General features: G+C 46.4%; 3 protein-coding genes across 3 annotated transcripts; 1 reads left to right on the plus strand and 2 right to left on the minus strand.

Annotated features, from left to right (window-relative positions):
• Positions 1-947: 947 nt before the first annotated feature.
• Positions 948-11,759, minus strand: LOC129735194 (uncharacterized). The gene is made up of 5 exons (XM_055700549.1): positions 11,672-11,759; positions 5,369-5,522; positions 4,690-4,915; positions 4,398-4,591; positions 948-1,561 (listed from the first exon to the last, which is right to left on the minus strand). The coding sequence occupies exons 1-5, from the start codon at positions 11,757-11,759 to the stop codon at positions 1,360-1,362; spliced, it is 864 nt and encodes a 287-aa protein (XP_055556524.1). The 3' UTR covers positions 948-1,359.
• Positions 11,760-12,693: 934 nt separating this feature from the next.
• Positions 12,694-18,076, minus strand: LOC129735212 (epoxide hydrolase 1-like). Its single transcript, XM_055700562.1, has 6 exons — positions 17,949-18,076; positions 16,619-16,642; positions 15,506-15,719; positions 14,554-14,734; positions 13,543-13,773; positions 12,694-13,194 (listed from the first exon to the last, which is right to left on the minus strand). Exons 1-6 carry the CDS (start codon positions 17,975-17,977, stop codon positions 13,061-13,063), a joined length of 813 nt encoding a protein of 270 aa, XP_055556537.1. The 5' UTR covers positions 17,978-18,076; the 3' UTR covers positions 12,694-13,060.
• Positions 18,077-36,591: 18,515 nt separating this feature from the next.
• LOC129735211 (radial spoke head protein 9 homolog) lies at positions 36,592-60,386 on the plus strand. Its single transcript, XM_055700561.1, has 2 exons — positions 36,592-37,237; positions 60,130-60,386. Exons 1-2 carry the CDS (start codon positions 37,021-37,023, stop codon positions 60,288-60,290), a joined length of 378 nt encoding a protein of 125 aa, XP_055556536.1. The 5' UTR covers positions 36,592-37,020; the 3' UTR covers positions 60,291-60,386.
• The last annotated feature ends 10,241 nt before the right edge of the window (positions 60,387-70,627 follow it).

Raw genomic sequence — 70,627 nt, forward strand, 5'->3', positions numbered from 1 at the left:
TGCCTGAAATGTTCTCAGCAGAGGTCTCAGAAGAGATGCACAAAAGATGTAATGATTTCACTGTGTAGGATTTCTAAACAGGGACAGATAGCTGTCTTTGTGAAGGTGCGGCTGCCAAAGGAGGAGCAGGCAGAAGGAAAGAATAATAACTGAGCTTTAGTTTGTTCAAGGAAAGGGTCACTGTTCTGAATTTCAGAAGTTTTAGGGAAATTAAACAAACACACCACAAAACAACAACAAACAGACCACCACTCCCCAGAAAATAACCTATCATGTGATTTTTCCAATTCAAGGTAAGGGCAAGGAAAAGAACAGTAATTTGCTTCAACTCCTCTTCTGAAGAATAAAAACACTGAAGTGAGACTGATTTATTTTGTAATCAAGTGATTAAGTGAGACTGACAATTGTGGCAGAAATAATTTCGAAAAAAGAAAGGAGCCAAGACTTTTGTACTTTCTAGTCTTCAGTGCATAAAAAAATACAACATAAAGAAGCTAAGCAAGAAAAAAAAATTAGATACAAAAACAGTACGAGCAGAATGAAATATTCTACACCAGGAGTCCTCAAACTACGACCCGTGGGCCAGATATGGCCCCCCAGGGTCCTCAATCCGCCCCCCCGTATTTACAGAACCCCCACACCACCACCACCCTGCCGGGGGTGGGAGGGGGAAACCAAGCAGCCGCAGATGACTTCCGGCCACCTAATCCGCGCGCCGGCCCCCTGTTTAGAAAGTTTGAGGACCCCTGTTCTACACAATACGTTTGACTGATCTTTAAGGTTTAAAACCTTAACCTGGAAAAACATGAGACCAAGGCCTAGGATACTACTTCTTAACAAGGTCTCAGTGCTTTAATATCATTGTCCAAGTTTTGCTTAATTGAAAAAACAAAAATGAAAGTTAGCCTCACACCGACTAGTTTTGGACAAATGTCTTTCTCCTCGCCCTTTCACCTCAACAGAAAGGCTATCCAGAAAATCACCAGGGGACACGCAAAATCTGGAGGAAGGACACGAATAGCAAACAGAAACTCCTTTTGCTTTAAAGGTCCATCTTCCTTTTAGACTTGACACTTTCTAATTCTCACTTGAGATATACACATGGCAGAGTATTATAGAAAAATATTTGAAAGTCTCACTTTAAAATCTCTTTTTGAAAAGCAAATGCAGAAATTTTTTTCCATACCTGTTGGATAGCAGGTTTGTGAGTACGGCACTGAAGATGCAGAGCTGCTACAATTTGCAATGGATGCGGCAACGCTTTGAGTCCCTTGCTGAAGTGGCAGAAGAGAAGCCACAGGCTGGAGTGTGTACGTGGCTCCCGTTGGAAGCGTCTGGAGTACCGGAAAGGCAGCCCCTTTATCTGGAAAAGCTGGGGAAGCCCCTTGCCCTGGCAGCAACCCAAGTGGTCCCTGCTGGATCCAAGTGGAAGGGACTGGAGTCGGACCTAATCTTTGTGCTGGTGAAGTGCTGGGGGCTCGGCACGAGGTTGCCGTGTAGGAGTAAGGAGGGAAAACACCTTGACCGTAAAGTTGATGAAACTGTCCTACAGTCAGCAGTCCTGCAGTGGGTACAAAATAAAGCGAAACAAGTGTTAAGGAAAGGAGTTTTCACAGGCAAAGAAAGGCAAAATGAGGAGCCAAGGCTCTACAACATGATTTGGGAAGACTGCCTTTGCTCCAGCATACTTAACCCAGAAAGGAGACTGTACTCTTAGACCCGAGCATGCAGTAACTGCTGTGCGGCACACGAGTGAAGCGCCAACACAGGTGTCTGCGTAGCATTCAACCTCCTTAAACTGGCAGTAACGAGTTACCCATATTTAGAAATGGGCCATACATCGGAAAGTGTAGTAACTTACTAAACCAAACAAAAGCAATTTTGAAAGTACTGTGTGTTAAATCAGACAATACATTTTAAAAAAGGGACATCATAAAGCAAGATTTGACCAAACTCCACTACTGACAGCTCACAAACAGCTAAGGGAAGGGCAATGTCAAAATCCTCCAAAGGACTTTGCAAGTACTTTATGACAAGTCATTTATTTGGTCAAGAAAAAAAATTCAAAGCCAGTTTTTCCTCAGTCAGCTCAACTAGTTCAGTGCAGACTAAAATATGCCAGACTTTGCCATTTTGTTATTTCCTAGATAGTCCTTTTATTCTTCTCTATTATTTTACAGTTTCCTCTCTCAGACAGGTACTGTTTCATGAAATGGTATTTGCTTTTATACCATGACAGCCCAATTTCTGTTTCGGGGCCTTTCTTGAAACACTGACAGTAACACCCCGAACGCCTGCGCTCATTGATTTCTCTAAGAACTACTGCATTTGTGACTCCCCTGCAGGATTGCATTTAGCCATGAGAATTACAAGTTTCAGGATGGTTCACATCAATAGGGTTGATCTAGAAGCCAGGCTTTCTCAGACCTGTAGTTTCCAATTCTCACTCAAAAGGTTTTTTAAAAAAAATAGCCTCACATTTACCTCTGGCACTCCTCTGACGGACGCTAATTCAAGAAATCAGTAACATACAGTCATTATTCTGCAAGTTCACATTTAACCATTAAGAATCACTAAATAAATACCAGCTGACCCTGAAGATTTGCTAAGACTTAACGTATAGGACCGTTTATTTCCTGTTCAGTACTTTCACCATTTATAAACAGAGAAGGAACAGGGGTATGAAAATCCTTTTGTTTATATTTTACCTTTGGATAGGGACATGAAGATTATCTAGTTCTAACACATACACAAGACACCACAGGATGCCAAGTTACCCACCTCCCGTTGCTGTCCAGGAATTGTTCCTGAATGTTTAACACAGCGTTACACGCTGCAAGACATTGGGAACAGACTGACGCTTTGCAAACACAAGTATCTCTTATCTATCAAATTACCTCACATTTACAGCAAAGACGTGTCCCTAAATAGTCAGTACAGAGCGCAACAGTGCATTGTCAGCCTGTCAGAACTTGACTGCATAGAAACCCCAGTGTTTTCCTTGTTCGTCTTTCTAGAAAATGAGACTCCTAGAGCAAAAACTCTGAAACTGCAGCCATCAAAACAGAGGACAAAAAATGAACAGGTCATCTCTTTCTAATAATTTCCTTTACCAATGGTCTGCATTACATCAAACCACATGTCACTGAAGTCTGCAATGACTCACCTTAGCCTTAACAACGTTAACATCAAGTCATTACTTTAAATGCTTCCTAGCCTCCCTACCGAAATAAGTTCCATCCCTTCTCCGATGCTTCATTTTGTTTTCTTGGTATTGCACGTGCAGTTCCACACACATCACGGAAAACACCACTTGAATTAGATGACAGTTCCTACCCTGACACAGTAACCACGAGCATGGTGATACCCTACTCTGCTCTAAATGCCAGCCGGTGCTGCAGAGAGCAGTACCGTCAACTGCTTCTCCCCTTCCCCTGGTCGCACAGTCCTGCCGCTCCTCCTACACCGCGCCTTACAGCTCTGCACCCACGGGGTGCATCACCCGGGTCCAGGAGCCAGCCACAAAAAGGCTGTTGAAGTCTTCTCCGATCGTTGCGCTGAACCAACATGTTGCTGTATCAGCTGCAAGGAAGATGACAGTTAACACGCCACCAAAGGAATGGGAAGCAGGAGTGCTCTTCTGGCAGCAGCCCACAGTTAGAGCAGCCCAAGAGCACTGCAAAGCAAGATATTCACAGCTGCCTTACACAGCGCCAGCTACAAAGCTTTCGGGCCGATACAAAACGTGTGGAATAATCCTGAGGGCTCAGACTTGTCTTGGGAAAACTCAGATCCTCTCAAAGAGCGTTAGAAAGAAAGAAAACACGTTCTAGGGCTTTTCAGCAGTATTATTTTCTAATTAGCTCTCACCTACTCATGCAATCCGTTTTAAAAACTGCATAGCTTGTGAATTCTTTTTCAGGAGACAACCGACAAAAATCTTACTACCAGGTCTTGCCTCCTTTGCACAAAACTAACACGATGCTCTAATTATCACTTCACATGACTCACTGTTTCGCACACAATTAATGACAGCTTATTAAGCACCCCTACTGATGGGCATCCTTACCGACGGGCAAGAAGCGGTAACGTTCATCTGGTAGAGCTGTGCCAGCTCCACAGAGATCGGGCAAGGGTGTTCTTAGTGTAGTACGCAATGGAGACTGTACTATAGTCTACAGGCAGCCTGAAATACATGTGAACCATGCTACTCATGCTTACTGGCAGCAGATCTACCTGCATAAACAACGACAGCTTCCCTACACCAGCTGAACTGAGATGCCACCGGCAAGGACAGGTAACCCTTCTCCCTCAGGGGAGTGCTGATTTCCAAATCCCATGCCACCCAGCGCTTCTCAAAAACCCACCAAGGCCCCACACGGCCCACTCCGACTCACCAGGCCTGTTGGCATTGCTGAGCGTCGAGGGCGGAAGCAGCGGTTGCCCGGCCAGTGGCGTGCCAAGCAAGCGCTGGAAGCGGTTGGGTGGGCGGCTGGTCACATCCAGGCCCGCTGCCATCTTCGCCTTGTTGCCTTTCGTCAGGCGCTTCAGGTGGACGAGGAGGTCGTGGCGGTCGCGGCAAAAGTGGGGGCTGCGGAAGCGATGCAGGGGCCCGGTGCCGTTGCCACCGTTGCCTTGTCCACCCTCTGGGCCCGGCCCCAGCACACCGCTCCCCGGCAACACCCCCACCTTGCGGAAGCCATAGAGACTGAGCTGTCGCATGAAGCTGCTGAAGTTCGTGGTCTTGAAGAAACCGGCGGCTGCCGCTGCCCCACGGCCACCCGGCTGCGCGGCGACGGCCGGCCCGGCGCCCAGCAGCTCGCACTCACAGCGCGGCCGGTTGATGACCAGCCCCCGGCCGGAGGCGCCCCAGCGAACGGAGCGGCAGCGCGGGCTGTTGACCAGCCGCCGCAGCCTGGCGGGGAAGGTGTCGGCACTGACGGGGACGGGCTGCTGCGACGCGTCCGTGTCGGTAGGTGGCGCCAACGCCGCGCTCAACCGCCGCCCCGCTCCTCCGCTTCCCCCGCCACGCGCCGAACGGCACGTGCCCCGCCTGCGAGGCGCCGCCCGCCGCGCGCGGCCCCCGGCCCTCAGCCCCGCCGCGGCGCTGGTCCGCGCAGCGCCCCGGTCCCTCGGCACGGCACGGCCGCAGCCCGGCCCCCCCTCAGCTCGCCGGTGCCCTCAGCCCCGCCGCCCCCCTCAGCCCCGCCATCCCCCTCAGCTCCCGCCGTCCATTCAGCTCCCCAAGTCCCCTCAGCCGGGCCATGTCCCTCAGCCATCCCCCTCCGCCCCGCCGGTCCCCTCGGCCACCCCCTCCGCCCCGCCGGTCCCCTCACCCCGCCGGCCCCTCAGCTCCGCTGCCACCAGCATCTCCCCTAGCTTCCGTGAGCGACCGGGCGGCTGAGGCCCGGGGCCGAAAGTTGCCGCTCGGGGCGGCCCCGCCGCCAGCCCGGAGCCGTCCCGGCGGCAGCCTGGAGGTCCTCGAACCACGGCGCGGGCGGGCGCCGGGCCGTGGAAAGCGGCTGCAGGCGGGGCAGAGCGGGGAGCACGCGTTCCGCAGCCCCGCGCCCCGCCACGGCTGCCCGCCGCACCGGGACCGCGCGCGGGAAAGGGGGCGGGGCCGCAGGGCCACGTGACACCTCGCATCCCAGGGAGGGGCGGGGCGGGGGCGGGTTCTGCTGAGCAGCCGGACCTGCCCGGGCCGCTGCGCTGTCGCGGGGTGCGGGCGGCGGGGACGGAGGGGACGGACGGGGGCGCGGGTGGCGGGGACGGAGGGGACGGGGGGGACAGAGGGGGACGCGGGCAGCGGGGGGCTGGGGAGCTGCTCCATGTGCCGGGGGTGCACCGGGCTGGTGCTTACCCCGCCGGGAGGAATGCTGCCGGCAGAGCAGGTGTTGCAAAGTGTCGGCTTAAAAACCACTGGCAGTTCACAAAAGGAAAAGCAAATTTATGAGGAGCGCAGAGGAACGCGGAACAAATCGGGAATTGTGTCACATTTGCCCTAAACCCCCCCAGACCTGTGCAGCTCTGATCCCCACGCCAGAACAGATCAGGTGGGGTTAAAATGGGGCAGAGAAAATCAGCAGCGAGGGTAAGAGCTAGCTTCAGCGGAAGGAAATACTGAAGAAGGAATCTTCAGAGGGGCGGTTATTGTATAAAAACATAGGTAGTAAAGTTGTAGTTAGTGTAAAGGAGGCAAGCACGACTACTGGAGGTTTTCAAATAGGAGAAATCAAATCAGGTACTTAATCACAGGGAAACCGGGGAACTAATTGCCACAGGATGTTTTGGGTACCACAATGTTACTTGGCTAAGGGAGGGTGTGGGGGTGTGCGTGTGTGTGAAGAAAAGAGAGAGGAAAAAAGAAAAAGAACAAGATTAGCTATATTCACAAAGGCCAGAACTCTTAAGCGGCACCTTTGTCACTGCGAGTGCTTGCACTGTGCGCTGGCACAGCTCTGAGGCGGTGCCTGAGCTGCACTGGTGCAGATCTGCCCTCTCCTCAGCCTTGTGCTGCCAGCTGTGACTGCAGGCAGACTGCAGGAACCAGCAGAACCATCCTTACCGCTGCAGAACAGGAATCTGCTACGAACCAACAGGCAAAGAAGAGCAGGGAGCCGGGGAAGGAAGAGTGCGGTGATCTCTCTCTCTGCTTGCATCTTGCCCACAGGTCACCAGCAGTGGCGGAAGAAAATGACATTCCTCTCTCTTGGCTGCCCTCAAAGCAAGACAGTAGCGAGAAGACTGAGCACCTGTGTGTTTCGTGACCTCAAATACATTATCTTGGAGTTGTCGTAAAATTTCTTAGCAAGAAGGTACAAACCCAAACCTCTTCTTTACCTAAAGTCGTCCTTATTGCTTTGGTTTACAGCACAGCCCCTAACCACCAAGGCAAGTAAAAGCGCAGTAAGTTCCAGAAAGGGGGCAAAATTGAATAAACTGATGGGAAACCGTTCCTATTTTTAAACTGAAAGTAATATCCCTCTGCTCTTCCGCATAGCTGAAGTGAGGAAAATGGTGTTTGGGTGGGGTGGCTAACAGAGTTTCACACTTCAAATTAAACCAGAAGCAGAAATTTTGTCAATGTTGTCATCAAAGCTAAATCCAGCACCACAGAAGGATGTTGCTTTACCCAAGGAATTAACGGCCTGCGATTCTAGTAACCTCATGCTGTCGTCTTCCCAAGAGGCTTTGCATTTTTTTTCCCCTCGGTAATAATTTATTAAGAATTATGTTGCTCAGTGTAAACAGCTAAAACTTAAGTAAAGCATACTGAATGCAAATCTGAAAAATCCAGAAAAATGTCCACTTCACAAAAAATTCTTCTCGGCATTCCTGAGGTTGTCTTTTGCATTACTTCAGTGAAATGAATCTGGGTTTCTCTCCCCCTGTGCAGCGAGAGTGCCAGAAGACCATGACTACCTGATGGTGGGACAGGTGAGGTTTTTAGTGTATCATCCGTAACTCAGGGCAGAGCCAGCAATACGTAGTCCATAACTGAAATGCAGAGCATGATTCCCTAGAACTAACACACAGAAACATCGGTCCCTTTGGTACCACTGGCCATTCTTGACTTCAGCCACAAGAGCGGATTCATTTGCCACTTCATGGTCAGTGGGTTAAATTTGGTCCTGAGGACTTTAATCGTTACTTTGCTGTCAAAGATTGTTATTAGCCAAAGGTGATGGGAGCTGCAAGAAGAAATAGCTTATTACTAATTTGTGTTATGGACTCAGTGCTTTCCTTCTTTTTCACCCATGAAATTGCTGTTAGCCCACACGCCCCTGCGGCGAATGAAGAGACGGGACACAGCTTGATGCAAGCAAATGTCAATTTATTGTACAGAAGCACGCGTTTTTATACACTTTCAGAAGCTGCGCGTTTGAAACAGATTGGTTCTTGAAGCTAAGCCTTGCATACTAGGCAATCCCCGATTGGTGGTTAACTGCCGTCAATTAACAACAAGGTGTTACCTTTCCTTGGCGCCATCCTTGGCGCCATCTGTCCCCCACTCCCCTGTGCTCTGTAAACATGCCTCATCATGTTAATCGTTGTCTAGACAAGCTCGAGCACATTCCCCTCAGCTAACGGATTGCCACGCATGGTCCTAGTTTCCAGCCCGCTCCGCTCCTGCATCTCCCCCTTCCTGTTGCACAAAAAGAACCTTTGAAACCGAACGAGTAAAAACAAGGTATAAGTAATAGAACAAATAAAAAAGCAACTAAGACACATTATCAATGGCAAAATAACCCACTGTCTCTGTTCCGTACAATTTTACAATTTCCCCTTTTTGTTTTTGAACAGCTAGTACCAGGTTTGCCATGTTCTGCAGGGCCCTTGCAAACATGACAGCAACCAAGGTAATAGCAAACAAACAATACTCCCAATTGAGTGAATGGATGCCAAAAAGGCTGACATTTTCTCAGATTTTGATAACATGTTGCTGCAATGGGGTGCCTAAAATCCACGCAGCGCATACCATCAAAATCCTCACAGCCATGTCCTTGAACCAACAACAAAAAGCAGCGGCAATTTTGACTCACATGCTTAACCGCCTACCAAACAAGGTGATTTAACTCTTTAATGCTTTCCCTGCTGTTACTCCGGATAAGAGAAGAACCGCTGCAATACGTTCCCAATCATAGCCTCCTACTACATTAGCATCAACAGAAAGACAATGATCGACATTCAAAGTGTAAACAATATCATCTTCTTTTGGATTAACATTATACATAGGTGGAAGGGCACACCAAACAAGAACTGGTTCAGTCAAAAAGTTCGAAACATAGCATGCCTTCTCTGAACATACCTCTGGGGTCACTCCCTTCATTCCCTCTTTTTTTATGCAAAGAGAAACACTTTCACCAAAACAGAGAAGCCCCTATTTACATCTCTGAGCCAGGACACAAACCGCAGCTGTATGCGCCACCAGGCTCAGGGCAGGAATCATTCATGCAGTTACATAGCTATATATCTCTACAAGCGTGCAGACACCTATTAAACACTAGATAACCATGTTTATCTTTCCTATTCTCCTTCACAATACCTAGTTGTTTCTCTCATTAGTTTCCAGCCCGCTCCTGCATAGGACTCCTGTCCCAATATGCTAGCTTGTTCTCACTTAAGACAACAACAATAAAAGTTAGTTTCTTGCTTGCTTTTACTTCTAAGTCTTAGACTCTTAAATGTTTATGAAATGTGAAGAGGCGGTGAGGCGAGTGTGATCAAGTTCAGCGCTATCTTTACTTGTCAAATTCCTGTTCAAAGTCAGAACGTATTACTTGGGAGCAGAACTCGAGCCCTTTCTTCTGGCCTGGTGTCTAGTGCAGAATGGGAGAAGGAGGGAGGGTGAGAAACACTTGAGAGCTTTGCACAGTGTGTCAAAGCTAGGTGTCTGCTGGACTTAACCTTCAGTCAGCTACTTAGACGTGTCTGTAATGTAGTGAGCTTAACAGCTCCAAACAGCTCTATCCCGTTTGAAGAGAAACTCGAGCCTACTGGTAGCAAGGTTGCTTGCAGCTTCTTGCTAGCAAAAATTGCACGATGGTGTGATAAGAATCATTTGAAATGAGGGTAAAGGTTGAAGTAACCTGCTACGCTTGGTGCATATTTTAACTTTACCATTTGGAATGGAATGATAAAGAACTAAGAGAAAATTAAGTTGGTATTTTTGAGCTTGGAGCACACTAGGAATGCTGTCTCTGCCTTATTATCCATTAAACATCTGTTTACATAGCGTAGCAGCTGCTAAAGCTACCCATAGGGGGAAAAACTGTTAGAATGAAGAAAGCTGCCTTGTGTGCAGCTGCCCACTTGAATATGTAATTCCTGGTCTCTTGAATGAAATATAACTTGAACGTAGGAGTGTTTGTGCTCAGGAGAACAAAACCCTTTACACTTCCACCAAAGCTGCTTGTAATGCATATTTCAGACGCTAGCACTCAAGTGTTTAAAGAAGCTTTTAAACAGAAGCCTTAGTTCTAAAGGATCAAGGGGCCGGTTTCTTTCTACTCTCTTCCCCAGATGAGTGCAGTGTTACTGCAGTAAACTGTTTATGTATTCTGTGACACTTGAACTATGAGTGCAGCAATGATATGGTGCCGGGAGTGAAAGAAGGCAAGCTGCTTAATTTGGGGTTTTTTCTTTTATTCTTTAGAAAAGCTTTAGAGCGTCATTAACTATTTTAGTACTGTAATGATTATCAACATGAAATGTTGTTTTCTCTATGTGATTACATTGGATTTATTTGATCCCTCAAAGTAAAGGTTCTGCTGGTGGCAGAACAACTTGCTTCTGTTCTATATATGTATCTAAAGTGCATGTTCACAGCTGTTCCACCTTTCTGACAAAGTGCATGATGTCTTGTGCCAGAAGCTTTGGTTCCTCAAAGGCAGCAAAATGCCCTCCACGTGGCATGTAAGAGTAAGTGATGTTGCTCTTGAAGACCTCCTTTGCCCAGACCCGTGGTGTATGTACTAGCTCCTGAGGAAAAAGCTGCAGTCCCTATGGGAACATACACTGCAAACCTAGAGGACATTAATTAAGTGCCTTTTTGAAAAAAGTCCTGGGGAAATTCTATAAAAACCTCCTGACTCTAGTAATTGCCACAGTCAGCTGGCAGAGCTTCACCGCAGCGACACATTTTGTGGTTTGTACTCTGCTGAAAAGCTTTGCTTGTATTTGAATCTCCTTGAGTATGAGAATGTTATACCCAAAAACCTCAACAAAACTTTTTTGGGAAATAAATATGTTCCATTACTAGATCCACAGCTTCTTGATCCTGCCAGAGCTCTGATATTTGAAGCATGATTTCCCTGTGATATTATCACCTGTAAATCAATTCTCCTTTTAAAAACATTTCTGCTAGTTTTCTGGTCAGACACTAGACATACTGGTCTTTGTTTTTCTGGGGGCTGTCTTCATTGTTTGGCTTTTGAAAAGAAAACCCAAAAAACCCCAACCTGGTATCTGGTTTGTCTCCTTTTATTTCTCTGATACTGCAATCAGTTCAAGCAACAGACTAGGCATTAGCTGACGTTTCACTTTGAGTTTCCTCTTTTCCAGTTAAATGCCAGGATGGGGTGCTATTCCTTCTATGGTCTCCATACCTGATGCCAGTCTGAGAGAGCTCTGCTGTCTTTCCTGATGAGGGTTTATTTCAATAAAGGAATACCCCATCATCTTTGATAATATTATACAAATAAATCATTTAACTTTTCTGAGATGGCCATACCTTTCTTCAGACTCCTTATCTACTGGTCCCACTACATCCTGCTTCTGGCTTCAGGTATTATGGCTGTGTCTACCTTTCTGCAAGTTTCACATTGCACTTGCTTATCGTATTTTTCTTGTTTTCACCCACATTTATTTCTAGAAGCTTCAATTTCAGGGTCCTGTGCTTTACTTTAAGAGGCTTTTTGCAAAGGGGTTCTTTGCCATAGAGAAGTGGTATGCCATTTAAAAGACCTTGAAAAGTGATATTTGTAGTCTCCATCTTTTTTTAAGTGGTTCCTTTTCACTTCCTTTTACACAGCTCTTGTCCCCATGTCTTGCATTCAGTCACCAGAATTCATTGCTTCTCAAACATGGTTGGCTTTTGTTCAACTATGTTTTTATATGCCTTAAGCAGTCAGTATACAGAGTTCATAGTGATATAGAGAAGGTTCATTACCTGCAGTGTCTGGTTTGGTGGCTTGGATGTGTAAGTATCCAGACTCTCGCAATAGTTCATGTATATTCTTCTGGATGAAAGGATACATACGTCGAACATCTTCCCTAGTAAAGCCTATGAGCCATGGTATATAAGCCCCAAGCATCACGGTTATCATCCTTCTCAAACCTTCTCTGCCAGCGAAGATAAGATTCACAGATCTGAAATCAAGTTAATGAATAGAAGGTTAAATCAAGCAGTTTTCTGTTTCCAAATTTTCTAGAAAATAAGTCTGACGGGAGCTGTAATAGAAGCATTTCACTAAGCCAAATACATAAGCCCTTCACATTTATCGTGATTTCAAAAAAAATTTGGGAGAGTTAAAAATGGTACAGCTGGTGCCATCTCCATCCAGGAAAGTCCTATACTTCATGGTACTGATCAGCTGCTGAAAGGCTGAGCTCCTTCCTTTTCTCCCTGCCAATTTTAAATTTATCTCCTTCCTGATTTAGAATGATGATCCTTGAGGTCTCAAATCAAAATGCAGCAGAGCTTACTTCCATGCCTAGTGAAAGAGAAGCCAAACAGCACTCCATTTTTCTCTGTACAACTCTTCCCTAGATAAGGGAGGCCAACAGCATCCTGGCTTGTGTCAGAAATTGCGTGGCCAGCAGGACAAGGGCAGTGATGCTGTACCCAGCACTGGTGTGGCTGCACCTCGAATACTGTGTTCGGTTTTGGGCCTCTCACTACAAGAAAGATGTGTCCAAAGAAGAGCAACGGAGCTGGTGAAGGGTCTAGAGAACAAGTCCTATGAGAAACAGCTGAGGCAACTGGGCTTGTTAGTCTGGAGGAAAGGGGGCTTGGGGGAGACCTTCTTGCTCTCTAAAACTACAGGAAAGGAGGTTGTAACAGGGTGGGTGTTGGTCACTTTTTCCCAGGTAACAAGTGATAGGACGAGAGGAAACGGCCTCAAGTTGTGCCAGGGGAGGTTCAGATGGGATATTAGGAAAAATTTCTTCACTGAAAGGGTTGTCAAGCATTGGAACAGGCTGCCCAGGGAAGTGGTTGAGGTATTTAAAAGGTGTGTAGATGTGGCACTTAGGGACCTGGTTTAGCAGTGGACTTGGCAGTGTTAGGTTTATGGTTGGACTCAATGATCTTAAAGGTCTTTTCCAACCTAAATGCTTCTATGATTCTATGAAATTTAGAAAGCGTGAGAATGCAAATACCACTATCAATGCAAAGCGCATGAATATGACTGAATGCACAGGGGTGGGGATACCCCTGGAGAAAACAAAGCAGAAGGCGATGAGAGGCAGGGCAAACAGAAGGCAGGACCCGGACCGTGGAGCCAGAAGGTAGGGTAAGAACTGGAGAAACCTTCTCTGCACTGATTCCCTTTGCTACTCACTGTGGCAGCATCTGGGCCATGTTTGTGGTAATAAGAGATCCCCAGTCTTCTCCCTGTAGGTAGTATCCTTTGGAGCCCAATCTATTCATCAGCTTATGAAATTTCCGAGCAGTTGCTTTGCTGTCAAAGCCTGTAGGTAAACAGAAAGAGAGGAAAGCTGTTTGTCTTGGTGTATCATCCCCTGGCCAAAGATCATGGTCTGACAGAGGCACATGAGTATGCTGCTCTGCCTTGCTCCTTGGCAATACAGTGAACACAAGATGGAAATTCAGTGGAAAGTGGATAGAGTGGAAAGCAGACCTGGTTTCCAGCTACCATTACCTTCCAGATCTCCACAGGCAGCCCCAGAGCCTCAGCCACATGGGTGTTAGTGCAGAGCCAAGCATCTGCATTCACAAACTGCATTCCCTGGTGAGGGCCAGGGATGACTGAGGCTCCAAGAACCTGGCAATTCCAACAGCGCCTTTTCATCGCTCACCTTTCTGGTGTGGTGCCTCAGAGAAGCCATATCCTGGGATGGATGGGCAGATGACCTCAAACACCATGTCACCCTCATTCAGGCCATGCTCAGCTGGCTCTGTGAGTAGAGCGATAGTCTTGTAGAACTCGTAGAAGGAGCCAGGCCAGCCGTGGACCATCAGCAGAGGTTGAACAGCTCGACCGTGAGGGACATAGGAGGGCTTCACGTGGATAAAATGGATATCAATCCCTGCCACACATCCAGACAGATCAATTAAAGCCTTAGTTCCATCACAGTTTCTGTTCCGAACTCTGAAGAAGGAGGGTGGCAAAACTGTGATTAGCATTCACAGCAGAAGGTACACAATCCACCCATGGCAAGAAGATGCCTAGCTGAAAGGACATGCCTGGTATTTTACCTGTGTCTCATCTTTTACTTACAGACAGAGGTATTGATCCCAGTCCCAGTTACTGGGGTCACAGGAGACTGAGCATCCACCTCCTGAGAAATTGGTCTTACAGTATATAAGTACAGCTGCACTTCAATGAATAGCATAATGCAGCTAAGACACGTGCAAAAACATGACTAAATTACAAAATGTGTGGGTGATAAAAAGAGAAACATGGAAAAAGTAAGCGCAGGATATAAGTTTAACCTGCAGATCACTTATCTAAAGTCTGGCTAACCTCACCTGGCTAAACTGGGTGGTGGTGGTGGATATTCCAACCTCAGGGCCTGGGTAAATTTTAGTTTTCAAAGGTGGCTTCAAGGCAATAGCAGAAGAAAACCTCATTGTTATTTCGTGCAGGTTCAGAGCCAGATGAAGCCCATCTTCAAGCAGATCTAATCTTATCACCACTGTGCAATGATCTTAATCTATAGAGGGTTATTAATAACATAGCCTCCACTACTGATCCTTCATTAAGCTGTTATGCATACTGTTGTCTTAATATAGTAACCTCTTAAAGCCCCCCATTCTCTCTGTGCATTTCAGAGTGAGACCTGCTCAAGCCACAGAGACTCCCTCACCTTCAGTGGTGGTTCGGAAATGGGGATATTTGTTCAGGATTTCCACTTGCTTGCGCCAGTCAAACTGGTTCCTCCAGAAGGCCACCACCTTCTGCAGGTAGATGGAGTTGAAGCCGTAGCGGAAGGCAGCCCCTTCCAGCTGCGGTGTGTAGCGGGCCTGCTCCAGGCGGCGATGCAGGTCCTGCGGACAGGAGCTCTTGCAAGGCTGGCCAGATGCCTGCATGTGCCCTATGCTAAGGCAGGCATGAACAGGCTCTTCTGGCTCCACCGGCTTCTGTGTCTCTCTCTGGGACACCACAAGCCCTCCTGAAGCACTGCCATACTCTGTATAACTTCCTGAATCATTTATAGGGAGAATATATTTTTCTACAGGTTAGCAGTTCCCCTAGGGCACTCAGGAGTAGTGGGTTCTACGCTTGCCTTACTGCTAACTCGCTTTAGGGTTTTTGGCACTAGGAACTTGCCAGCACTGCCAGCTGAGAGAAGAACAAGCAGCTTAGCCTGTGCTACCGACTGCTAGTTGGCCAGATAATTAGTGACAGGCTTGTAGGGACAGAAGGAAGAAGGACCCCATCCTTCTTCACCCTTCCAACCCTGTCCTCTGCGGAAGCCCCTCAGTCCTGCCCTACTGGTGCCTTTGCTATCCCGGTGCCCTCCCACCCCATTCCACCACTGCAGACCTGCTGTCAAATTCTGCTGCTCAAAGCATGGCCTTTCTGCAGGAGCAGCCCCAGGTTGCATTGAGAGTCTGTGGTCTCAGAAAGCATAAAGACATTGCAGTGAATCTGAGCTCAAATCCCATTCATAAAGGGCAGTGAGCCAGAGCATCATCTAACGGACCTGCGCTGGCTATTGCCCCCAAGACATCACTCACCTCAAAGCAGTAAGGTGGGTGATGAACTGGCTCCACCTTGCAACTTTCTGCCCCTCCTTACCTCCCAGCCACGGGTACCTCAAGTTCTTTGTCAGATGTTTCAATCTTGAAGGGACAGATACTTTCATCTTCTTTCCCTTTTAGAGGTCTTTCATCTGAGCCCCACCATCCATTGCCCATTTCAATAGTCTTGATCTTGTGTCTAGACCTCAGCCAGTAAACCAGCATCCCTCCAACGCTCAGAGCGGCCACAGGGACCAGGACTGCATTCCTCTGAGAACATTCAAATGACCTGGGGAGGCATAAAATTGTTTGCGCCCAACAGAAGTGTCAAGGGTAAAGGGACTATGCTGAGGCTTGTAGTCACATTGGTTGGATGTGAGTAACAAACCCCATGCAGTCAGCAGGGGCTGGCTGTTTCTGTTATTTTTGAAGATCGCAGGCAGGATTTGTGGCAGGGTTACATCTACCAGTGTTTCTTAGGGACCTTAAGCCTTTGCTGATCAGGACTTGTTAATCACAAGGCTTCTCTGTCCCACTCCTTACGAACCAGGTGTGCCCTGGGAGACAAGGATCAGTAGGATATGGATCTATCTGTTTTAAGGCAGGTACTGAAGTGAATGGGATAGTAGCACCTGGACAGCTTCAGGAATAAAAACTGCACAGAGTGGGCTGAGGAGCAGAGACAAGAGTTTTCAGCTGCTGGAGACAGCTGGATGTGCTAGACATGCCCCTTGACTGTGCTATATACATAGCTCCCCTACAGATTCAGTCATCTTTTAGGGCAACGCTAGCCCTCCACCATAGCTGTCCATAGGTAAAGGTCTCAACTTGCCTGTCTGGTGCCTCTTTTTCTTACCTAGACAGCAAAGTTTCAGACTTTCTTGAGGTGTGGGAGCTAAGGCACCAGAGCTGGATTTAACAGGCAGACAGCAATGTTTTAAAACCGTTCAAACCCTTCAGCAATCAGTCCTAAATGTAGTGTCCCTTCCCATCCCTCTGACCTGTGCCTCAAGCTCTCCGGCTTCCCTTGGGGATTAGCAGAGCTGTCTGGGGCTATTGCAGGGGGCTCAAAGAAGACTGTGAATGAAGATTTTTTGTCATACAGGGTATGGAAGGGACTATGCTGTGCCCCAACCCAGGTGCTAATAAAAAGTGAACTCCTCAGCACAGAGCAGCTATTTCACTTACCTGATCCGGGACAAGATGCCATCCCTAGAAAATGGGGGTGGGGGTGGGGTGGGAAAGATTCTTAGTCTGATAGTGTTGTCTGAATGGTACCATCCCTTGGGGATGGTGCAAGGAACATCCCCTGCCAGCACCATTTACTGCGCAGCCATGGGATCACAAGCTGTTCAGCTGGCTGGCAACAGAGACAGTGTTTCTGGGCTGTGTTTTAGCTAGATAGTTTGTCACCATAATATTCCCTCCTTCAGCACAATTTAGATAAAAGGCACTGAACAACTGGGTAGGTGTCCTTGCGGTGTTTCATCCTACAGAGGGCTGTGTTACTTCAGCCAAGTAAATAGTTTATTTTGGCAGCTGTGTAGCGATAGGGGCCCAGCCTTGGCAGGGGACTTCCAAGCTCAAGGGTTACTCTGCTGCCAGCCACGTGGTACTCGTCCTGCCCAGGGCTGGCATGAGGAGCAGCTTGTGGGACCCTTCCCTGTTCAGGTTCAGTGAGCTGCTGTACCTTTGCTACTTCCAACTACTCCTGACTGGATACCAAGCTTTTAGGTCTCATCTGCCCGCAAGAAAAAGAAAACATCCTCTTTGGTTCTCTTTTAGCCTGGTAGATTCTTTTGCAAGAAAAGCAGAATCTAAAATCTACCAAAAACTTAGAAGCAACAGAGAAAGTCTTGTTACTCTGCCTTGTGGAAGGCAGCTAGATGAGGGAGCTGTTTGGTGTCATAATTATGATGCCTTGAGACAAAAAAAAACTAAAAAGGACAGGAAACTCCATGAAAAACCAAGTTCACTGGGTGTTTCTTTTTGCCTAGTACCCTTTCCCACTGCTACCTGTGATGCAGAACACAGTGCCTGTACTGGACACCCCAGCAGTAGTGAAGGCAATTGGGTAATTGATCTCTGAGACAGTCTATGTGATTTTTAAGGAAGTATCTCCTGAAACCACTCCCAGACAAAGAAGACCAAGAGCTCCTAAGAGTAAACAGTGTCAGCCTCCACCTCCCTGGAGGCTGAGTAGCTTATGCAACAAGTAATAACAATCCCCTGCACTTACATCCTGGATTTTAGTGAGTCAGAGGCATGAAACCAGTTATCACGGCAACAGCACAAACTCGGCACTGCTAACAAAGCAAGCATGTCCCAGAAACAGCTCTCTGAGTGGCACAGAACAAGGCTCAGTCTTATAAAGCCTCCTCCCTACCCATGCTCAGGGAAGCTCAGCTGCATGCTCCCACCCACCGATGGCCTGGTGGACCCCACAGGGCCTTTCTCCTGCCCCAACCCTGGGGACCCCTGTTTAGAGTCCCTCCTCCCTGTGCCAAAGAGATCTCACCAGGCGTTTGGAAGCATCTCCTGCCACATGTCCGCTCCTCCTCGCCTAGCCACAGCTCCCAGCGAAACAACCCAGGTGTCTCCTCTGCTGGCTTTCTCTTCCGCAGCGACACTCTCTTGGTGACAATGCAAGCTACACCAACCATCAGTGCCACCTATTGCCTAAGCGTGCACTTGCAGATTAAGTTCAGCAAGAGACAAATGCCAAGTCCTGCACGGGGAGGGAATAGCTCCGTGCATCAGCACAGGCTGGACGCCAGATGCACAGAAAGCAGCTCTGCAGAGCCTGGCCTGAGGTCCTCAGCTGAGCCTGAGTCAACAAGGTGCAGCAAAGGCCAGTGCGTACAGGGCTAGACAGCAAGCGTGTTAGCCAGCAGGCTGAGCGAGGTGATCCTTCGCTCTCTTCAGCACTTGTGGGACCACATCTGGAGTGCCATGTCCAGTTCTGGCCTTGCTGGCAGAGGAAAGGCTGGAGTGAGGCTGCCCACCCTTGGTGGTCAGGGCCACCAGGCTGCTGGGGGGCTGGAGCCATGTGGTGTACAAGGAGAGACAGAGAGACCTGGGCTTGTTCAGCCTGGAGGAGAGAAGGCAAAAGGTGGGGTCTTACTGCTGTCTACATCTACCTAGTGGAGAGTGTAGGAAAAATGGACCAAGAACAAAGGGCAATGGACGCAAATTGCAAGGAGGGAAATTCTGGTTAGATGTGAGGAAAAATTAGTTCACCATGGAGGTATTCAGACACTGGGACAGGGGCCCAGAGAGGATGTGGGATCTCCATCCTTAAAGGCAATCAAAATTTGACAGGAACAAGGCACTGAGCAACCTGATCTACCTGAACCTGCTCTGAGCAGAAGCTGCGATGAGCTGACCTCCATGTGCCCCTTCTGACCTGTGCATCGTGTGGCTCTATTCCATGTGCACCTGTGATCTGCAGCAGCCCAAACAAAAAAGGAAAAGTTGCTTTTCATTTTCCACAGAAATCAATGCTTTGTTTTAGCTCATTTTTAGACTTCATTTCCTTCATGATTAGTAAAATCTTACTAGGTAAAGGCTTCTTTTTCCTAAATTGTGTCCTTGCTGTGCTTCAGTCCAGGAATAGCTACATCTTACTGTGAGAGAAAATGATTCCTATCTCCATGCAACGCTCTAAGCGAAGTACCACCACCAGTGAGCTCTGTGATGGTTAGGTCTCATACCGTGACTTCATATGCAGCCACTGTGCCATCAAAAAAGAGTCATCAGGAAGAAAAGCTTGTAAATCCTTCATTTGGTCAAAGTTCAGTTTATTGCTACACCACAGCTATTTCTGGTTACATCCATCTGGGATTACTTAGCTTTAAGGTTCTATTTCCCAAACAAAACCAGCTCTTTTGAGGCCTCTTGGAAGATGATATCGCTGATTGCAGAGGGACTATAGTCAGAAGACAAGAGAATTATTAGCAACAAGGGGAAAGAACTACAACCCATGTGGAAGGTAGCTGAGGACCCTGTAAAGAGCCAGGTTGAGGTACTGCAGGCTGTGATGTCTTCAGTAGACAAAAGAGACCTCGAGGAAATTCTGTTTCTTACTTAGCACTGGGAAAAAGCATAAAGGCTGGTGGAGGAAGGACTGGCTTAAACAGCTGTGAGTGAATTTATCTATACCAGGAATGTGGGAGAAGAGCCAGCAGAGCTAGTTACAGCTACAAAGAAAAGACAGAAGTTGCTGCTTTCTGTATAAAAAGCTTGGGAAAGTCAGAATGGCTTTTACTTAAGATACAAGGTGACACACCAAGGCCACTAATACCCTGGGGCTAAAAGGCAACACTTCACCACCACCTTCACCCCCGATAAATCTGAAACAGCTGGGATGCCAGGATCCCATCTACTGAAATGCAGGGTATGTGCAGGAGTTTTGTGTGAGTGCTGGTGAGCAGAGATCAAAGGGTTCCCGGAGGAAATTCCATCCTGGGATGCAGCAGCAGTGGAAAGCAAGGGGTTTTTCCCCTCCTCTCTTACAACCTCTCGAGGCCAAAATGCACAAATTCAGGCAGAAACTGCTTGCTGGAGACAGCAAGGCTGCCTCCCACGAGATTTTGATGCATGTCTCATAAATGGAAAGGGGAATCCCACAGGAAAGGACCTGCAAAAATGTCTCAGAGCATCTCCCTGCATTGGGGCAGGATCCCTTATTCTTAATGGCAGACGTCTTAGCAAACCCATTTTTAAAAAGCCCCTTCGGAGCACTATTAGAAAAAATTCTACCTCTGTCCCAGTGCTGTGCTTTTGCTGGTTCAGCTGCTACTCTGGCATGGGAAAAAAAAACAAAACAAAACCAAAAGGAGAGAGAATAAAATTTGATACACTGAATCTCACTATTGCACCTCTGTCTAAACTTCCAAATGCTGCCATCCCACAGTCCCTGTGTGACAGGCATCATTTTATAAAGGGCTTTCATATGTTCCCATTGCACAAATCACATACTAACAGAAAGCTTGTTTCCTATGCTTTTCTCTTGCTCTTGTCACTGATCTGCAGGATCACCCCTGCAGCAATGATAGAAAATACAGACATGGAAATGTTACCGTAATGTATTTTTTCAGCTGGTTTAACAGCTGGATACAAGCAGGAGGAGCCAAACACAACACAACCTGCCAGCTCTCCCGGACCGTTCGCTACTGCTGGTACGGTGTGACCTGCTGCTGGAGAAAGCACCCAAAGGCCAAGCAGTAGTTCTGCAAATACTGGGTGCCCTCTTGTGGGAAAGAGGAGCTCGCAGCACCAGTAATACAACTTTTTTTTCTATTTGGGCTTTTTTCTATTTTGGACTTTATGTGTTTCTCGTTGCCAGTTTCACGTAATCATAATCCAAGCCTCATCAATGCCATTAATACTGAAACCTGAAACACGGGGAGGAAAGCTGGTGACTTCTCATTATGAAATGGGCTATTGAACAGGGGTAAGAATGGAGCACAAAACCTTTGAACGTAGCTCTTTTATAGCTTGAGATGCTGTGGCAACTTGGAAATGATTATTCTGACCTTTAGAGCCGTTGCAAGGCCCTTGCTGGGATATATGGCCCCAACTGTAATGCACTGCCCTTCACAGAATCATAAGATTCATAGAATTGTTGAGGTTGGAAAAGACCTTTTAAGATCATCAAGTCATCATCTTACAGCATGAAGGCATTGCTGCGTAATTTTCCTTTTGCATGCACAAAATCAGGTTCACTGTCTTAAGCATTACTAGAAAGCAAATGGTGCTCATTAACAGGGGATCTTTGTGAATATGGTCTCCTGACTTATACCAGGGACCAGCTCTCTTCTTTTTTTCTGGTCGGTGGCCACTACCAGTGAGCTGCTGGCCAGTGATGTTGCAGGGCAGGACAACTGGAAGCTTCAGATCTCTCCTGTGCTCTTCCAGGTTCCCGAAACCCTGCTTGCCCCATGGCATCACTCTGTCTTTGAACGTTATGTTCTTCCTTTGCTTTTAAGGAAGGTCCTAAGGCTAACAAGGATTTCATGTGTTATGCTGTATCTTTGCTCCTACAGGCCAAAGACACTGAATGCTGTATTTCCCTGCATGACTTCTGAAGGAAAATGGTCCCCATGGTCCAACAGGTCCAAGCTGGGACTGTCCATGCACATGCAACTCTTTCCAACTGGTATTGCATGAAAAAAGCCATGCCCAGAGATGGGATTAGATGGGAAAAATTGGAGATCTTACCACGTGTGGCTGTGTCCTTGGGGTTAAGGAAAAGCCCCCAGCACATCGCCCTACTTGCAATGGACAAGCAAAGTTTTCACCTTTCCAGTGAGGTCTCAGGACATTCAGCTGGTTGGTGGGAGATTTGTTTGGTACCAAAGTCTACTCTGGCACTGAATGGCAGGCTCTGTGCTCAGCCTCAGTGATCACGGCCCTGGAGGAAACACTGAGCTCCTAAGCACCTCCAAGCTGTTAATTCCTGAATCTTACTAACAAGAGCCAGCTCAAACATCTGAGAGCAGACGGCAGCAACACCTTGCTCCTGCCCTCACCGGTAGCCAGTCCATGAGGCCTCTGTGCTGCTCCATGGTATATTACATAAAAGTCGGATTGCAGGAGCAATGAACAGCTTGGGAGAGCCCAGGACAATCTCTCCAACCTCTTCCTCCCCCTCCACAAATGCTCCTTTCTTGCGCAGAAAGCCCATTCTCATTTCTGAATATACCTTCCCCCTAACATCTCTTTAGTCCTCTGTTCTGCACTGTATGCTGAAGAAAAGTTACTGTTTTCCCAGCTGGAAATGGCCCCTTCTCTGTCTCCCTTATTGTCGGAAGACCTCACAAATGTTTCACTGCTACCTCTGGCAAGGACTGGCCCCTTCTGTTGCTAATTAGGGAGCTAAAAGGTTCCTCCAGGCACTTCCCAGTGAAACTGAGCCCATTAAATGAATGGCAGGCAACATCTCTGGGGGTGGGGAGCAAAATTACACAACCGCTGCTTGGAAATAGGCAGTTTGTTACGTGTGCTGGTTTTAGAGACTCAGCAACATCAAAAACAAAAACAACTTTCAAATCCAAACCAGTGTATTTAGGTCACTGATACCCCAGGGATAATCTTGGGGATATTGGTGATGGGAGGCAGGCAGCAGGCTCTGGAAGCTTGTGCTCAGACCCTGGATGCACAAAATGTGATAGCTCCTGCATGTGTGCCAGGCCATGGACTGAAAGTCGGGTGTACAAGACCTTTCTGTGCTCTAGGATATGGGTACTGCTGTGCTGCATGCTAGGAGTGTTAATCCTGGAACGTAATGTGAAGGATAGCCCTTTTGGGCTTGGACACACTGTGGAGTTTTGGTAGGTGAGTGTGGTGGAGGCTTGCAGGCTTGGCTTAGCTAACCCAGGTGCCCAGCAGACATGAGGAATTTCTTATACAGAAGGGAACTTCATACAATCAGTACAGATATAACTTTCAACTCTGCTCAGTTATCCCATTTTTGTTGTTTTACAATCTTAGGATTGCATTGCATATCTCCAGCAACCATTGCTCCAAGCCATGTAAAATTATCATCTTGCAAAGAAAGCAAGAATCATTTTTTTTAAAAAAGGATGCAGCTGACCAAAGGTACTTGAGAGAGGGACTAGTCTTAAGATTTGTAGGACAATATAGATATAAATGTCTTATGGAAAAGAATATGCTGGGTGATTTGTCATTAATGTAGTGAAGAAGCATTGGTGGCAGAAACAAAGGCCTTATCTTCAACAAAGGGCTGCATATAAATTAGTATGTGTAGAGGGTCTATACTCAATGATTTATTTAGTTTAACAAAAAATCTCTAAAAAAGCAGTTAACAGGAAGTATTTGGCTGAGGCAGAAAGAAATGCTAGAGAACGATCTCCATCCTTCTCAATAACAATGATTGCTGCTGAGGATCCTGTAACAGTAGCTATTACGACAGGCCAGATCCCAAGCTGCTTTTCTCCATCCTTACCCTGGAAAACTCCTGTTCTTGCTTTCGGTGGGCATGAGTGCTCAGTGGCTGCGAGGGGTAGCTGTGTTGCAGAGTGGGGCGGGTTGTCTCTGTCCCACCGCTCTGCTGTAGCTCTGCACAGCCACCTTCCTGAAACTAGCTCTTACAACGAAGGGCTTCGGAGGGAAAAGGAGAAGCCCAAATCTAAGCATGCGTTTTGCAGTGCCATCAGCTGAGCATTAGGCGCTCACGGAGCTCCCACAGTCGGTATGGCAGGCAGCTGAAGGGCTGCTGGAGTGTGTGAGCTCCCCTTTGCAGGCCTGAAGAAACATGCAAGAAGAGATCTGTTTTTGAGATGTTGGTCTCATGATGTATTCAGTTCACTGGAAATTTTGGAGAGTTTTCTGCAATGATCCTGTGTGTTATTACCTCCCTTTTGGGGAACTGTGTTAGCTGTTTGGAAATATTTGTGGCCTTCTTTCCAAATTATTTATTTCTCTATGGTTTTTCCTACTGTCCATTATTAGTTGTTATGCCTACATTGTATAACAACAACAACAACAGTAATATGAGGAGACTCATCAGGTCCAGAGGCATTAAGAGAATGAAGACTGAATCAGCTGAACTTCTGACATAAGGATATGATTTTCATTTTTCATTAAAAACATCTAGTCTGGAAAACGAGGGACGTTTGAGTATAATGTAATAACAGCACTGCAGATATCTCACCTAAAGAAAGCAGCACTATGGACCTTGAGCATTATATCAGGACCCACAAATACAATTGGGAAAATAATTAGGTATTGTATTTTAAGATATTGGTCTGAATATGGTAAACAAGATTCTATCAACAAATCTGTAAGTGTAATTTTTTTTTCTCCTCCAGCTTTTCAGCATTCTTGGAAAGACTTCTCTAAGCAAAATCCCAGATACGTAACTGACTGGCCCTTCCCAAAGGTACAAGGATAAAGCCCTTTGCAAGTGGCTGTTAAGAAAACTGGGCAGCAACAGCTGCAGGATTAATCCTTGCCTAAGATTAATAAGCAGTTCCACAAGCAGTGTAACTAATGAAGCCTTGTTTCCTACATGTATTTGCAAAATACAGCTACTATCTGCAAATACAAAGCATTTGTATTTTGCAAGTACAAACACAAAAACTTTCTAACAATTGAATTGTTCTAAGATTTTGTTTCCTTTAGGTATGTTTATAAAATCACCCCTGCGCTTCCAAAGAAATCACTTTTCATGAAATGTGTAGAAACACCTTTCAGAACTAATTTTGAAATGTCTGCTTGCCGAAGTTGGTGAAATCAGCAAACAGATCAAAAAGTTACTGAGAGGACACATCTATAGACATACCCAGTGATTGCACCAGCACTGGTTCTGCAGGAAGCAAGGAACAAAAATGAAGTTGTGAAAGAAAACATAGGAGAAAGCACCTATATTTTAGCAGTGTTGCAGTGAGAGGAGTTGCAAGGCTCACAGAAGGAACATCCCCCATGATCAGTGCTGAGACATATGGTAGCCAAGAATGACCGAGTCCAGCTCATTTGGTTTTAATGGTGAAATCTTAGTGCCATTGACGAGACCACCGCTTGCTTTTGCACCACATCCAGAGGATGAAGTGTTTAGTGAGGCAGCCAAATCTATGTAAGATAGAGAACGACTGGGAAAAACTTCAAAGGGCCCTAGTAAAGGCTGCTGCTCTGAAATCTAATTCATGTTTTGGCATTTGCCTTCAGTGGGAGCAGGAATGAACCAAAAGTTGGGTAAGTGGCACAAAGGGATTGCAGATGGAGCTCTCTGTATGCCAATATAAGTTAAGGGAAGCTGGAAAAAATATTTCACTGACCTAATATTTAAATGAAATATTCTGAGTTAGAGCTGATTTCAGGGAAAAACTCCAGGCACCTCTGTGGACAGCACAGTGCTGAGAGAGAAAACTCAGTGCAGAGCAAAGCAAAGCCAAAATAAGATGTCGTGTATTAAATAGGTCAGGAATGTATATATCACCGTAACAATTCCAAAATAAATCAGCTATGCATCCCCACTTTGAAATCAGTGTTAAGTATGGTCACTTCCATAACAAAAGGGCAGAGAGGAATAGAAAAGGCAGAAAAAAACCTGGCACCATAATCACTGGGACAGTGGAGGCTGTAATGGGAGAAGGGAATGAGTGAGCAGGACAGTTTAGCTTTATGAAGAGTTGAGTCAGGGGAGAGACTAACATAATGAATATCTAATTTGACCTTTAATAAAGTCTCTTGTCACCTGCTGAACACCCTTCGTGACTTGACATGGATTATAATCTGGGAGTTACACAACACCTGATGTAATAAAGAAAGGAAATGTAATTTTATGATGCATAGAATTCTGAGATAAAAAGAATTGCTGAAAAATGTCACCAAGGCAAGTAGCTGTAATCATAAAATTAGTATTAATAAAGTTGGTGATGGTGAAAATCCGTCAGTTCTTGTGCCTCTTGTTTTAGGATTTCCATTCAGGTTTGTGTGGCTCACTGAAGCTGAGATTATTCCTGCTGCTCTTTAAGCACAGCAGCATCCACATGGTGAAATACACTTTAAACACGGAGAGTTAGAGCTCAGGATGGAGAGCCAGAAAAAGCCAGTGTAATCCTGGTTTCTGGCACAAAGGCATCACTTAAAAGAGTGCAGAGTTATCCATTCCACATGCGGTTGCAAATCTCTGTCCTGAAGACACTGGATGGTTTTTTTAAAGCTGCATCTTCTCTCTGGGGTAACCACCTGAGGGCAACATCACAGATGCAACGGGACACACAGGGTTCCTGTGCCTGGAATATTGCGCTCACTTTGAGTAACCCCATTACCAGAAAAATTGTGATGACTGGGAAACAGCTCAAAGAACAGCAACAAAGATGATTAGGAGGCTGGAGCTACTATGCAGAAAAAACATTACAAAAGCAAAATCTAGTTTGCCTAAGGGATGACTGACTAGGAGCAGGATCCTGGCCTTCAAATATTTGAAGAGTGAAGAGAAATTATTTAGCATAATAAAGGGAGATAGAACTACCAGTAACTGGTGGAAATGAGGCAAGGAAAATGTGCCTGCTCTTCCTCTTACATTTTTCCTACCTGTGAGATACTGGGTTGTGAATTGGAAGTATTCATATTCTGACTCTCTAATGAAAGATCAGGGTGAGGACAGTGCGGGCCAGGAGCACAGACCCTTGGTCATGGAGATCAGCTCACAGTCTACGTGACAGTCAGGAGATGACTAGTAAAGCAGACCACTGTTGTGTGGGCAGGAAGATAGGGGTACCACGAAGTAAGAAATTATTTACAAAAGAGAAGTCATTCCTTCAAGAAAGTCCCAAGAAATCCAAGCTGTTCTCCCCCATCCACAACTTTCAAAATACATATGGCCCCAAGAAGGATCTTTCTTCTTTGCCAGCCTGCGACATATTTGTGGGGGTGCTCTAGAGCAATACTGATTTCAGGACAGGGATACTTCACCTTCTCATGCCTTTCCAAGGAAGCAGGTGTTGGGGCCCTTGATCAGGCATGACAGTGGTTGGAGGCAGCCAGTGGGACACATCACCATATGCTCTGATTCTGGACAATTATTTTTCTGGTGGAGAGGGTAGTGGAGGCATCCTGCCCTGTGCAAACACTGAGCTGGTGCTTAGAACACGGAGTGGAAGGGAGCGCTGAATTTATAGTATCGATGTGAAATGCCACCTACGTGTGCAGAGAGGTCTAGAGAGGAGACAGAGAAGTCCTGCCTGCCCTGCAGTCCAGGTTTGGCTTCTTCACTGCATGGGTTTGTGTACCATAGCACAACACTGGCAGAGCCTCATGGCAGTGGCTGATGAGGTGTCCAGGTGAACCAGGAGCAAGCTGTGGGCTGGAAGGGCTTTCCTGGAGGGACCCAAGGGGACTGGGAACTGGGCACTGTGCAGGTGCACACAGCTGAGCACCTCCAATGGTCCACAGGATGGCCATGATGGAAGTCGTCCAGCCTGGTCCCTCCTCAGGGGCAAGCAGCCCTCCCCAGCTGCCTGACCAGGTGGGAGGGAGGCACAAGGAGTCACAGTAAGGGGCTGAGAGGGATAAGGCAGGGTGAGCTGGATGCACTGGGCAAGCTAGCAGAGCTGTGACACTGCGAGCCCTGGTGCTGCCTGAGCCTCTTCAAAGAGCGGATTTAGCAACCTGAGAACATACATAGTCGGCAGGATCATGCTGTGCCGGGGCTGAAGGCAGAGCTAAGCCGCAGAGCTAAAGCTGTGGCACTTGGGCATAGGTTAGTATCCATTCTTTGCTCGGGAAGGGAAAAGCTTAACGCAGTGTTCAGGGGGAGGGGAGGCTCTGAGTGTTGCTGTAAGCACAACACGAGGAAATGGTGCTAAGACAGAGGCATGACCCATCGTTTGGTAGGAGGTGCCAGCCTGCCCAGGCTAGCAGTGCTCAGTAAAGCAAGTGTGACAAACCAGGGCAGTACAGGGGTGGCACCTCCTGTCTGCTTGTCCAAGCCCAGCCTGTACTTCTGCCATATCCTTCTCCCTTGTGGCACCAAGTGGGTGTTTTTGTGCAGGTTTTGCAGTTACTAACTCTTACCACACCAGCTTTCCTGCTCTGTTCCCCTCTCAGTATCCCTTGCTGGTGAGGTCTGAGGGACACTGGTATAGCTGAGAGACATCTCTTTCCCTACTTTTCCCTCTGCCAGCTGTCAATCACCCACCTGGCACTCAAATTCAAACCTCCCCATATCAGGCTCTCCTTTTCTTCCCTTTCTGTCCCTCCATCTACCTCCTTTAGCCAGTGATGGGACCACACCAGCCCCTGGAACATGCCAGCATGAAAATGAGCTTTTTGTGCAGAGCTTCCTGCGTGGGTTTGGGTTTCATTTGCTTAAAAAGCACAGAGCCAAAAACTTCAGGGTGATCTGGGGCCACTGGAGAGCCCTGAAAAAGGAGCAATTCTGGACCTGTCCAGCATGTGGAGTGCCCTGTTATACATCAGGACTTTGCAGAAGGATCCACAAGATGTTTCTTATTTAAAATGCAATTGGAGAAGGGAATGCTACACCAGCAGACTCATCTAGCTCCAAGTCATTGGGATGCCAGCTGCAGTGTGGTCTAACAAGCTTGCTCAAGCCCCTGACTAGACTTGACTGGCCTTCCTGAAGTCTGTCTTGCTGTTACTTCATCCTTGTTAAGAGTTTAAATACAGTTGCTACGCTGCAGTTAAACACTGATGCTGTGGTAGGCATGCCCTAAGTGTGATGGAGCCTGAAAATTTGGGAAGCAAATCAAGCTCAAGTAACTACTCCAAACGGAAAGCAATAAAAGACAGCAACTCCTCCTTCCCTTCACAGATCCCCTACTTAAGAAAGAAAATCCTAATTCTTCTAACAGTCCCATTATAGGACTGAACTGCACCAATGATGACAGGCCTTTAAAAAAAAAAAAAAGATTGGCAAATCTATTGTCTCCTCTTAGAAGGCTTATTTGTAAATATGGCTAACCAGATCCTTTTCCTACAGTCTGCAGCAATATTTTTCCCTGAGATCAAGGAGTTAACACTCAAATACATCAGCCTATCTCAGACCCTGGAGGCAGACTAATGCACTATCTCTGCTAGAGCATTATCCCTACCATCCACTGTTTTCAGGTTCCTGTTAAAGATTAATGATCAAAGAGCAAACAGCTTTTGCTTTGACTAATTCTGATTCAAGCCTGAATCTCTGTTTAAGCAAAAGCAAACCAAGCGAGTGTTCATTTGTTTTGAGAACCACTGGTTCCCAGGAAAGAGGACAAATTTCTTTTTCTGTCTTCTGGGTAGTTGGTGTGGGCAGCTCTGTGCCTCAAAGGCTTTCCTGCCTCCATGGCACAGCAGCTGGGACCCGGCGGAGCACATAAACCCGTAAGACAGGTCCCTATCCTGCAAAGTGAGAAGATGTTAGGAAAAAACCATCCAGCATCATACCCAACTTTACCACAACTCTTTTCCTGCCATTTCTGCTACTGCCGTTCCATTGGCTCCTCATTTGCACTCCACAGATGAAATCCTGATCCAGCAAAATCAACGAAAGCTTTGCTACTGACTTCTGCCAGACCTAGCTTTCAACTAGTAGCCTCTGGCTGTCACAAAACCTGTATCTTAACCCAGATACTGTTTCTGATTTCAGATATTTTCACAGCACAATTCTTCTAACCATTCAGCAATACACACATCTAACAGCCCACTTGAGCTCCTATTTCTGCTTACATCAAGTAGATAATGTTTTGAAATAGGCTGCAGCTTTCACCTACCCTCAGCCAAGTTCATACAGCTGTGGCCCATCAGTTCAAAGATAAATGAACTCAAGCTGCCAAGATGTGATTCTGGGTTAACAGGGGCAAAAATAAAGCTATGACCAAATGAGAAGGAAACATTAAGTTGTTTCGTATTTTGAAACTGATTAGGCATTTGTACAGAGAGACCCACTTAAGTCCTAGAACTAGGCATCCAGATCAGTCAGTACTGGCCCAAACAGCTCTCTCGCTCTCCCAAAATAATTACACCTTAACTCATCCCTGCTGGTAGTGTGTAGCTGCAAAAAAAATGGTGCTTGAAGTTGCCTCGTGGTGGTTCTCTGGGAAAGGAAATTTGGTTCACAAGCACCACCGTAGTCCAAGTCTGCATGTCTCAGGTGCTCAGAAGTTGGCAACAGCCCATCCCACAGCGATTCTACTGTGCCAGGCCAAGCTTTGCAATGTGTTGTTACTAGTCTGAGGTGAACTGTAAGACACACTATGGCTGTCTAAACCAGTAGTCCACCACAACACCCACTCCCCTGCCCTCAGTCCCAGTTTTCTTTTGAATGGAAAGCTGGAAGCATGGCAGGGAAGAGAAGGCAGACCATTACACATCCAGGCTGCATCCTGTCAAGCAACCAGGATGTGACTGCAGTGCGCATCTGGGCCTCTGAGCTGGAAAACGGTCCCACGACTCACAGTTCCAGTGTGCCTCTATGCCTCAAAGGTTGCTGTGAGCATGAAATTGCCCTGTGGCTGGCTATAAAGCCTGAACAACTGACTGTGTGAGACCCACCCCATTTTCCATTGGCATAGTGCTGTGCTGCTGCATTGACAAACTCACGGTGGGGGCTTGGGCATGTGATTTCTCCTATTGTTGTTGAGGAAACTTCCCTAGTTCAGATCTACAATGACCTCCAGCCCTTGCTGGCCAAGCTCAAGGTTACTGTGTTGCAGGAAATTCAGAGGTAGAGGCCAGCAGAACTAAAGGCACATCTAACAGCAGGAAAGCGAATTGGTAGTCATTATTATGTGTGACACCACTTGTATTCTCATACAGACTAAAGGCCACAAGTGAGACTGGGGGGAGGATTAATTCTCCTAGGTGCTGAACAAACCCAGAGTGACCCTCCACCCTTGCAGTTTACAGGTGTAAACCAGGCTTACGTAAAGGAAAATTTGTAAAGTTGCAGCATTTACTTGCTCGCTTTTTTTGCTCTGAATACTTTCACTTACTTAAAGACCAAAAACTTGAAAAGAGATCAAACCAAGAAAGGCTGGAGTCTGCAAGGAGCTGTGTGGATCAAGCCTACAAATTATGATTTTATAGAGTTAATCTGGTTTTGGGAGTGATGCAGACAATTATAAACAAATCAAGGCAAGAAGGAGAGAGGTAGGAAATAAATGTCAAAAGATCGTAACTTGGGTTATTAAGAGAAGTCTTCATGCATGCCCATGAAACCACAGACTGCATTCTCTCTTTAGATCAAGTAGGAGTCTCTAAGCAGACAAGAAAGAAAAATTTCTCCTACCGGAGCTCTGTCAATAAAGAAATGTCAATAAAGGTTCAGCTGATTAAAACAATTGCCCAACACAGAGGATAAAATGAATTTGACAGGGTGGTCTATTAGTTCTTTCAGTGACAACCCTTCTCCTCTCAGTTACAAATAATTCCTTAGCTTTTCATTAGCTATGTTGGAGGCACGCATCCATTTAGTATTTGGAATTTTTCACATATAATTCCCTTCTGAATGATCAGTGTGTGTTTAAGATTTTACTAAAGGAATAGGGACAAATTCTGCTCTTTGAAAATCTGATGTAAATCTGAAGTATCTGCCCTAATATAGACTTACCCTTGTCGTTAAATCAGAGTAAATGAGAGGACACTTTGGCCTCGTGGTACCTAGCACAGGGCCAGGAATATAATACAAGAAAGGGTTACTTTCTAACTGCTTGTAAGATTTAAGTCAGACAAATAAATAATAATAGTAAGTCTTTGTTTCTGAAAGGAGATATTCAGTCTACCCAAAGCACCATCCAAGTCATTAAAGGATTCCCAGGTGCCAGTATTTGGAAAGGGTATTAGCTATTCAAACAGTTTAGGCAGAGGTCTCTGCTGTTCTCTCTCCTGGGTCATCTCAGATTTCCTCAATCTCTGCCCAGAACTGAGTACAGGCAGCAAAGAAAGGCTGGAAATTTCAGAGGAGTAACATTTTCTCCAGAACTAGACAGAACATATTTTTCAGTCTTGCGGTAAAAAGGAGGAAACCCCTCCTTTATTAGCGCTAAGCAACTCCAAGGCTGGCAGGGTGAGGGCCATACAGTGCATGTGGAGGGACAGACTCTGCAGCAGATGCTGTGCAGGGAGCCCTCTTTTCCTCCCCTTTTCAGATAAAATTTACCTGGTTCCACTCCATTACTGGGAAAAGAAACCACATGAAAGTATCAGCATGATGCAGCTGGGTTGTTCAAACAAAGCAATTCAGCAGCAGATTGGAGGAGTGAATCCACACAAAGGCAAAAGGCTTGCTGAGGAGATGACTGAGCTCCGCTGACAAAAGTCAGTGCCTCAGAGACAGGGATGCAAACACAGCAGAGAGGTCTCTGCGTGTTTGATGCTTGGAGGGTGCAGACAGTCATCTGAAGCCACCCACCCCACCTCAGCTGGTGTCTGGCTCCTGCACATTTTTAAAGATTAATAGTTCTAAGCAGGTGCCTGAGACTGAGCAGAAATTTCAGACTGGGAACTATTTTCCTGAGGAGGAAAAAAAAAAATGGCAATCACTATAGAAAGTGACATGAAAAAAGGCCAGTGGTCTCTGACTATCTGGCAAAGGGAGGGATGCAGATATCTCCAACGGGAATAACCTCTGCCTAGATAAAAGCAAAGCTAACTAGAAGGAGCATGTTTTCTGAAAACGTCATCTTTAATTAATGAGATCTGCCTTGTTGATTACTCTGATCCCAGAGCTCCCCTGGATTCGCTTCCTTACTTCTGCTCTGGGCTCTCAGGCAGTAGGCCAGAAACACTTATCCCATCATCAGCTTGCCGCATGCTTTTCTCACGCATCACCCAGGTCTTTGTTGCCCCTGTGCTTAAATGGTTTACAGAGGTTCTGCCTGGAGCCATCTGCAAGCTGCAAACTTGTTGGGCTTTCTTCAAGGACAAGTTGACTAAACCTTGTTATACCAAGACTGTGCTTACTGATGGCTGCCGATTCATTCCTCTCTGTCATATGTAATCTTGGTCATGGCTCTGAAAAACCTAAATCGTTCAGGTCCCTGCCACTATAAGACATGCTCTTCCACCACTTTGCTGTAGCAACTGCAGCTTGTAGAGACAAGATGAGCGTCAGTCATAAAAACTGAACTTGCAATGACGAGGGATCATTGTCAGCAAGCTGCTTCCAGGGAATCACTAAAACAATTTGGCAGTATTTCATGCAGTGCCTGTCCTTGCTTAGGATGTCTAAAAACCCCTTTATTATATTGGAGTATATATTTGTGTATATATTAACTGCTAGTGCTGAGACACTAGGATGATGGGCAGCCTGAAATGCGGCTAATACCTATACCAATGCATTAAATCCTGCTGAAGCCTAATCACAGCCAGGACTACACTTACGTAGCAGTTTCTCACCGTCCTGTTTTGTCTTTCCCAGGGTTCCTCAACAGCATCCTCCTACTCAGACTGCTGGCAGTTTGACTGGCAGTATGGTGGCTGCAAGGTCAGAGGGCTGCATCTCACCCCTCTGGGTACCTGAAAAACACAAAGACAGACGTGTGTGTTCAGCTGCCAGCTAGAAGAATCACAGCTGCTCATGTGATGCCTGGGCAAGATGATATAATCAGCACATTAGTACTTCTTACCCCAGTAAACTCTTTACCTGTCCCCTGTGCCAAGAGCAGTCAGGAAGACAGAGGCTATTAGGGGAGTGATGAAAAATACGAAATGAACCTTAAAGACATAGAAAACTTCATGTCACAAAATGACAAAGCGCTTTGGCTCTTGTGCCTTCTTCCTGAGTAGGGCAGTATAACACATAATGTCTGCCCCGGATTACGCCAAAGAGAATCTCCAGGGAAGACTTGTCACAATCATCCCACAGATTCCTCTTTTATCTCAGCACAGCTGTTCCCATCCTGACCTACTAGCCTGATTCCTTGCTGCCTTCTTACTGAGATTGCTACTGCAGGGATTCGATTCCAGATGTGGAGGAACCCAGCCCACAGCACACGTTGTACCTTCACCCCTTCCTTTCCGAGTCTCCCAGTGACTGCACACAGCTAGCTCTGGTCTCAGTAATGGAGACAATGGCACTGGTCCCAGACAGGCCAAAAGACCCACATTCTTTGGGCAGCTTGTAGTCAAAGTATTCCCAGAGTTTTGCTGTATTCAGTATGATCTCCAAACAAGAGGAAAGCGTCTATATTATACCAGGTAGGGACACCCCTGGTCCCTTCCGTTCCTGTTAAACTGTTACTTGGCTGCAGTTCCTTACTTCATGCTCAGCACAGCTCAAGGCTTCATTTTGCAGCTCTTGAAGTTTGTCCAACTGTTCGTCACCCACAATCTCCTCCCCTTCTGTCAAGCAGCCACCTATCATGCCTTTCTTATTGAGAAAAACTGTACTTTTCTTTCTGGTTTCCTATCTTTTACTATCCTTACACAGTAATGACTTACACGCAGGAAAATGATTCAAAACCACACTGTTTCTGAAGCCAGACAGTCCAAACTTTTGAGTTAACTGGAAGGAAAACCAGACCTTATATTCAACACACCTGGGAGGAATAACCCCAATCTATTTCTTGGTGCATCAGAACCAACTGCAGCCTGTCCCCACCACACTGAAGTGACCTGGATGATGGATAGCAGTATAACTCGTGAGCAGTGTCAGTCTAATGGGTGCCCAGGACAGTGAAACAGTTTGTCCTGCAAGAGTATTTTGAGGGTAGCCTTCTTAATCTGTACCAGCAGAAATGCTGACATGGATTAATAACTATTTTTCTTTCTCTTGAGATCAGGTATACTACAGAATGCAAAGGAAGGTGAGCTAGCTTCCTCCTAAATCACTGAAAGTTTTTTCAAATGTTTTATAAAGCTGTGCAAGCATACAGGAGTCACTGTGCACTCAGCATTAACTTACAGGTACTTCAGGATTTTTAACTCTGATGCTGTAAACAGTTCTGTGAGCTTCAGTACCTTGCTCAAGATGAGCGGAAGGGAACCTGAGTTTGATTTCTCACCCAAAATGATGCCAGCTCTAAATGAGTGGAGCTGGGAGGAGCTAAAGCTGTTTGGCACACAGGTACACACATGTTCTGTGCAAAGGCAGGAGAGCTCAGTCCTCTGACTGGAGCTGCTGGGCATTGCTGGAGCATGGCACCTTCCCTCCCTGAAGCAGGTGTCCACGCAAAGCTGCCTAGCCAGCAGCCAGCTGAATGATGCCTGGTGCCTCTCTCCCCTCCTGGCTGCCCGAGTGCTGCTCCAGCCTGGGATGGCAACGGATGGGAGAAACTGCTTTCAAACTGTTTAATAACAGTGATGGTAACCTTTGACCTTAGTGAATAGCAGCACTTTTGACCTTTCATTTGTTAAATAATGCAACCACTTACTTCCTGATCCTTATCAGTGTTTAGTAATTGGGGTCAAGACAAAGCAAAGCAGAGTACAGTTACCCACCAGACTTCACTGAACCAGGAAGAATTTCCTTAAGCTATAGATTTCCTTTTTGATAATCTTCAATCAGGACTGGCAAAAACTAGACACTGGGTGGCTTAGAAGATCCATAACAGGCTAAAGAGCCTCTCAGCTGTTAGCAGCTGGTTTGAATCCAGCTGTGGTTGACAGTGGCAGAAAATCACTTAAGATCTCAGGTTGACTCTGACTGGTTTGCAGTTCTGTTTACTAGCCAGATAGCCATAGCATATTAACATGTGATTCTAGAGACATCAGTGATTAAATGAGCTCACAAAGCCTGAAAATGCCAATTCCCATAGAGAAAATCAGACTATGGCACAGTGGTAGGTGACAGCATGGACAAAAAGTTTGCAGTCACTCCTACATGTTCTGCCTGATTCGTGTCTAGGAGAGGTGGTTAATCTTCAGGAATCTGAGTCACTTTTTGTGTGGCGTACATAAAACTAATGGGTCAGATTGTGTGCTGCACAGCTCATTAAAGATTTCACGTGACAGATCAGCAGGTGACGATTGTTACAGGCAGCAGTTCCAGGATCACTGTTTTCCTTAGAAATGAACAGGAAACATATGAAAAAGAAACCCAAGAATTTATGATGTGACAATGGATTTAAATGTAAGTGCATACACATATATTTATTTATATAATGCACACATATAAAAGCTTCAACTTCCTGAAGATGTCAAACAAATTCTGTTTGTTTAAACAGCCACACAATCTCATTATTTATTGCATTTTGTATTAAGTCAGATTGCAGGGGCAGGGACTGTTTCATGGCTGTCTGTATGGGATTCAGCAAAATGAGCTCACAAAGAGTGACAATCACAAAGAGTGAAAGCACAGAGTGCTGCTGTTTATAAACAAGCCACTTGATTATAGAAGTACACGAGCTAGGTAAGAACTGTAAAAAAAGACACCGCAAGTAGTGAGATTCAGAGGTTTGGATTTTTTAATTTTTTTTTTTTTTTGCTGCCGTTCATGTAACAAATGAGGAAGGTGGAGCCCTTTGTGGTATCCTTTCTGGTGTAATTGTATGCCCTCCTGCTTTTGGACGTACATTTGGATTTGGGCCTCTTGAAATGGAGGCCATTGACCTAGGCAGGGCAGCCACCCCTAACCGCATCCCGAGCGGGCTGCTGCCCCTCAGGGCCGGGGCTGGCTCCCCACAGGCCCGGCACAGCCTGCCCTGCCTGCCCAGGAAGCCCGCAGTGCCCCAGGCCTGCGCACGGCCTCCGGGCCGCGGCCACCCCGCTCCCCTCAGCCCCGCACCGCGTGGGAACGGCTGCCGCCTCACGCCAGGCACTGAGGTACACCGGCCCCGCGTGGTTCCCGGCCCGCCCGGGCCCTCAGCCCCGGCACACCGGCCGCCTGCGCCCGCCGGCGCCACCGGGAAGGTGGGACCCGCCATTGCTGCGCATAGTTTATGTCAGCGGTTAGCACTTATAGCTGCAGTGAGTTCTCTAGATATAGGGTGTAACCAAATGGGCACAGAGGGTTGGTCTCAACTCAGTGCCCATTGCTCAGCTAGGACTGCACTTAGCATGGCGTGCAATGCACATCATTGATGACTGATGCCACCCATTTCCGGCAAGTCTTTGGTCTTCTGTGGAGTCCACTGAAGAAAGATTGTGATTTTTTCCTATGTTGTGGGCATTAGAGAAATGATATGATACTCTATGGTGTGACGAACGTTAGCCTAGCTCACTCTATTAATGGTCATCAATGGCTGTTTGCAGGTCTTTCTTTGATGGAGGCAAAAAAGTTAAGTTCCTATTTCCATTTCACTGAGCCTGTTAACCTGAAGAATAAAACCCTGCTGGAAAAGGCTGACCTCGACCCATCCACTGACTTTCTAGACTCTCTGGAGCATGATATCCCACAAGGTAAAGGTAGAAGAATCAACAGATGCAATGAAAGGGAAGGCAGTCTTGAGTAGTCTGGGAAATGCTGAGGTGACAGGATGCAGGTTACTATGGACTTTGGTATGCTTGTGAGGAGCTTCTGCAAATCTGTAAAGGAATTGTATCCTTTACTAAATATTGTACTTAATTCCCTTCTTAAGCAAATCTAAATGCTTACAGTGGTAGATGTAAGTGTACCAGAGCTGTTACATCCTCACAACAGATCTGACCACATCAGCAGTTAATAACCCCTCTGCCTGAGTGGCATATTGTCTCTTGACTTCTGTAAAGCCTGTGACAGCTGGTGTCCCTATGGGGAGAGATAACTCCACCAGTGATAGAGGGAATTTATGTGGTTTGAAGTATTGAAGAGACCTCTTGTCTCACCCAGTATTGCTGCTCTTTATCTAAATGGGCTCTCATTAACACTAAGCTGGTATCTCTGAGAGGCTGAATTCAAATGTTCCTTTGATAAACTGTGTTAGATGCTGCAGTGTGGAATAATCTGTATTCTAGTGGGATTACACTGGAAGCAGAAAGGAAGATGTGCCTACTGGAATATTTTCAGTTCACATCTCTATTGTTCTGCTGGACAACTGTTAAGTATATTTAAAGCTTCTTCCTCTGACAGGATATTTCTCTAAAGAGATGGGCATGATTTTTATTTGCTTCTAACTACCTTTTGCTGATTTGTTGCGTTTTTTTGGATTGGGCCAAGTGTTTTCATGGCCTGCTGTCTAGAAAGAACAGAAAGAAAGGTTCTTGGGTCATAGTCAGAACTTAAGTTTGCTATTTTATTCCTATCCTGGAGTAGCAGGATAGGATAGTAGGTGACCTGTGCCTGATGGATTTGGCTGGAAGGACAGTGAATTACCAGTGCTCTGACTTTCAGACTTTATGTGTGTGTGATTAGACAAGATATATATATATCTTGTCCAATCTTTCCTATGACTGAGAAGGAACCTAGTGAGCTCCTGCCTGAATTCTGAACATTTCTGACTGTTCAGAGCATAAACAGTGCTAAAATGTAAACCATTGTTCAACTTACTGGGAGTGTCCTTGCTGCAGTCGTTTTACAAAGGTGTAGTCTGGAGGGACTGCACATTTTTATGTATGCTGGCCCATTGAGCTGGCCCTTTTGACTCAAAAAGGAGTATTGCAAGGGAGATTAGGTCCTAGATACCTCCTAAGAAAATTTTAGCTGCAGTTTTGATGGTAGTTCAGGCATTGCTACTGTTTGCATTCCCTGCCCACCCTTTTTTTCCTAGGGTTTGTGGTAGGGAGACTTTTTAATTTTGTGAGGCCTGAAACCATAGAGCCACTGCAACAGGCGATAAATCTGGGGTGCTTTCTATGTTTCCACTAGAAAACAGGCACCAAGGGCTAAGATCCTGGAGACTAATTTGCACCACAGAGCTGGTTTTAGCCCCCTTCAGCTGTGATGAAGAATGGCACCTTTGAAAGATTACAGATACAATTCTGCAGTGTTTCACATCTAGTTCAAGGGACCAGGCAACTGGCAGGTCATGCTGTGTGTTAGACATGAAGATGGCGGTTTTATTGAAGTCTTTAAATCAAATTTGACTTGTAGTCAAATTTTACACAGTGGCAGATAGAAAGTGAGGCTCAGCTGTGCCACTGTTGTGTTTGTCTTCCTGTCGCAACCTGCGGTCTGAGTAAGTGTGAACCTTTGCCCCGTTCCTGGGAGGTTGTTGCTGTTAGTGCAGATCTCTGTCTCCTCAAAAAAGTTAATTCTCAAAGACTACCTGAGCTCAAGTGCAACTGAGTGCTTCTTAATGGAAGAAAAGAAGATTCATCATGGTGCCTGTGCAGCTCTGGCTGCTCTGTTCTGCTCCTTTTTGGACTGAACCTGAGGACTGATGGAATGAGCTTGTCAGGTGAAGGAAGTAAGGCAGGAACTGGTTACAGGATCAGCAAGGCATGTAGCCTTTCTAATTGCACTCTATCACATGCAGATAGGAGCTCTGACATTAAAGAAAGATCAATCCACCCCCCTTTAACAAGCATTCAGGTTGCCTGAAGTACTGGTTGCTTGTGAAAATGTAGGGGGAAAAAAAAGAACAGGAGGTAGACACAGGCTTTCTGCTGACTTTATCTGCACGGCTCTGCCAATGTCCCTCACTCCAGGTTGCAAGGTACTCAAACTCTGGGTCTTGAATTACCCTCTTTCAATTCTGCCAGTTCATGTTGGTCCTGACCCAGCGCAGACAGTGCTCTTTCTATTTCCTGACATGTTGTTCATAGCTCTGGCCAATCCCCTCATTTTGACCCGAAGCTTTTCTTGTCTTTCTTGGCTAGATCCACTCTTGAACAGTTATTGTCAGAGCAGAAGTAGGAATTCCCAAATCTATTGACTCTAGAATTGTGACCGAAGCCAAAATCATCTCTGCCCTCAATAAATACACAAAAAATTGACCGGGTTGAGTAACATGTGAGTGATGCTCCCAGCGTGCATTAGGATTCTCCCTTAAAAGACCTAAAGAACAGGACTGAGAGATTAAGGGCTGATTTTAACCTGTCTAAAAGTAACAACTCTTTTGGAATAGTTTTCTTTATTAATTGGAAACTGAACATCTGTGGTGGCTGTCAAGGGTGTAACTGTCATCAAATGTATGGGGTGTCATAATAGGAGAGCAGAGGTGTCTTACAGAATGGAAAATTGGAGGCAGAGAGAACATTTTATATGACAGCTGAGGGGTGGGAAGAAAGGAAGTTAAACCAGATTGAATAAAGGAAACAACGGTAAAAGCAGAGAGTTTAGTGCAAGATTGAGGAACCTGGAGTTTTGTAACAAAACTGTCTGCCACCCTCATCTTTATCAGTGATATCTGTGGTGATTGCAGGTTCCAGATTCTGTCCGTGTGTCTGTCTATTGGGTTATTTGTGCACTTCAAGAGTTCAGACTATGTTGCTGCTCCTCCCCTAATCATACTGTGAGTCTGTCTGGTTTTTCTTGGTGTCTCAGCTCCCAGAGACAAGTGACTGTGTAAATTAGATTTTACTTTAAAAATACATTTTTGTAAATGATTGTAGAGAAAAGTGGGAGAATGCAAACCCTGTCTCAAAAGCAAATTCAATTGGCTTATCCCCTCTAAAGTCGCCAGCTCTCTGAGCCAAACTCATGAATTTGAGTGGCCTGACTCATGATTTTTGAACATGGAGGGGTTGTGATACTGATCTTCTGTCACCACAGTATCAGATCATGTAATGCTTCTTTCTGATCCAAGTGGCCAGCTGGCCATAATGTTGCATGCTGGGATCTGTAGGTTTTGCTGGCCATATGTCTGCATTAAAGATAAGCTTGTTTGCTCTAGTCTAAGCAGACAATCTGCTCAACTTTATGCACAATTAGATATAGCCTTTCAGCTGCTGGCAGATTGCCAGTGTGGTCCTTTCTGTTGCGTGGAGTTTGGCACCCTGGGTGGTAGCATGTCAGGATCTAGAGTTGTGGCAGTTTTACATGTGCTTGTAGGTAATGGAATGGTGAAAAAATAGCAGAAATTCCTAGCATGCCTACAGCATTTTCACTTGATGACCTAATGTTGCATAGGTATGAAATAATGGTCACCTGTCAAGCATTGACATGATGGGAAAAGTGAAAATGGAGGGGGAAGGATGATTTTACTGTCACCATAGTATCAGATCAGGCTATGCTACATTCTGCAAGGACAAATGAAAGGGGATGGGAGAAAGCCTAAGGTACTAGCATAGACTGGAAAGCTTGGGAGGAAGTAAAACAGGGGATGCAGAATTCAGGTCTTTGGTGCTTTCAAAGTACAGTTCAGAAAAGCAATAAATTGACTCTGAGTTTTGTTACAGATTGCTGACTCAGATCACTTTGATATGGAGATAAGGGACACCAACAGGTTAAAAAACTGATGCAGTTAAAAACTGATGTGGGAGGGGAGGTATGTTGGAGGCAAAGGAAAAGAAAAATGTGGATAGGAAAAGTTATGAGTGGAAACAGGATTTATAAAAGAAGACTTTATTCACAAGTCATGACTCCCAGTCAATAAAGAGCTGCTTCTGGCTGAAAGCCTACCACAGTTCACTGGTGGAATAAGGGTAGGAATTAGAATTTAAAAAGCAATATAAAAGAAATACAGAAAGTTGGGAACAATTAATGATTGATATAATTTGGAATTTATATTGAGTAGAAAATGACAAGGAAGCCAGGATAACCTGCAGTAGTCCCTGACAACTATAAGGAGGACTTTTTCAACTATATTGATAGGAGAAGAAAGCATAGTAATGGTACTGGAAACTGTCACTAAATGGTGAAGGTAAAAAGGCTGATAAGAAATGTGGAAGAGCAGAAATGCTCAATTTTTTTTTCTGGTTTGTTTTGGGGAAGAATAAGGACTCACATGAAATGAAGACAATAAAATACTCTTTCAGACAGTTTTCAGACTGTTTGCTATGGGAGGGTAGTTAGACAACCTTTACTGTGTGTCAAAAAATGAAAATGGCTGAGCCAGGTAAGTTGCTGCTGAAATCATTATCTCAGGAGACTTGTGGCATACTTACGATGTTAACCTTTAATAAATCCCAGCATTGCAGAAATATTCTCCTAAACTTATCTTAATTAGTAGTTGTGATTTAGAAATCACTGAATGGGCATATTTCTGGAGAGGGTCAGAAGGGGATTCAGCTGGGACTAGTGCCAGTACTGGTATTCTTCAACTTATTTATAAATGATCTAGGAGTAAAGAATTGGTGGAGAGGCAAATAATGACAAGGGCAGGACAGCTACAGAGATCTGGTAAACTGGGCTTGCTTAAAGAAAGTACATTTTGATGTAGCTACTTGCAAAGTCACAGACCTAAGAGCAGGGACTGGAAGCCAGACTGTGAGTTGTATTCTGGAAGCTGTGGCTCTGAAAGGAAATCCAGGCACAACCCACTGAACATCAGCTCCCAGTCTGATCCTGAAACTTAAAAGGCTAATTTGATCTGTAGATTTATAAACAAGGGTGTAGCAAATAGGAACAGGGAGGTGATTTTTTTTCTGCGCATGCTGTTAGTGGAATCAGGACTGGATTACTGCACATGGCAAAACTGGAGAGTTACAGAAAAGAGCCACAAAAGGATTCAAGGGCTGGTGAGAGACATAAACAGTTCAATCTGTTTATCTTGCAGGAAAGAACATGAGAATGACTGTATTACACTGTGTAAATACTCCATGGAGTTTAAGTATTGATTATTGAAGATCTATTTAGTATAGCAGAGACAGGCGTAACAGGAATCAGCAGCTGAATATTATAGCCAGAAAAATGAAAATGAGAAACTAGGTACAAATTTTAACAGTAAAATTACTACCGGCTAACAAGGATAATGGAGGAATTTGTGTCTCTTGGTATCTTAGCATCATTCTGGATGTCTTCCTGGGAATTGTGTTTTAGCCAAAGGCAAATCTAAGTTGCTAGTCCCAGACATGAGTAACTGAGTTAAGTTTAATGTAGGAGTACAGAACAGGTGATTTCCTGATATGCCTGGCTGTAAACTTGATGACAGCCATAGAGGGTGATTTTTAGTTTGGGCTTCTTCATTGTCAGTGACATTAACGCAAAGGTGGCAATGTGCTCCTGAGACAGCGACTCTAAGCACAGGACTCTCAGTACAGCTGGCTTTACACTCTGAGCTATGACACACGAAGGCTCAAAAGAGGACTGAGGAGATTCCTGACATTGCCATGCATTGTGTAGGGTAGACTGGGGAGCTGAGACCTCTCAGATGTAATTGCTCTGGCTCTGTTATGCTGGGATTTCGTAGCGTCATTCTAAACGGGTATACAGTGGCAGGGTGGATCATAGTGGGTCTTGTCTAGTTGCTGTTTCATGATTCAGCCAGAGAAGTGCCTAGAGAGAAGATCGTTTACCATTTTGACTGCGGAAGAAGTGACAGCCACTCAGTCTGTAGCTCCGTTTCTTCACCTGAAAGTGCAGTGATTTTGAGGCATTCCTTACACAGCATTGCAGACAATGGGATTTGTGGCTGTTTCCTTGGCTGAATACTTTGGGCACTAGCCTTTCTGCAAACTTGCTGAACAGTAGCCTGGGTTAGAACACTCATAACCTCCTGTTCTCTGAGCTTCATTGGCATGCTTTTTACCGGTTTAGCAACAGCTGGTGCTTAATGGGCCCTTGAAGATAGAGAGGCTGCGTTTCTAAGTGGGAGATAATTTCCTTTGGCCACTCTCAAGGCCCATTTTGGTAGCTCCATCTTGGTTGCCCCAAAAGTCCAGGTGCTGGAAGTAAGGCGGCCAGGAGGCACGAACCTGCTTTATCTCCATGCATTAACACAGCTAATTAACTCCCTTTCGACCCACCCTCCAGGCGATTAATCCTCTATCAGCCTAGTCTCCAGCCACTTGAAGAGTCTGTGTCTGCAGAGGTATTTACAACCCCCAGCTAGCTAGCAGAGAGCAAGCCTGCCCGTTATCAGGGCTCTAAGACAAATGGCTATCTCCCCAGTGGCCTTGCAAAATCCAGCAGTGCTATGCTGTGCTGGCCACCTACTTTCACCCAGCCTCCCTTCTCCGCTAACATTTCACAGATGTGACCTGAGCCCTCCCCTTTCATTGCTTAACAATAAGCAGCACCTCCCCAGCTCTGTGAAAACTGAGAGCAAAAGCACTTTACTTCTTAGCCTGCCAAGAGCCACACGGGGACAAGGCTTTTCAAGCTGTCTGGCTGAAATTCAAACTAAAAGACCCATAATGAATGAGAGGGTAGTGCTTCATATTAGCAAGGATAAAAAGAGGTAGCCAAAACATAGAACAAAACTCCTAGTGTGGCTCACAGCTATCCTCATTCCTGGTTAGGAGAGGTGATCTGTATGTCTGGTAAATGTGTGAAACTGAGCTACAGCATCCCATGGAGTTACCTGACATTTATAGAAGTGTTTTTGACAAACTTCATAACACAGTAGTACAGAAGGAGTAAAACAGATTAGCGTGCATCAGAACAGTCGGCTTTTGGATGTAAAAATCGAACCAGTTAGCTCAGCGGGCTATTACTTAAAGCATTGGTACCTGAAGTTCTCTGTTAAAACTGAAGTCATCCATCCCTAGAAATAGTTCCAGGCTGGCCGTAGCTGCTGCTTTCCAGCAGGGCGCACTGTGGTCCAGGCGTTGTCAGTGCTGAGCACAGAAAAGGAAACTATAGAACAGCAAAACGAGAAAGAAAAGCACCGAGAGCAGCATCAAATTGAGGAGAAGGTATGGCCTGAGTTTCCAGGCTGTGTGTGGTATATTGACCTTCTGAACTGTAGGTATGGAGAAGCTACTCTGTCCCTTCCAAGCTTAGGCAATTTCTGGAATGGTCCTGGGGCTTTTCAATAGCTTTCTTCGCACCCTTAGTGATTACAGGCATGCAATGGATGTACACAAATATGTAAGCATGTCTCCTACATCCTTCAAAAGTAGAGACACTTGTGGATAACTGGCTAGCTGAAAAAGTTCACATAGACATAGTCCAGCTGGCTGGACAAAAATGCACATCGCTCTCAGCTTATCTGAAGTAAAGCAAAATACACTGTCTTTGGCTGTCCTTGTTACACAATAACAGGAAGATTTTGGTGGGAAAAGAATGTTGCAGGTGGGAACAGAAAACTACAGAAGAGAAACTAGGGGCGGGCTTGGTATTTAGGCAACTAACCAATAATGAGCTTAACTTTTGTAATATGTATGAGCTAATTATAAGAAGGCATAAAAGGTGACTGTAAGAGACAATAAACGAAGTCTGCTGATCACTCATATTGAGCGACTGCGTCTTCCCTCCGTCGCGACAAATGGCGCCCGAACAGGGACCCTAGAGAGGGCTGAACCTGCGAGCCACGGTTCGACGGAGATTCGGGTACCGGTCCTGAACGCAGCGCAGGAGGCGGAAGGGCACAGTCCCCGCGCCCGGGAGCACCTACAGAGGGTCCCGCCGGCCACGCGTCGCCGAAGTCTCGCAAAGGCTGCAACAGCGCTGACCACGGCATGGAGAGACAAGCGACGTATGATTTGCTCAAAGGCTTTTTAGAAAAGCGGAGCATTCGGGGCATAGATTGTAAAAAGGAATTACCAGGGTTATTAGCTTATGGGGTAGCGAGGGGTCATTTTGGGAATCCAGATACGGTTTTCGAGCATGCAGAGTGGCGTAATTATGGGGACACGCTGTTTGCCGAAGTAATAGCCGACAATAAAACTGCCAAAAAACTGATGAAACCGTGGCAGGCTGTCACTAATGCCCTTTTGCAACATCGAGCCGAACAGAGAGCGGCTGCTGCTGCCTCTGGGCGGCTGGGAGTTGCAAGCGGGACTGCAGTAGCCGCACGGCAGGGGGAATCGGCTTCCCCCCCCGATTGCCCGCTGCCTCCCTCGGTGCGTACGCTGACGGTTCAGCAGGGGGCTGCGGCAAGCTGGGACCAGTCGCCCTTCCCGTCGCCGCCCTCGTTGAATCCCTCAGCCCCGCCCCCGTCGGGGAATGATGACGTAAGCGAGGAGCTAGACCGTAAAAACCCCGTAGAGAGTAGGGAATGTACGAATCCTTCTGCAGAATGCCTTCAGGTTGCCCAAAATAGGCAAAAGGTCTGGAAGCAGATAGCAGACAGTGCTATGCTTGAGGGTGAACGCGATTTTGCCGCGGGAATCGTGCATGAGGCTTTCCCGGTCACGTATTCACAGCCAGATGCGCAGGGGAATATCACGGTTTCTCTCACTAGCCTAGATTGGAAATTATTAACTCAGCTACGGGCTACGGTGAGTGAGTCAGGTTTAAAAGGGGAACCCACCAGGCAAATGTTAGATTATCTTTGGGGAACTAATATCTTACTCCCGAGTGACATACGCAGTATAATGAAGTTAATCTTGAGCCAACATCAGCAGCTTCTGTTTAACGCTCATTGGCAGGCTGCTTGTCAGGAATCGGTAGCAGTGGTTAGACAGCCAGGGGACCCACTGCATGGGGTTACTTTACAGGAGCTGATGGGTTTAGGACCCTATTTTAGAACCGAAGCGCAGGCACTGATGGGACCGGATAAGGCAAAGGAAGCGATGAGGCTAGCTAGACTAGCGCTTGACCGTATAAAGGAGCCCGGGGGAATCCCTTCCTATATGGGAATCAAACAGGGAAGAGAGGAGCCATTTGGGTTATTTATTGATCGGGTAGCAAACGCCATACAGGCGGCTGGGGTGCAAGACTATCTCAAAGGCTCCATTTTAAAGCAGTGTGCCATACAGAATTGTAACCCAGCCACACGTAACATCCTAGCTATGCTACCAGGGACATGGACCATAGAAGAAGCTTTGGAAAGAATGGCACAAGTGCCAGTCGGGCCCCAGGCTATGTTAGTCGAGGCAATAAAAGAACTAGGGAGTGCTTTAAAAGAGCAGGCGCAGTCTACCCAGAGTCAGGTCTTAGCAGCCCTTGCTCCTTTGCAAGCCTTTGCTGGGCGATCAAATGACCGCGGCCCATCTCGTCTACGGTGCTTCCGTTGCGGTGCCACCGGACACGTGAGACGGGACTGCAATGCCAACTCCGTATGGTGCCGAAACTGCCGCTCGGACACTCACAATGAAGCTGCTTGTCGTCGATCGGGAAACGGGCAACCCAGCGGGAAGAGCCGCCCCGCGCTGACACAAAAAGCGGCTGCCTGCCCAGCAGCACAAAATCCTTTCCTCTCCGACCTGCAACCAGCGGAAGCCTCGGCTTGGACCTGGCAACAACAGTAGATTGTACCCTCTTGGACTCAAAGCCTACAAAACTTGCTACTGGCATACAAGGCCCAGTTTGTATACGCGGACAAGCTGTTGGAGCATTACTCATCGGGCGTTCATCAGCCACCATGTTGGGACTCAATGTTTTGGTGGGACTGATTGATAAGGACTTTCACGGAGAAATTCATATTATGGCTCAGACGCTATTTCCCCCACTCTTTATACCTAAAGGGACCAAGATAGCCCAGCTGATTCCACTACCGCATCTTGCAGGCACCCTCCAACCACTGCAAGAACAACCTCGAGGACAAGGTAACTTTGGGTCTACAGGGCAAATGGCTTTATTGACTATTGGCTTGCAACAACGACCACGGCGATCGGTCACAGTGCAGTATGGAGACCAGACTCTCTCGATTACTGCGCTGTTGGATACTGGCGCTGATGTCTCTATAATCAGTGCACACAAATGGCCGGCGCATTGGCCAACCTGTACGACCAATGCTACAGTTGCAGGAGTGGGGGGATTGACCCTCGCTCGCAAATCCCCCCTTCTGCGATGGACTATAGCTGACAAAGTTATAAACTGTTGTGTCTCAATTATTCCATTGCCTGAGGGGGTGCATGCTTTGATTGGCCGCGATATCTTGGCCCAAATGGGGATGGTCCTCACTTCAGACCTCCCTTTCTAGGGGCGGCCATTGCTTGGACTTTCCCGATCCCACTCCGATGGAAGACAGAGGAACCAGTGTGGATAGAGCAGTGGCCGTTAAAAAGGGAAAGTCTAGAACAGGCGCATGAACTGGTTAAAGAGCAGTATCAACAAGGTCATTTGCGTCTGTCAACGAGCCCCTGGAATACCCCCATCTTTGTTATCAAGAAAAAGTCTGGAAAATATCGATTGCTTCATGATCTGCGAGCGGTAAACAAACAGATGCATGATATGGGGGCCTTACAACCTGGATTACCCAACCCAGCTATGATACCGGAAGGGTGGCATTTACTCATTGTAGATTTGAAAGACTGCTTTTTCACAATTGCTTTACATGAAGATGATCAGCGCAGATTTGCCTTTACCTTACCCGCGATCAACCGGGAGGGACCGGACCAACGCTTTGAATGGACGGTCCTCCCGCAAGGAATGAGAAATTCGCCCACCTTGTGTCAACTCTATGTTGCTGCCACACTACAACCTTTGCGACAACGCTGGGCTAAGACTTTAATCTACCATTATATGGATGACATCTTGTTAGCCCAGCCAACACCCTTCTCTTTACGACAAAAACAGGTTTTAATTGAACAACTCAAGCTTAGGGGATTGGTAGTAGCACCCGAAAAGGTGCAAGAATCAAGCCCCTGGAAGTATCTGGGGTGGCGCATCACTGATACAACAATTCAGCCTCAAAAGTTGTCACTCCACTTGGATATCCAAACCCTTCACGACGCCCAACGACTGCTCGGTGATCTGCAATGGCTCCGGCCTGTAGTGGGCATCCCCAATGAACTGTTAAATCAACTACGCCCCCTGTTGAGAGGGACAGATCCTTCAACCCCAGTACAGCTTACTGAACAGCAAGAACAAACGTTACAACAAATAGCTTCAATGGTGACTGCGCGCTCCACGCATCGGCGTGTTGTAGGGTTACCCATCGATTTGACTATCTTGTGTGGCACTCAGTACCTCATGGGTGCTCTAACACAGCAAAAAATAAAAACGGGGGAGAAAGGGGAGTACTCCACCATCGTATTGGAATGGATAGCTCCCCCACTGCAACCACGACGCACAATACAAGACAAGATCTCGACGCTGACGGAGCTGATCAAGAAAGGTCGCTGTCGTATTTTACAGGTGGATGGCACTCCTCCTGGCACGATATGGGTGCCGATGAGACAGATCGACTTGGAGTGGTACTTGCAGAACTCCGAGGAACTGCAGGCTGCATTACTCCACGATGGAGCAGCAATAATAGTGAAACCACTCCCATCGCCCATCCTGTCGTGGATGGAGAACATGGGCTGGATTGTTAAGCCGAAGCGATCCAGCCAGCCTATCCCACACGCTCTCACGGCCTTTACTGATGCGGGTCGACGCTCTAGGACCGCTGCCATAACATGGAAAGATGAGCAAGGGTGGCAACACCAAATTCTACAAGCGCAGCCAAAGGATTCTCTACAGACGCTAGAACTCTATGCAGTGGTCTGGACATTTATTAGATGGAGAGATGTCCCACTGAATGTAGTCACAGATTCTCTCTATGTTGCCGGCATAGTCAGCTGGATTGAAGATGCAAGCGTGCGTGAATTAAAGAATCAACGCTTGACAGAACTACTTGTGAGCTTGCAGCTTGCAATCGCACAGAGATCGGAATCGTATGCGGTGATCCATATCCGAAGCCACCAGTGGGAAGAAGGCCTCGGAGAGGGCAATGCTCGAGCTGATCGTCTCGTCGCAATCACTACTGAACCCCCATTAGCACCACATTGTCGAGCCCGAGAAGCCCATTCGATCTTCCATCAAAATGCGAAGGGATTGGCACGAGCCTACAAACTGTCTATGGAGGAGGCTCGGGCCATTGTGAAGGCTTGCCCTATATGTAGTCACCATAACTCAGGCTTAGGGCTCGGTTGCGGGGTCAACCCGCGAGGACTACAGTCTAATGATGTTTGGCAGATGGATGTTACTCATGTTCCTGCATTCGGTCGATTGAAATATGTGCATGTTACTATAGACACCTATAGCCATATGTTATGGGCCACACCACAGCCCGGGGAAAAGGTCCGGGACGTGCGCCGGCATTTAACTAGTTGCTTTGCTGTTTTAGGGGTGCCTATTACTATTAAAACTGATAACGGTCCTGCATATGGTAGCAGACTACTCAAACGCTTTATGCAAATGTGGAATATTAAACATGTTACTGCAATCCCTCATTCTCCAACTGGACAAGCAATTGTAGAGCGGGCTAACGGGACGCTAAAACGCTATATAGAAAAGTTCAAAGAGATTCAGGATGTAAGAGAAAGGGTGGTGAAAGCCCTTTTTGTGCTTAATCATTTGTGTGTGTTTGGGGACAGTAATGAGCCGCCTATAATAAGGCACCACGCTGGCTCAGAACCCCCCAGGCCACCACACATGAAAGTACTGTATAAGGATGCAAAAACAGGACAATGGGTAGGTCCTGTGGAGGTGATTTATGTGGGGCGTGGTTATGTCTGTATTTCTACCAATTCAGGCACTATTTGGGTTCCCAGCCGTTGGGTAAAACCTGCTGTAGAGCACGCTGGAGGAGCTCGATGCGAGAACGCTGCTTTGCCAGCACTTTGCGATGGGCCCTGTTCTGGAATCTATTCGACATCTGTTCCAATCCCACACACAGAGGACCATGCATGAAAAACTCGAACTTTTGACAGCAAAGATACAATCTCATAGCAAACGGGATTATTATTATTCTTTTTTTTGATCATTATGGTAATAGTTTTAGTAGTGCTTAGATATGTAGTTTTCTTGTGTTAAAACGCTGTTATTGAAGATTGTCAACCAAGCCTATGTCGCCCAAAATAAAAACGGGGGAATTGTGGATAACTGGCTAGCTGAAAAAGTTCACATAGGCATAGTCCAGCTGGCTGGACAAAAATGCACATCGCTCTCAGCTTATCTGAAGTAAAGCAAAATACACTGTCTTTGGCTGTCCTTGTTACACAATAACAGGAAGATTTTGGTGGGAAAAGAATGTTGCAGGTGGGAACAGAAAACTACAGAAGAGAAACTAGGGGTGGGCTTGGTATTTAGGCAACTAACCAATAATGAGCTTAACTTTTGTAATATGTATGAGCTAATTATAAGAAGGCATAAAAGGTGACTGTAAGAGACAATAAACGAAGTCTGCTGATCACTCATATTGAGTGACTGCGTCTTCCCTCCGTCGCAACAGACACTCTTCATGTTTTTGGACTGAGGAGCCTTTAAAGGCTGTTAAGGCTACGCCTGCAGCGACCCAAGAGCATTGCCTGGGAGCAATACAAGATGCTGTCCCTCTTACAAGCTGGGGTGCTGCCAGCTCAGGAGTTCAAGATCAGACTGGAACCTCTCCTGCTATGTTGCCACGTGAGGACTCCAGAGCCAGCTGGTATTATAGCTTTTGACTGGCTGTCTGTGGTCTGCTTTGATTTCTGGAAAGGAGTCTGTTTTCCTTGGGCTCTGTGTCCATGGGTAATAAAGCCATGCATTCACTGCTTTTGGGTCCTAGGTCTGTATCACCGCAGGGGTCTTGCTTAGTCAGAGACCTTGGATGAGTTTATACTGGAGCAGGGCTGCCCATCAACCGAGAGCTGTGGTGGAATCCTTCACTCTCCTGACTGCTGCAGTGAAAGGAGGAGGACAGAAGCAGAGTCTTCCGTAGCAACTTTCCAGGGACTGTATTTGAGTTTTTTCCTTCTCAGTAAAAGAAATCATGGCCCACCCTGTCTCCATTTCAGCTCCTGGTTCATTGGACATGAAAAGGAGATGAACTTCTTGCTGAACTGATGGGAAATGCGGGTGAAGCCTCTTAGAACCAGAAGTTGTAGTTTTATCACCACATCGGTCAGCCTTGGCCTAGCCCTTTCTCTAGGGAATGATGAAAAATTACTTGCAGGGGAAAGCCCAGGGCAGTCTGTATGTCACTGAAGTCACAACAAGTTGAGCTTTTGCTAGGAGTGATCTATTTCTGAGTGGCAGCTCCTGCCTGTGCAGCAGCTGGCATTGGTGCCAGCCCTGTTTATAGCTTTGCTTTGCTGTTTGCTGCCCCTTTGGCCATAGAACATTTGCAGGGAGGAAGTAATGGGCGTTGTCTTGCTTTACTGTATGCAAATGTCATATAGATTGAAATTCTGCATGCTGAATGGGTGCGTGGCTGTGTGTAGAGGGAAAAGGATGAGACAGTTCATCTATGGGTATATTTGTATGGCAGTTGTGCTGTGCAGGTTGTGCTGTGCAGAGACAGCTAAGATATCCCAGGCATTAGAAGACGCTTAGCCATCTTTAGTGTTCAGAATTAGCTTGAATATCAACACAACTGCACTGTGCTGTGTGGATACGCTCAGTGTGACAGTCTTCTCAGAAACTGGTAAGCTCTTCAGGTAATTCGGGCCAGAATTTAGTATCTAGTTTAGTATGAGAATATCAACAGTTAATAATCCATGCCATCTGTTCCTCACCCTAAGCCCTTTTAACTAGTCCTGCTAATTTGATGATGAGGTAAGTACAACTGGGGGACTGACAGGGCTTGTAGCCTTGCCCCTCCTGCAGGAGAGAGAATTGGATGTCCTCTAAGCATTCGATGGGTTTTGAATCCCAGCATCGACTGCTTTGTGTTCTCTCAGAATTCAGAGATCGATGTGAGGTTCTTTGCCCCTAATCCAGCCCCCGTTCATCATTATCACCTCCTCAAAGTGGCCAGTGCTTTGTTATCAGGAGAGGCAAAATCTTACAAGGTGGCCATAATCTCCTCTGAGAGTCAGACAGATACTCTCCGTGGGTAAGAAAGTGACAGTGACTGAAAGCTCTAGGGGGAAGCAGGCTAGAACAAAGCTGTCCATTGCATCCTTTCATCAAACTGTTAATCTTTCTTTCAAAGACATCACATTTGTTTGGTGACAAAAGCCCCAAAGAAGCTGAATTGAGCCTGAAATCCTGTAGCAAGATTTAGAGGAAGCGTCTTTCATTCAGAGCAGGGAGGGGCGAGAGTCCTTCTTTTTCTTCCTACCAACCAATGGGCTCACAGAAGCCCACGAAGGTGACGGATTAATGCAGGGGCTCCCCAGGTAGATGCTACGTGACTCATGCCACGCTCCAAAAACGATTCCACAGCGACCAGCTGAACAAGAAATACGGAGTGTGACAAGATCCAGCATAAACTTGTGCTTTGGAAGGAGGGTGCTTTGCCTCTCTGAGAGATTTGTAAATTTACTACAGAAGACCCAAGATACAATGATCAGTATTACAGTTGTCAGAATCCAAATAGCACAGATTTTAACCAGTTTTTCTACTCCTAAGTTTTGATTGTATATTGTCTTGCTGTTTCCTCTAGTGCACAGCCCTGTTCCAAATCTTTGTTCTGGATGCTTTCTGTGCAAAGTCTGCATCTTTTTCTCAAGGACAACAACAAAAGTTAAAAGGATTCTAGCTCTATTCTAATTATCAGGTGGATTTAGGACTTAAGGGCAAACTAACTGAGCTATAAGGGAGGCTGTAATTTGATGTGTGTTACTTCTGTGCTAGCTTTTTCAGTCTTTCCCATCCTTTGCTGCTCATTTATGTCTGTGTATTGTCCCTTCTTTTGTGTTGGCATTGCTGGCTGTGCAGCCAGATTTCAGCTGGAAAAATAACTTTATTTTTGGCTAAACTATTTTTCAGCCAGATCGTTCCCTGACCTGGTTCACTGAGCAGTAAATAAACACTTTTGTGGTCTCTGTGATGGAAGAGTGATGAGGAGGGGAATAAGGGTTTGGGGGCAGAGCCTGCTTGACCGGATTAAGCAGCACTGTTGTCAGATGTCTAAGTACGGCCTCATTTCAGCCAGTACTTGGAGGCTTCTGAATACTGTGCTCCTGGGACAACATTGCAATGCCTGGGTCTTCCTTGTCAGCAGGAAACAGGTACTTTGTGCGTAAATGGAAGGCCCAGGGCTGTCTTAATCATTTGTGCTGCAGAGGCATCCCCAGTGGGAGAGGATAATGGAGAGAAAAACCCTCTGAAGCGAGACCATTTTACTTTGAGGTTTGGGCATGGTTGTATTTGTGTGTCAAAGATGTGGCAGGCATTAGGACCACGCAAGAGCCACTTGGAAGCATCTGACTGTTTGTAAACTGTGCTTTCCTGGCTCTGGAGGCTTTTAAAAATAGTACCGAACCTGCAACCAGTCTGTGTTTTTGTTTAATTATTATGAAATAGTTATATGGGGAATTGGAAATATTGACAGCAGTGTTAACGTATGGGGTGCAAGTGGTGTGTCAAGCAAATGAAAGAGATTTAGTTTGTAGCCAGTAAGTGGCATGAAGGAGTCTGAGCCCCACATATAAGAGCGTTTGGATGTGTGTCCTTATGGCTGGTAGGCTGTGCGTCAAATGTCCGTGCAGCAAAATTTCCTTACAGCTGCTCTGCTTTGCAATTTGTCTTTGTTTCCTATCGACAGCAAATTAGAAGTAGGAAGCTCTTTGCAGTGCTAGATTTTCTGTTGGAGGGAAATGGAAGCTAAATCCCATGGGTGTAGTGTAGCTTTGTCAGAGCTAAGTGCCTGGGGTCACGCAGCCAAGCAGTGGCTGCTTTTGCAAAGGGAAGCGGTTATGTTACCCCTCTGTGGGTGTTAATATTTGTGCTATAACTCCATACTTCACCCTCACTCAGAACTGAACTGCAGCAAGGTAGGTTATAACCTGCTCATGTGGCAGCATATTGCGTTAATGGTAAGAGCAACCATGCTGACGCTGCTTTTCCCTTGAGACATTTTCTCCTTTGAAGAGGAATTGATAATGTCACTTTTATGACCCTCTGTGAGCTTTTGCGACATGGAGCCTCTCTATCAGCCTGTCTAGCTCTTAAAGCTGTTTCTTCTCAAGCTTGTACTGAAACGAGGCATTGCTGAATCACCTCCGAAGCAGCAATGTTATGAGAGGTCATACTGAAAGTGGACCAGTTCCCACAGGAAAGTTCTGCAAACAACCTTCTTAAAAGGCTTTTGTTTAAAAGCTAATGTCTCACGCACACTGTTGCCTCTGTGAGTTAGAAGATTCAGCCCATAGCTGAGACAGACATGGGGGATGAGACAGGGATTTCTATTGGCAACTGGAAAGGAAGAAGAAGCTGAGAAGTAGGCTGACTTTTGAAATTCAGCTCTGGTGTCCTGGCAGCTGTTGAAGTGCCATAAAAAAGGCAGTGGTTTAACACTGGGTGAGCATCAGAATCTTCAAAGCACTTTCTTGTTTGGGAAAGATGTAAGGAACTCCTCAGAATTCCTGTCTGCGTTTGGAGGGGTGGAGGCTGCAGCCTGCTCTAAAGAGGGAATAGGAAGCTCCAGATCTTCATCCAGCGGATATTTTTCCCATGCTCTTTCCTCCCACACAGCAGCTCCCTCCCTTCCCTTCTGGAGCAGCAACAGGCAATAGTTTCAACACAGACAGTGCTTGGCTTCCTTAGGTTTGCTGGGTGCAGCTTCAGAATTAATTTGCTCTTTTAAAAAAATGTATTTTGAAGAATGGAAATCTTACCAGAGCGGTGTTACTGTTAGAAATCTCTGGTGTGAGAGCAATGACCTCTGGTTCCCTGTACCTTAGCAAGCATGATGAGTGAAGTTAACTCTGCTGTCTGATTTAGGGATAACATAGGCTACAGCTCACACGTAGATGCAAGTAAAAATCAGTATTTAACTCTAGGAAAGCCAGCTTTTACTTGCTGTCTCTTAGTTCTATTTGTATTCCCTCCAATGCAAATAATAGTTCGTAAATTTTTTTTCCTGACAACTTTTATCTAGGAGTCTTGGTGTACCTTACAGACTGATACTCTGAGTTTCTCAGCCTCCCAGCAAGAGACATGTTGTCTGACACAGGGGCAATGAACAGTACGGGGACTGCCATGGGGTATTCTGAGCCAGTATTAGAAAGGATTTGAACCCAGCATCCCACTCCTGCATTTTTATAGTAATAGAGACCTACAGCTACCTATGCAATGATTTTACTCCAAGAACCATTTGTAATAGCAGGGAGGTTTAAAAGAAAAGAAAAAGGATAAAAGAAAAAAAAAAGGATAAAAACAGCATTTCATTTTTGCAGTTCTCAGCTCTTTTTAGATTTTATTATGAAATGCATTTCTAAGGCATTTTCTTGAAGGAGGAAAGAAGGCATATTCATTTTAAGCTATTATTTCGTGCTGTTCATTAGCTTCTGATTAAAGTACTTTTAGAGTGGTTTATGACATCATTATTTCAAACTCCTACAAGAAAGGTGGGCCTGAAAAAGCATTTTTTATTAATATAGTGAGATTTGAGCTGTGATGGAAGAGAACACAATTGTCTTGAAGCTTTCAAGGAGAATAACTTGCTCCGTGTCTCATGAGTTCAAATAATTTTGTCTTCTGGACCATCTCCTCAAATGCTGCTAACGTGGTGAGGTATGGGAAAAAACAGACTGAGATAATGGGCTCTAAAAGGACCAAAATAAGTGGTTAGGTTTCACAACTTTAATGTGCTGCCTCCTTAGAAGGCAAACACCAGCACTGTGTATCAGTGCAGTTTCTGAATTGATTTTGTCTGTTGCAAAGGTCCAGCCTGGAAAAGTATACTGAATAGATCACCTTTGATTGCTGTGTTAGAAATATGTCCCCAGTGATGTGGTTAGTAAAAGGTAGAAGGTGGCATGGCTGCTGCTTTTTTGGCTCTGCAGAATAAAGAGCAGCTCTATGACTAATTCTTGCTGAAAACAGGATCTGAGTGAAAATGACATTACAGTTTCAGACAGTTTCATGTAATTTTTTTCCTGTCTTCAACGAGTGTTGTGTCAGTCCAGGTGGGATTGCCCTGAAGTAACCTGCTTGTTTTGTTTAGGTCCTTATTTCACAGGAAGACTTATGCAGCATCAGCAAAACTTTATTGTCCCTATTTGCATAGAATTAGATGCAGAATCAAGTATCAGAGAAGAGCTAGAAAGCTGTAACAATTTAATATTCCCCAAAGGTCTCACATTTATGAAATGACAAATCTGAGCCCTTTGGGAGTTTGCAGCTTGGACAGACAGTGGGGAAATGAAACAGCTGCACATCACAGCCTTCAGAGATCAAGCATAAAAGTGAATGGAGCTGTCTTCAATTACTTCTGTCCATTTCTGCCAGGTGTGAAGGTACATGGGACGTTCCTTTGATCAGCAGAGTTAACTGCTGATGAATACTCTGCAGAGATAGATAAGCCTGTGTGACACTATGGATCCAGTACTGTATTGCCCCAGAGCATAGATAAGGGGATTAAATCAAGTTGAACTGTATTTACTCTAGCTTTTCTCTGAATTTGTCCAGCAAAAAGGAGTCTGAATCCAGATATAGTTCATGAGAGCATTAATATACCTGTTTTCCTTCTCACCTTTCCCACTTGTCATGCTCCAGGCATTTCTTTTTGTTCTTTGTAAATAGTTTTGGGCAGAGGATTCATCTGTGTACATGAACATATATATACACACACACACACACAACCCAGGCTGCTGGATGCTTCCAGTATGTTGGGAGACATTTAGCAAACCAGATAATCCCTAGAGGCTCTCACCACCCAGCAAGGCAAGGCACAGTCCTATTCTTGACAGACTTGCTTCTCAGAGGACTGGTCCTAAATCAAAGACAATGAGAGTTCCTCGTTCCATTAGCTTTTTGTCAGAGAAACTCTTTCAAAAGTTTACAGTCACCCCCCTGCAAACCAATGTGTAAAGCCGCAGCAAGAACCACCAGTACGTGATAAAGGGCTTGCAGATCATTTCTGCAAGCGCAAGCTGCAAGAACCCTGCACTGAAAGCAGAGTCGGTGTTCAAAGGAGAAATGGAAGAAGTTATTTGTCACATATTCAGACCTATTTGCTTGCCACTTGTTGCTCAACTCCCCTATGCATAGTCTAGCTACCGCCACGAGCAAATGGTGAAAATTTTTAGAGGCAAAGTTCAATAAACTGTTTGAAAGCTTGTCCTTTGACAGCAGATGGCTGTAGTGCTTCAGCCACTGGATGATCTGGCTCGTCATGAAACGTTCTTCACCTGGGTTTCCATGCTATCCAAGTAGTGAAGTTTCTTAAGAACATGCAGATTTTGTCAGAGACCCAGTCAGTTAGAATTTGTAATCCCAGTGGCTGAACCATTAATATGTGGTTTTACTCCAGCTATGACCAAGGTCCAGTTCAGTTTGTGTCCACATGAGTAGCACTGGAGAGACTGCATGGGAGACTGGGGTTGCCTTGTCTGTGAAACCACTGTGTGTGAAGACACTAGCTCATGCTTTAACTAGGACGTGTGCAAGGAATGTCACAGTGCAAGGAAGATGGCACACACCTGTACTGATCCTGCTCTGTATGAAGTAGCGCTTTGCTTTACCGAGATTCCAGCTGTTTCTCTTTAGTGGCAACATGGAGCTGAGTGAGTCAGAAGTAAGCTCTCCGGTATGGAAATCTCCCGAGTCCTTAAAAGAATGTGAATGTCTCTTTTGTACTTCTATCCTGCAGCCAGAGTCACTTTGTTAGAAAGTTCAGTGACTGCCATGGAAGGCAGGTGTTGCTGTCCATTTAGTTCCATGTTTGCACGTAACTGAAGAGGGTACTTTGAAAGGTAACAGATCAAAGACGACACGGTGCATATTATGATATAACCAACCTGTGGAACTTGCTACTGAAGGAGACAGGGGAAACAGTGGTGCCCAAGAAACTTTTGAAAAGTACAGAAATACAAAGAGAAGAGGGAGGTAACAGGTGAGCAGCAGAACTCACGACACCTGGTTTTACAGGGCTTTGAATTGCGGTGTTCCTTTCTGATTCTGCAGCCACCATATATATTGTTTCCTCTCAGCCTCCCCCCCCCCCCCCCATCGAGCCCTCAACTACTGCAGTTTGCCATGAACTGCTTCAGAGACTACATGTACCGCAAGTGAGTGTGCAAGAGCCCAAAGCTACAAGCACTGATTGCCCAGATAGCTGCTGCCGGGCGAGCCAAACAGCCTGTGCTTCCCCACAGCTGCTGGCAGATAAACAAATAGCTTCAGGAGCTGCAGGCGACCCTTGGGCCGTGTCCTGTGGAGACCTGTTGTAGGAACCTGTGGTGTTAAAACACTTCAACCCTTTGTCGGATGCCACTAAAATTGGCCAAGAGTCAGAAGTGAGTGGGAAGGGGAGGACTGGCAGCTGACAGCAATCACAGAAGCCCTTCCCCAGGCTAACCATGACATAAGTAAGCATGAGTCACAGCATAAATTGATGAGCCTAAAATTATCTACAAGAATGAATACCGTCTAACTGTCCCAACACATTATGGGCTTTCTGCTTACTCTGGAATTGGCAGATTTTGACTTTGGGTGCAGACAGCCTGACCGCTTGACTCCAGGCCCGTAGTAGTATGACAGCTCCAACTGCACTTTTTTATTTGGGCCTGCTGCTTTTGCTTTTAGATGAAGATTCAGCAGGAACCTTCTTCCTTACATTGTAGCCTCTAGGCGTTACTGATTTGGTGCTGAAGCTGGTATTTTCTTCTTTTGGCAGCTCCTTGCCCTCTGGCATTGAATCCAGGCTGATGCTCCAGCCCCCTCCCCTCCTGTGTTGTTCCCAGGCTGTTGTGTCAGATGCAAAACAAACACTCAGTGGCTCAGAGCTCCTTGCATCCAGGAGAAATTGCATTTTCACACTGGCTCTGAACCTCCTCCGCAGAGCCAAAGCAAAATCAATGCGGAAACTAATCCCTTTGCCCCTACCACGCACATCCTCTTCAATGATGGAGCCAGGAAAGACTGAAGAGAATTAACCTTTTCTGCAAAATTCTCTGAGCTAAGAAATACCCTGCTTTTCGTGCTCTCTTCCTCTTTCCCAGTTGCTGCATCAGGGAAACCAGTCTTCTCTGGAGCTGAAGTGTCTTCTTCCTCTTCTCACTACTAATGCTACAAGTTTATTTTAAAAATAAATTCCATACTATGCAGGATTGCTATAGCTAGTCTTGGCTCTCTATAGCTAGTAGCTAGACCAAGTAGGTGGCAGCTTGGTAGAGTAACTGCTGCCCGCTCAGAAGCATCCAAGAATAGCTCTAGCCTCTCCTAGGGATCAAGTATACAAGTCTGGAGCTCCAGGGGTCCCTTCCTGTGACGCATATGGCGTTACTATCATAGCCATGGAATATGCTACTCTGTGAAGCTAGACACAGACATCTGGAATTGAGGGCAGCCTGTAACGCTGAACTGACAAAAGATAAAAAGGTATCAAGGTTTCTGGTCTCCCTCACTTCCCTTTTCTCAGGTGTCACAAACTCCAGTGCAGCCTTGTGCACTGTTAACTGGTCAGGCAGAACGCACTGCAGCCCCCCTCTCAGCTTAGGGACAGCTTGCTCCAGGAATGCTGCCTCTTTCTCCCTTCCAGGGACTGCACTTGTGACATACTGACAAATGGCATTTTCTTGCACAGGCTCCTGGACTGTCCAGCTAGAGAAGGGAGGCACTGTGGTGGTGCTGCGGAGCCTGCTGCGGCTGGGACTGATGTTCTACCGTGTCCCAATGACCGAGCAGTACGGCTATGTCTGCTTCGGCACTGGCGAGAAGAACTTGGATCTGCCCTTCATGCTGTGACTCGCCTGTCTGGGATGAGGGCTCGAGAACATTTAGATTTTATACTTAGGAGACTTTTGTTTACTGCTTGTTCTAATAAATATGTGAAACCTCTGCACTTTGAGCAAGATTCTTTTGTGCCTGGATTCTGGCCCCAGTTCTTTTCTTAGGACTTTGCTGTGTGCGATCCTCTTTCAGCTCCAGGTTGAATTCCCTGTTATGTGTCACTGAAGATCCTTTAGATACTGACAGATGGCATTTTCTTCCACGATGGGTGAAGCCCCAGGTTAGAAATCAAACCTAGGCCATCTGGTTACACGTGCTTACACAACCATGACACTTCCTTGACACCATGCTTACACAAAAACTAATTTGGAGACAGCATGAATGAATGCCTACTATCACCCATGAACGACAAACAGAACAGGGCTGCACTCAGAGTAGAAAGCTCATGCATACTGTAAGGGATCTGTACTAAACCCTGAGCTCAAGAAAGGCATATTGAAGAAAGTATTTTGTTTTTCAAATGTTAGGTTTCATGAAAATTAGAGAGGTCTTTCCAGCTCATGGCACTAAACTGTAGAAAACATTAACTGTGGGCATCACCTGGTCTTTTGCAAAATGTGCTCATTCAGGTTCATCTCAAGGCAGTGGTTTAATCCAGTGACTTTTCCATTAGTAAAGCTCATTGAGCAGAGCTACCTAGGCTAGAAGACATAGTAACTTCCGTATGCAGGAGAAGAAAGAAAAATCTTTTCCCTTCTGAAGGGCTGTAGGTTTCAAAGCTTCATAAAATAGACGGTCAGCCAGAGATTTTATCTCAGTATAGTTAATGAAGTCTTAGCTCTGCCTCCCAAAGCAAAAAGATCTTGGCCAGCTCAAGGGGCTGAATGTAGGGCTTCCATTTCACAAAGTAAGGCTAAGAAGAGGCATTATAACTTGGTTTCCTGGGTAAAACATGTTTATCCGTACTCTCTGTTCCTGTCCATGCTGATAGGTCCATGCAGATGATTCTGATGAAAGCAGTACAAGGTTAAGTGGCATAGTCGTATATAAATAAGCTGTGTTGATCTGTAGCCCCCAGACAAATATCAAAGAAACGGAGCCAAAGCCATAATGACCCTGATAAATGTAATGACCTTTTCATACCAGGCCCATAAGTAGCACGTCTCAAGTAGCAGTGGTCAGTAGGTGCAAGGTACATGCATGTACTACTATACAAGGAGAGAAATGGTGCCACCCTTTAGTTAGAGCGTGGAAAATTACGCGCATCCATCAGGCCCAAACTATCCCAGGAAGCAGCCGTACCACCGATATGGACGACTTAAGGCAAATGTATTTCCATGGGGAAAAAATCACAGGCCAAGTCATCAAGGATGTCAACATTCTGTATTTCCTAGATCCAGGAGTGAAGCACGAGCCAGAAATCCTTAAGGGGACGTGTAAGATACACACGTCTGTTTACCACTGCCATAGGTGTTCTGCTGCAAATTATGGATAGGACAGATAATTAAAAAAATTAATTTCGGTAGCCATAACAATTTCTGTTACTGCCAAGGAAATACAGTTCTGCAGGAGACTTTTTCTTCCATTAGTGTCACAGGTATAAAAGCCCAAATGAGGCAGATCTGAGTTGAAACACAGGTTAATGGGGAATCACCATTCATTGTTGGAAAAAGCGGGAAACATGCTTTTCCAAACCCAGTCGTGAACCACGATGAAACAAAAGCCTTCAGATCCTTTCCAGCTTTGAGGTAAAAGTCTTTGCCCCTCCTTTCTCCAAATCGTTCTGCACACTGGACTTTGCTTTGCTAAATCTTGTATTCTGCTAGAGGAGCAGGTTGCAGCTCATTCACTGGAGACAGTATAGAGTACTAATGACAGTTTTGGCGTAAGAAAATTTGGGATACTGACAACCTTGCAAAAAAAGCAGAGCAGTGGGGAACAGCTGTGCTTACTGACTATGCCAGTTCTGTCCATTACTGGTTTAAACAGAGAGGCTTGTGTGTATGTTTGACATTATCCTTCAGCAAAGGGCTGGCAGAGGTTTTTTGCACCACTTAGGGCCCCTCTTCCAGATAAGCTTTGCAGATCTGACGGACCAGCGGGTCAGATACCTGTCAAAAAAACACAAATGCATTTCAGCTTGAGAGTGATCACAGAGAAGAGGTTCCAACTGAAGCAGGAGCAGGCACTGTAGCCTTTGCCTCCGCACATGCCTCTTTATAAAAGGAATAACCATGAGCAGAGCCCCCTCAGTTCAGAAGGGGCCACTGGAAAGGAATCTTTCTTTGTTTTGGAACTTCTGAGCTGCACCTCTGCACTGAACCCCCTGGCACCTGCTTGACTTCCAGTCTTACAAATCAGGTGTAGTCTCCAGGCTGCTGGCAAGTTGTCCACCTGTAGTGAAACTGGAGTGCCAAACCCCTTCATTGCAACTAAGCCCAAGACTGAATGCATCCAGCCTCTATGGGAGGTGCTATTTCAACAGCTGGCCTCAATAAGGTAAACGAATTACAAAGGATAAACTCTGTGAGAAATAAAGTCTCTAAAAAAGGGTTAGTTTACTTCTGGTGGATAATCGGTTATTTCTTCTGCATGTGATGGGTTTCTGGCCTAGTCTTGTATTTTCATGCATTCAGCTTTGCTTTAGTGTTCTCTGTACAATACTACTGCAGCTTGCTGGTGCGGGAAGTCAGAACCTACAGTGTAAGAGGTACTAGAATGGAATTATCATCACAAAACTACAAATCTCTGTGAAGAGCAATGTCTGGCAAATATCCTCTGTTTTTTACCATTTGAAGTTTTAGGCTTGGCTTTGCAAACAGGCAGGGGATTTCAGATCCAGAATCAGTTACTGGAAATCTTACCCTGTGGCTGGGTGGCCCAGAGTTTTGTTAGGCTTTAAATCTTTTGTATCAGTAGAGAGGGGAAGAGAGGTCCTTAGAGAAAGAGGAGTCTTTTCAGACAATAAAGATCCAAAGTAAAACCCTAGCATAATCTGCACAAACAATGCTCTAACAAATTAGAATTTGGAACCGACTGATAAACTTTGTCCAGCAATGTTTGCATGCCTCTGGTTGAGTAATCCCATGGTCTTAATGTAACCTCAGTCAGTCATCCTCTCCCCAAACAGCTTTGTTACCTTCTATTTTGCATCATGCAAATTTGAGATATTAGGAACTTTGGACAGAGACCATGTAGTGCATTTGTTTGAAGGCATTTGGCACATTCCTGAGAACTACAAAGCAAGCTTGCTATGCCAGGCAGCCACAGACTATGTAACAGCAAGCCCGTTTTCCTAGCACTTTTCTTCCTCAGCAATCCTGAACAGCACAAATTGAAAAAAGAATCATATTTGGAAGTACCTGCTACTGAAACGAAGCCACTTCCAAAAGGCTTTTCTTTTGCTTTGAGAAGTTTATGTTAGTTAACTAAACACCTAGAAGCAACAGCAGGAGGGATCTGGGAAAAGGTATCAAGCAAGATACAGCCACTTCTTCTCCTATGCATGCATTATATTAGTCTCTTTTGACCTTCAGTGTTATGCTAGTGCATTAGTGGAATCCCTTACATAACAACATCAGGACAGGACTCTTAATTTCTCTTGCCTTTAATTTCACATGCAAGGGGAGTTCAGCAAGACCAAACACAGGTCCCCAGTTTGGAATCTGGCAAAGGCAGCTCCTTTGGGAGAAGCTGCAGGGGTATTAGGTGGGCACATGGGGCTCAGCCCTTCTTTTCATATTCCCCTTGCTGAAGGGGGAGGCCTATAGCACAAGTTTTGGTATCGCAAGACGGCACTTACAGTGGAAGTGGAAAAAAAAAATCCCCAATTGTTTTAATGCATCAGCGTGCCAAGTGCAGTTCTGGTCACATGTCCACATGCTTATGGGACAGTGCTCCCGTGATAATAAATGATCTCAGTGGGAGAGAAGTGAATGTGTGAATGTGAGATAGATACACATCAATGCTGTGTGCAGGTTTAGACAGACAGTGGCTTTTTAAGAAACCCCTCTGTTTCTGTGTGGGGGCTGGAAGTGCACACCCCAATTCTGCATAGGAAGGAGGATTTAGTACTGGCCTGTTTTAAAAGCTTTTGTTATTTCTCTTTTGAGCAGGTCTAATGATTCAAGATTTGGCACTTTCTCTTGCTGAACCCGATGTCACGTCCTAGTGCCAGGAGAAACTGTAGGCTGTAGGAAGTGCTATCTTCCGGCAGAGATAACAGGCCTGTCATCTTCCTCTTCATCAATGAAGAGTCCAGTGGTATTTTTTGTGAGAAAGTAAAACCCTGTTTATAGTATCCTGACCAAGACGGTGTGTGGAAGTCTTGCGTGTGTGTGTGTGTGTGTAAGAAACCATCTCAGTTTCCAAACTGCAGTGGAATCTCTCCTCATTTCAGACACATCTTGCTTTGTGCACATACATTGATTTGTTAGTGTATCTGAGGAGCTAGTTCTCTTGCTCACTAGGACAAGATATGTTTATTCTTTTTGTTATAATTCTTACAGCCTTTTTTTTCCTCTCTTTGAAGTGCTGAGGTGCAGTCACTCTTATTGGCTGTTTGTGGACAACGCCGTGGTTTGGTTTGTGCATTTTGCTCCAGATGAGGTCAATTTCCTTTTGGGGAAAAATATTACTAGCAGGAAGCTTCTTGTGACACTTTATGGATGCTGTGGACCTCAACTGTTGGGATGTAATGATGTTAAATAATAACAGCAACTGTTATTCTTCCTCTGCTGATCATTTTTGGAGCAGTGCTCTGCTATTGTGCTTCTCCAGCTGTCCCTCCTCCTCTCCCGTTCCCCTCTGCCCATCCCTTGGCTTGCACCTGTACGTCCCACTTGCCCACTGTCCAGGTACCTTTGGGGAAGCACAGATATGTCTACAGTCCAAAATCCTACTGTGACTTGTTGAAAGTGTTCCAGCAGTGGTGAAAATGCTACATTTCATAGCCAACTCAACAAAAAGAAAGGGCTTTGCATGGATGACTCAGTTAATTTCCCTTTGCCTACAGCAGAAGCAGCTGAAGGATTTCCAGTTGGTTGCCCCATTAGCCAGGGTGTCTCACTGCGGGTCTATTGAAATTGCATACATAGCAGCAGCCATGGCTGTTGCACCGGTGAGCTAAAGAGGGCACTTGAGGCTTTCGAGCAGCAAAGACAGAGTCCTGAGAATAACATACGGAAACCAGGCAAACCATCCCTGGCCTGCTGGTCTTAGGTCTTAAGGTTAAGTCTTAGGATTCAGTCTTAAGGTTAATTCTTAAGGTTAAGTCTTAGGGTTCAGTCTTAAGGTTAATTCTTAAGGTTAAGTCTTAGGGTTAGATCTTTAGGTTAAGACTTATGGTTAAGTCTCAGGGATAAGTCTTAAGGTTAAGTCTTAGGGTTAAGTCTTCAGGTTAATTCTTAAGGTTGAGTCTTAGGGTTAAGTCTTCAGGTTAATTCTTAAGGTTGAGTCTTAGGGTTAAGTCTTCAGGTTAATTCTTAAGGTTAAGTCTTAGGGTTAAGTCTTAAGGTTAATTCTTAAGGTTAAGTCTTAGGGTTAGGTCTTTAGGTTAAGACTTATGGTTAAGTATCAGGGATAAGTCTTAAGGGTAAGTCTTAAGGTTAAGTCTAAAGGTTGAGTCTTAGGGTTAAGTCTTAAGGCTGAGTCTTAAGGTTGAGTCTTAGGGTTGAGTCTTAGGATTAGGTTATTTGGTTAAGACTTAGGGTTATGTCTCAAGGTTAAGACTTAGGGTTAAATCTCCCCCAGCCGGAGGGCCTCCCCCAGCCCTCAGCAGCACAGGGGTGTGGGGGCAGGAGAGGAGAGGAGGGTCTCCCTGAAACCCCCATCTCAGCTGCTTGCCTCGCCCTGGCCTTCAGGACAGCAGGCACTGGCCCCTTCGGGGACCTGCTGGCAAGAGTCCCAGGGCACTCCCCCTTCCCCTTCTGGGGATGCATCCCATTCCCGCAGCGATGAGCAAAGCAGCAGAGAAGAAGCCAGCAGTGGCCCCTCTCCCCCAGTTCCGACACACACATTCCTCCCTCTCTACCGGTTCTTGAGCCATATGCCAGCCTCTTCCCCAGTTCCCAGGGCCATACCCCTCTCACTCCCCGACTTGTGCAGTGAAGAGCAACCAGACACAGAACAAACCAGGTGTGGCCCCTCTCAGCATCCCCAGTGTTTTTATTTCAGGGGGGCCCTGGAGGGCCCGGCTGCCTCACTCGGTAGCGGGGCAAGGGGAGGCGGCGCGCATGGTCCCCTGAGCCCGGCTCTTCCTCCAACAACCTGCGCAGCCATTGCAGATCTTCGCTGATGTCCAGCAAGCGGCGGAGGGGGCTGCGGTCTCTGTCCTGCGGGCTGGACATGCTGCGGACGCGCTGGCGGGGCACGGGGGGCCTGCGCTCCCCACGGTCGTCAGAGAGCCTCCGGTGCCTGGGACCTCCAGGGCCCCGCTGCTGCCGCCGCTGCCACCGCCCCTGCCACCGCCACAGCTCTACTTGAGGATGGAGCCGGCCGTGATGATGGTGGGCTGCCCCATTGTGGTCCACCTGTCCCTGCAGGTGGCGGATGGCCACGATGCGCCCCCGGCAGATGGGGCAGGTGGCAGCGACGGTGGTGGCAGCCCAGTGCTGGATGCAAGCGTGGCAGAATGCATGCCAGCACGGATCCACAGCAGCGGGGCCCTCAAGGGGACCCAAGCAGATGGGGCAGGTGTCCTCCCGCCGGGAGATCCCGGCGGCTCCCAGTGCTGCTGGCTCATGCCTGGACGCCTCCATCGCTGGTGCTGGAGGTTGGTGCCCTGTCAGCTGCTGGCGGCACTTGCTATCTCACCTGCCACTGGCAGGGCTGGATGGGTGCCGCCAGCAGGACTCGAAGGCTCGGGTGCTGCTGGTGGGACGTGAAGGCTCGGGTTCCACGGGCAGGACGCTCTGGCTCCTCAGCTGCTGGCAGCTCTCAACGTCCGGTGTGCTGTGGCAGGACTCGATGGTTTGGGTGCTGCCCACAGGACACTCTGACGCTGGCAGTACGTGATGCTGGCAGTGTTGCTGTGCAGCCCAAGTGAAGTCAAGGGTGATTGTGACCCTCTGGTGACATCACAGTGGTCTCAGGGGTGCACCTGCAGGCGCACCCAGGCGCTCACCCAGCCTCAGAGACGGACCCTGTGATGCAAAGCCCCTCCGGCATGCTTCACACCTCCGTGTCTGCTCAGGCCCCTTTCAGGCGGTCCCTGCTGCTGCTGGTAGTTGTGCTAGCATCACACGCTATTGGAGCAGTTGGGGCTGGCAGAGCCCTCTGGGGGCCAGCCGGTGCCAGCCCCTGTTGAAGGAGGGCCACCCTGAGCCGCATGGATGCTGGGCACCACTGGAAAGAGCCAGGCTCCATCTTCTTTGCACTCTGCCTTCAGATAGTGACCTATATGGAGAAGGTGCCCTGGGCCTTCTCTTCTGCAGGCTGAAGAGTCCCATCTCTCTCAGCCCCTTCTCACCGGAGACATGTGTTGTCCAGATGGTTGGCATCAGAAAGTTTGTGAAAAAGAAATATCATGGCCCAGGCCTTCCCTAGAGCCACACACCCACCATAGAAAGCCTTTGGAGACAATTGATGGAGAGACACGTCCAGAACTCTCTCCTACCTCTGCCGTGGGCCAAAGGCAGTGCTAGACCTCCACCTCCCTCACTGATGAGGGACTCCAGGACACATTTCACAAAGGTCAGAGGCTGCATCATCACTCCCATGCTAGAAAAAAAAGAGCTGCCGAGATCAATCCCACTGTGGGCAGTTTCTCTTCTGTCTGTTGGCTCGCAGTTCTCACCCAAAATCTCGTGCTGTTCTGCACTGAAGCTAGGCAAGGTCTGGTCCTGACTTTCAGGACCGCCCCAAGTCCTCTCAAGTCAGCTGGACGGCACCATCAGAACTGGGTCCTGTGACAGGTCTCCCGGTCCCACAGCAAGATGTAAGTGCTCCCTCCAAACATTTGAGCCGAGTTTCATTAGGCAGGAGCTGCAGTTTTCAGGGTATGTCCCTGCCACGCAAATCCATTCCTGACCCTGCTGCTGCTTGCAGCGTTATTCAGGTGGCGGAGAAGGGTCCAGGAGCTTGGATTGCAACCCAATGCCTACTAATGAACAGGCACCAAAACGCCCCTCTCTAACCACTGCCAGAGCAGAGGGATGCACAGACCACTCTGCAATCACACCCAAGGACACAGCCAGAAAAAGAAAAGCTTTTTATTTCCTTTTTTGGGGTTGGGTTTTTTTTCTGTAAATATACAATTACAGATACCTCTGCGTAACATTCTCAACAGGACAGGCAGCTCCTCAGCCCTGGGGGCGAGCACAGGCTGCCAGTTCCTGGCTCTGCCGTGCTGTGCTCCGGAGCTGCCCCTGCTCTCGGTGCACGATGCCCCGCTCCTCGCCCTCCGCAGGGAAAACTGGCCCTCCTGGTGTCAGGGTGTTGCCTTTTTGTAGGTGATGTGGAGGTGCTGAGCCACGGGCTGCATACCATTACAGAAACAGCAGGGAATAACTGCTGCATCCGTCACCGCATCTTTACAAATGGGACATAACAACTCCTCTGGAATGGGATCGTCTGAGGAAGAGGAGGAAGGCTCTTCTGGTAAAAAGGGAGGCTTTCCTTCTTCCCTCTAGCATAAGCTTCCCTGGAGGAGAGGGGGGTGAGGAGAGGAAAAAGACAAAGTTGAAAGATGGGTAAAGGAAAACTTTTACAAGCTTTGGATTTTATCAAACTAAGGTGATAGATGGAAGCCTTCTCACGCCACATTGGCCTTCTACAATGTAGGCATTTAGGTTAAATGACTTTTCTAGAGCCACAATATCAAAAGAAGGAGGGAGGAACAGTTTTCCTTCTGCAAAGCTCTCCTATCCATTGGATCAACTGCAAAATGAGCTCAGACTGGAAAAATGATTGCTTGGCAGCCAGAGAGCAGGGGAAAGGAATCCACCCACTCCTTTGCCAGAGGGTAAATGTAAATTGCTGGATCAGGGTTAAGTTTGTCCCCAAGTAATTTCATTTTGTAAATTAAAGAAGTCTGTGCTACAGCTTCTACAAGAGGAGATCCACGATAGAAAAAGGGAAGTGCTACCGAGTGCATTTTCCAACAGCCACTCTTGAGGGCACACAGTAGGACTTTCTTAGTTTATAGCTACAGGAAAACTTCACTAAAAGTTGGAGGGGGAGGTAATCTCAGTCCAAGGGCTATTTGTTAAATTTTGCAAGAAGCCTTTGAAACATAAACCAGAAGCAAAACGAGTTTTCAAAAAGAATGACACCAACTGTAAACGCTACTGAAATGTCTTGCAGAAATACAGGTATTTAGCATATCCCAAGGTCAGCCAGCTTCCAGGGGCATGAACATTAAGACCACCCTATTTTAATATTGTAAAGTATTGCAGGTCTTAATGTTAAGATACGATGATAATGTTTCCTCCCTCGTAATGGCAGAGGCTGGCCACCTCGGCTATGTTGCCACTCAGACATTTTTACATGGTTTATCTCATTCACTTTTTGGTCAGGCCAATGAATTCCACACTTACACATTAGTAGTTGGTATTGCATTTTTCCTAGCCTTTGTCAGCATGGCACCCTTTGTATTGGGATCTTTCACCTCCATCATGAAACTTGTTGGAATTCCTGTGCTTCTTTTAATCCGGGGAAGAGATTAATTTTTTTTGTCCTGTTAAGAATGGAAATGCAGACATCTCTCATCTTAAGACCCACACTTAATGTGACATTGCAGTGATTATTTTAAGCACTGAAAGCCTTTAATCCTCCCCTTTTACCTAGCATAAGGGCTGCTCGACTGAAATATCTACTTTCCTCAGTGAATATAGCCAGGACGTACCAGAGGTTTGAGCAGTGTTTTGGACTCAGTCATTCTTTGGCTTAACTTCAGGACCCTTCAGGGTGAAACAGCCCTTTGCTCACCATCTGTTCGGAGCAGAGACACAAACCCGCTGCCCCTCCAAAACGCTTTGCAGAGTGAGAGCTTCATTCAGGGCTCTGAATCAGTCCCTGTGGCTTATTGATGCACGGACTCTGAGAGCAGATTGAAGACTTGAAGACAATCAAAGACACCTCAAAGACACTTTACTAAAATCAAGCAAGCCTTTTTACCTTTACAGCAGGCTGACGTATCAGCCTGTGATTGTGCTCAGTAATTTTCCACTGTAGCTCTTTTTTCTATTGCAGACACAGCAACTTAGCAACTGCCTTTACCTACAAGGCCACGAGCTCTGCAGACAACTCCGTATCTTAAAGTTTCTCTTCTTGCTCCCATGACTTCCTTCCAACAAGCATAACTGTGTCTCTCTCCCAAGGTCAGTTTTTGCTCACTGATGCTGTCGAGCTAG

The sequence above is a fragment of the Falco cherrug genome, unplaced genomic scaffold (assembly GCF_023634085.1).
Source record: "Falco cherrug isolate bFalChe1 unplaced genomic scaffold, bFalChe1.pri scaffold_58, whole genome shotgun sequence".
Classification (NCBI taxonomy): Eukaryota; Metazoa; Chordata; class Aves; order Falconiformes; family Falconidae; genus Falco; species Falco cherrug.

Bases quoted from the DNA above. Each gene is read 5' to 3' on its own strand.
- LOC129735194 (XM_055700549.1), bottom strand. From the start codon at position 11,759: ATGTATCCTTTCATCCAGAAGAATATACATGAACTATTGCGAGAGTCT. The intron at 5,523-11,671 runs GTAATGAACCTT...CCCCGCCTGCAG, and splicing joins CACCAAACCAGACACTGCAG to CCGCTTTCCACGGCCCGGCG. The intron at 4,592-4,689 runs GTGGGGGTGTTG...TCGCTTCCGCAG, and splicing joins GTCTCTATGGCTTCCGCAAG to CCCCCACTTTTGCCGCGACC.
- LOC129735212 (XM_055700562.1), bottom strand. From the start codon at position 17,977: ATGTGGCAGGAGATGCTTCCAAACGCCTG. The intron at 14,735-15,505 runs GTACCCGTGGCT...TCCTGTCCGCAG, and splicing joins CATCTGACAAAGAACTTGAG to GACCTGCATCGCCGCCTGGA. The intron at 13,774-14,553 runs GTGAGGGAGTCT...GATGTGTGGCAG, and splicing joins TTTCCGAACCACCACTGAAG to GGATTGATATCCATTTTATC.
- LOC129735211 (XM_055700561.1), top strand. From the start codon at position 37,021: ATGATACTCTATGGTGTGACGAACGTTAGCCTAGCTCACTCTATTAAT. The intron at 37,238-60,129 runs GTAAAGGTAGAA...TTTCTTGCACAG, and splicing joins GGAGCATGATATCCCACAAG to GCTCCTGGACTGTCCAGCTA.